The sequence below is a fragment of the Chenopodium album genome, chromosome 10, assembly GCF_948465745.1.
Source record: "Chenopodium album chromosome 10, dcCheAlbu1.1, whole genome shotgun sequence".
NCBI classification, from domain to species: Eukaryota; Viridiplantae; Streptophyta; class Magnoliopsida; order Caryophyllales; family Amaranthaceae; genus Chenopodium; species Chenopodium album.
Window position 1 is genome coordinate 55,428,819 of NC_137843.1, and position 72,089 is coordinate 55,500,907.

A 72,089-nucleotide genomic window follows, 5' to 3' on the forward strand; every position below is an offset into this window, starting at 1 on the left:
TCATTTAAATGTAGCGTATCACCCAACAAGTCTACCTAAACCTAAGCCTAACTTAAACACATATATTGTGACTTGTGATTAATTACAACCGGGGGAGTAGTGCTTATTTAGAGATGACGGGAGTATGAATTTTTTTTCTTTTTTTGAATAAGGTGGGCAAAATGCTTATTGATTTGAGTGATGTGAAGTAAGTGATCTACTGATGTTACTAAGGAATAAGGCCGTGAAAATAAACCGATCGACGGGCTTTTTGTTAAAATGGGCCGACATGTCTCTATCTTCTTCTTTTTTCATTGATGCCCGCACCAATGCACCAATGGAATGCAAATACTATAAAATTACCGAATTTTATTATTGACTTATATATTGCTGATTACCCTATTTTAAACCACAAAAAAAAATATAAAAAAAAAAAAAAAAAAGAAGAAGAAGAAAAAGAATATTTTAGATGATAGAAAATTAGTTGATTTTCTTCTACTTGTCTACCACCAATTTCGACCCATAAATTATTGCAAACGAAAATAAATGCACCACATTGTAATTAAGTCCATTTTGGCTCAATTGTAATAAAATCATCAAAGTTTGAATTTTAGTAAACTAGTTGCTTAAGAAATGGTTGCTATCACCCATTTATAATTTGACATAGAACACCATTAATCATAATTTTCTACAAGTCATTTCATAAATAGCTCATTTCCCACTTAAAAATACATAATGTGTCAACCTATCTATGTACATAATCATAAATATAATACCATATACATAGAAATAATGCATATTGAGAAACTCATATCATACACAATAGTAGTCGTAAAAGTTATTAGATTGACTCATTAATCATCAAACGAACTCAAATTAAAGTTCTCAAGAAGAAGGATGTTACATTATGAAATTAGTTATAAATGCAAGGACACATTGTCCAAACTCGAACTAGAGCTTGAAATCAAATCATCACCTATACATGTAGCTTCATTGCCTTCCACCCTTATTATTATCATAATCGAGAAGCTCTTCGAGCAGCTTATCATCAAGATACTCAAATTCAAAAACTTCCTTTCCTCTATCTTGGCCAACATTATTCCTCGTCGATGAAGATGAAGATGAAGAACCTCCCCTAGAGGAAGAACCACCGCGAGGCATGTTATATTCACTAGGAAAATTAAGTATAGCCAAATGACCTCTCATGTTATAAGCAGCTCGATCATATGCCCTAGCAGCTTCCTCAGCCGTATTAAACGTACCAAGCCAAACTCGTGCACCATGCCTAGTCGAGTCACGGATTTCAGCCGCGTACTTCCCCCATGGCCGCTTCCTTACACCTCTATACTTAACCTCACCACCACCACAATCTTTATCATCCTCCATTTTTCCTTCTAAACTTTTAACGTTACACTTGTAAGAAAAAAAAGCTAAGTATAGTATATAATATTTTATGTATGTTGGTTTTATGCTATATATTTATGGTATATAGATAGCATGAAAATGTTATGACTTAAGTGTTAGTGAAGTGAGTAGATGTTATATATAAGGTGTAGGAAAAGTAAAAAAGTACATCTTAGGTTGGCAAAATAGACGGTCCAAGGTTCGCCAGTTGTAACATCCTACGGTCCACAAAAAACTATAGATTAGAAATGGTGGCACGTTTGATAACAAGTTTCGTCAAATTTGAAGACTTTAAAAATTAGTCCAATGCACCTGGATGAGTTAAGTGGAAGAGTCAAGGTGATGGCTTTGAAATAAAAAAAAAGAAGTCTTCAATTCTTTTGGTGTATGTTTTGGTCTCTGCTTCTAATGTAAATCAACCAATTATAATTTCTTTATTTTGCCCTTTTGTGGGTCAGGGTAAAGAGACTAGAGTTAGTTATGTGTTCGTTGTCACACGTGTGGAATTTCCTTCCAGAACTTTTCCTAAACACCACAAATTATGTTTATGCTACGGCCGAGGTAACATCGTTATAAGTAGAGTTGTTAAACAGGTTCATCAGGATGTAACAAATTTGTGTTTGTGTTTGTGCACGTGTTAGACTTGTTACTTTAGTTAACGAGTTTTATATTTATCTGATGTATTGTATTTGACTAATTTTACTGAAATTCTTGACAATATCTCAATCTATATAATTAATCGTTTTATTGTGGGTGTCAGCTCATCTAAGTTATAATAATTTCAAGAAAATTTTGACCATAATTTAATTTTTTATGCTCATTTTGTAATGTTTTTGTATTAAATTGTGTTTAGATGATCTTATTTTGCTAGTATATGAATACTATAAACATTCTAATCCGTTTATTTCATATCCGGTCATTATTATATAGTCATATCGGGTCAACATTTTCCATGACTAATTATAAGTCAAATTTTGAGACCAAGTCAATTGGTGAGTACTGCATACTGTGTGGTGCTGCTAAATCCAATTTCTTTTTTAAGATAGGTTGTAATTTTGCCTACACTTGATAGAACATTATTTATTTATGGACCGTTATGATGGTTCCAGAAATGTAATTATGGAGTACAACTGTAGGGGAGAGGGGGGGGGGGGGGGGGCCTCCAGTTGGACACTTGGACCAGTTTAGTTATGGCTTGTCACTGAAAGACATTGCAATTTGGAATGTATATCCTATGATTAAACCATATATTTGATTCAAATGAATATTATTTGAACTTATTTTTCGGGAATATAATTGACCTAATACATACACCATCAGTACATATTCACAACATATACACTATATAAAATACGAGTCATAACAAAATAGTTTAAGATTACAGTCGCAACAAAAAAAGTAGTGTAAAATTTTTACTCATATATGTTGTTTGTATTGAAAAACAGGTAAATTATAAGTTTGTATTCCTTTCGTGTTTTCTCAAGTAAAAAGTTTAGAAGTTGCGTGCAATGCTATTGTGATAAGGTATCATAAATTGACAAAATTTAATTCATACAGTTTCATATATCGACAAATTATTAACAGATGCTCTAGGGAGCAATTCAGCATATTTATTAATCCTTGTACCACTAAAACCATCGATTTAGGTGCTTTAGTTTTAAATACATGACATACACATTTAAAATTCGGGTAAAATTACAGGATACAAAATTCATTAAACTCGTGTTCATATTCTTGTGATATATCACCCTTTTTTTTTTTTCCTTGGCCTCTTGTCTATGTTGTATGTATGGAAAGTTCTAATAATTTTAAAAAATATTCTTTCATCCATTACAAAGAGATATGATTCTTGTTGCACCCACTGCACCCATCAATAAACTTCAGTAATGCCATCACTGAGATTCTACAATGATAATACAAATTTAAACTACAAAGAACTTAACTAAACATGACATCAAAGCGAATTGTGGGATCCGATTCCCTCCTTAATTATGGTTTAGGGTACTTTCATTCACCAAGTACTCCCGTTGATCAGTTTTTGTTGTAACATTTTGACTTTTTTTCTATTTACAAACTTTTATACAACCATTTTTAGTGATTTATATGTAAGATAATGTATCATATCTAATCATTTATTATACCTCTCATATATTATTATCAAAATATATATAAAAAAAAAAGTCAAAATGTTACGATTAAAGGTGAACATAAATGTTCTAAAAGCCCTTATTAACAAACTTTTTATTCACAAAAACAAAACAAAAATATTAAATATCATGGTGATATGAAGAACTAATTAATTAATTATACAAGGAATATATTGAAAGGGGCTTCCAGAAACATATGATCTTTAATTTTACTTGGAACATATGCTGAAAAATAGAAAGAACATGAAAAAGGTGGGCTTCCAGAAACAGAATTATTGTGAATCTGTGAACTTTATGAAATCTATAGACATTTAACCTAGAGAACCTTTAATTTTTTTTTTGTGGAGCTCATTGTTTGACGATCAACAATAATACAAATACAATACAATACTCCCTACACACCAATAATAAACTCACAAGTCACAAGTGACAACGAAGAATCCTTCCCCCATATCGATTTGCTAGATGCTTTGTTTAAGGAAAACAAATTGAAATTGAGGTTATAAAATGGCTGAAAATGGAGGGTAAAAACGACTTTTTAATGATGATTTTTGATAGATTATACGAAGTATTTTTATTTTAAAAAAATAAAAATAAAAATGACAAATATTCAATTATATAAATGAAAGGATGATTTTGAAACTTTAGGTCACCTGAGTGTAATTATCAAAAGTTTATATCACGGGTCTTTTTACGACCTAAATTTTCAAACTACTAGGATAAAATTTAATCTTTAACTTTGAACATATACATATATATATAAAAAAAATAAATAAATAAATAAATAAAAAATAAAAAAAAATAAAAAAAAAGGAAGTTGTAAATTTGAATTGACATCTTGTTAATGAATATTACTTTTGTAGTTTTGTCCCATGTATTATATACATCAAGTTAAAAGGTAAATATTCAAACAGTATTATTCTTGATGATCTAATTTTTTTAGTTATCAAGTTGATATTCCTTTTTTTTTCAAAATACTTGTAACATTATCTCTTGGCACACAATATAATTTTGAGATTAATAAGACAAATATCAGAATAATTTAAACTTTAGTATCCCAATTCATCCCTCGTATCAGAATTGAAATTATTTTAATTAATTTGCACCTTTACATTCTTTAATCTCCTCTTAACTGCGTGACAAGAAGGTATGTCATATGTGCAAGTTCTGCATCTCATTATCTCATAAATTGAAATAGTTGCAAACTCGATCTCTTTAGTGGAACAACTTATATATAAAGAAGTTTTTCACTTTTTTTTTCCCATGATATACATGCCTGTTTTAAATATTGTTGTTCAGCAACTTGGCCCAAATGAAAAGAAAAATAAAGCCCAATGAAGCCCATGTATACATGACTACAATGTAGCCCACTTCACCGCAAGCTTCAACTTGAATGTCCACGTAACTAACCTTTATTTGAACTTATTGCGGAGTAAATTTATTTGATCTAATTTGTATTTTTTTTTTTTATATAAACCCCCAAAGCATGTGGGTTTGACACGAGACACGACCCATCACGGTCCAGAGCCATCTTTAATTGCAAATGAATACCATGACTAACAAATACAAAGAACTATAATTCCAAAGTAGGAAGAAAATTTTTAAAAAAATTAGGAAAAAAAAAAAAAAAAGACCAATTGAAACAGATAATCCTATGGTATCAGCTAGATTTGAATTGGAAAGATCATCAAACCATATCACACAAATATGGATTTGATTTATCACATAATACATTATTGAGATAAATATCTACAAGGTTCAGATGAATTTTGTACATAATCTCAAGACCACAGAATTGTTACTAAACATATATCAAGATAGTAACCTTGATACACTAGTGATTCCTTATTGTTATATTTCAAGGAAAATAATTCACTGTTTCAATATCACATTAGACTAGATTTAGAAAGATAATTATACCACCAATAATTCAGTATGCAATAATTGAGGAGATATTATATGACATAATGTTGATTATGTAAGATCAAATGGGATAGATGTTAAGCATGTTATATAAACAATGACTTGAGGTACTATTAGTGTTTGTCATGTATAAATATAAGGTTTAGGAGCAGAGAAATTGACACAACTCAAAGTATTCTAGATTAACTCATTGTTTGTGTGCTTAAATGGTGAGTTTCATGTAATTTGGATCTTTTTTCGTTTAACTCTCATTTTATTACATGCTATAAAATCAATGATGTAAGAGTAACTTAATAATAGGAATACTCGTGTAATTGTTATATTTTTGCTGATTTTTCTAATGTCTTATTGTGTTTGATAGGACTATTGCCTTGTTCTCTTCATTGTTGCAAATGTTGCAACTAGCTTTCTTGGCATAAGAGTTACGAATGCACAACAAAGTCCGTCTACCTTCAATGTGTTGGATTATGGAGCAAAAGGAGATGGACAACAAGACGACACTCAAGTATAATTTTCATACTTTTTTTAAACGAGTGTTTGTATCAAGTACCACCATGTAGCATTTGTACTTTTTTCCATTATTAACATAAATGTCGTATCTTTATGGTTTATTTTATAGGCATTTACAAAAGCATGGATAGATATATGCAATGCTACCGGTGATAGTACAAACCTAGTCGTACCACAAGGAAAGACATTCTTAATCAAATCCATTGCATTTAAGGGTCCTTGCAAATCTACCAACACTCACATTCAGGTGAATAATTTGAACGTCTATTTTGAAATATTACTAATCATGCCAATTTGCGAAAACTAATCAAACAAGTGAGAAGTATGCATTATTACTTTCTCACTTCTTTACATAAATTATAATTTGGACTAGTAATGTGACTAAATTAAATTTAGGGTAAAATGATAGGAGTATATACATATATATATATATATATATATATATATATATATATACTGATATCATACGGGGTTTGTAAATATGACAGATTCAGGGTAATATTGTAGCACCCAATAGCAGTGATCAGTGGGACAAATGTGAAGACAATAATTGGCTACATTTTGAATCTATTGATAATCTCTTTGTAGAAGGGCAAGGAGTTATTGATGGTAGAGGCTCAATTTGGTGGACAAAAGCTCCCATAATTAACGTATGTATATATACATTTAATCATTTATATAAACTTATCTTGCACTAAGGGTTTTGTTTAATTAACCTTTTTTTTTTTTGAACTTTTTTTTTCCTGATTTCTGTTTGATATGCTGATTTGACTAAACTTTGACCTTATATGTGTATTTTAACATTATGTAATTTTCATTAAAAAAAATTCATTACTAAACCAAAGATATTTAGGCCCTGTTCACTTCACCTTAAAAAAATAGTATTAAGTAAAAATAATTTCAGTTCAGTAAAAGTAATTTTAATTCAGTAAAATTAATTTCAGTTCACTAAAAATAATTTCAGTTCTGTAAAAATAAGTTCAGCTTAGTAAAATTCAGTTTTCTTAAAGAATAAATATAATAGAAAATCAGTAAAAATAATTTCAGTTCAGCAAAAATAATTTCAGTTCAGTAAAATTAATTTAAATTCAGTAAAAATTAATTTTAATTCAGTAAAATTAATTTCAGTTCACTAAAAATAATTTCAGTTCTGTAAAAATAAGTTCAGTTTAGTAAAATTCAGTTTTCTTAAAGAATAATTATAATAGAAAATCAGTAAAAATAATTTCAGTTCAGCAAAAATAATTTCAGTTCAGTAAAATTAATTTAAATTCAGTAAAAATAATTTAACTTCAGCAAATATAATTTTTTTCAGTAAAAATAATTTCAGTTCAGCAAAAGTAAGGTGAAGTGAACAGGGCCTTAGTGATATAAATATAAAAATAAAAACAAAAAAAAAAGTCTACATAATTACATAAAACGATAAATTAAAAATAAGGTGAAATAAACATAGCCTGAATCATCGTATATAATTTATGTTCTAAAGAGAGATTTTTAATATTTGTCTCAATTATATGCATTATTCATATTTACACTATAATTCATTAACAATTTGCTCAATAATTCCAGGAATTGGGCTCATGCAACCGTCCAACGGTAAGTTTTGTTAATTGATATTGATTAAAATGAATTTAGACGTGTTTTTATGATTAAAAGTGCCGATTAAGTTAAGCTTACGTATTCAACTCCAATTATATTTGGTTAATTTCAGACCATGACGTTTTTTAACTGCAATGGTCTTCAATTAAGTGGTGTTACAAGCAAAGATTGTCCAGGAAATCACATAACTATGTTAGGCAGCAACAATTCGACCATTAACAATATTAACCTAATTGCGCCACAAGATAGCCACAACACCGATGGAATTGATATTTCTTCTACAAGCAACCTTCAAATCTTGAACTCCTTCATTGGAACTGGTATGTTAAGCTAGACTATCACTCGAGTGTATAATAGATAGTAATATGACAATGTACAAGGATTATAGTGTACTCATTATCGAATATTCGAATTATTACTTATTAATCAACAATTTTTCGGTTTTGTTAAAAATAGGTGATGATTGTGTTGCAATGGGTTCGGATACATTATGGATTAACGTAACAAATGTCACCTGCGGACCAGGCCATGGCATTAGGTTCGTATACAAATATTGATAGAAATTACCATGAATATTCTTTAGGCCATAAGTGGGCCAATTTGGAACAAGCCCAACACGGCTGGTTGGGCCCATTAAGGCCCAGTGTTTTTTCTTTAGATTTTGTAAGGACTTTGTGAGTTTTCCGCGATAGCAAGCTTAAACCCTTCCCCACTTTCTAAAGACTCTTACTCACTAACATGAGTCGGGTTGACTTTTGTGAGTTTCCGACTCAATATAACTTTCTTCTTACGAAAAAAAAAAAATTGTATATATATGAATTTTAAATAGGAAAATAAGTTAAAATAGGATAGTACATCAGGGTGCACCATGTGCATGGTATACCCGATAAATAAAAAAAGCCGAAAATAACATAATTTGGTTGAACAAAGAACATACCTATATATGTTTGATGATATATTCTGTTATACTTATGTTCTTTAACATATATTGATTAAACATGTTTTTTGAGTTTCAATAATACAAAGTATGTTCTTTGAATTTGGCTCGTATGTTCCTTGAGGTAATGAGTGACGCACACATTGTTTTTTTTTTTTTTTTTATTATCATATATAATAAAAAAAAAAAAATTATTATCGTATGTTCTTTGAGTTTGATCAGTGTATTCTTTAGGTATGAACTATATGTTCTTTACATTACAACTTATGTTCTTTTAACCGAGAGTGAAAACTAAAATTATTATGAAAAGTTGAATTTTTAGAGAGAAAAAAAAACTATTTTTGGAAAAATGATATCTTTGGTAAAAAAAAATTTTGAAATTTTAATAAAGTTTTTATCTTGTTCTTTTTGTAATGTCTTTATGTTCTTTGGTAATGCATGTTCTTTGTCAAACACAAACATGTTCTTTGTCAAACACTTACATGTTTTTTTTTCACACATCTATATGTTCTTTCTGCTTTTTCTTTTATAACTAGGTGCACCATGTACATGGTGCATCCTGGTGCACAGATCAGGCATTAAAAATAAATCGTGTCGAAAGGTTAATTTTTTTTTTTATCTTAATAATAAATAGTGTGGGAAGCTTGGGGAGAGATGGAGCAGAAGCAAAAGTGGAACAAATACATGTGAAAAATTGCACTTTTAGGAATACTTCAAATGGGGCCAGAATAAAAACATGGCAGGTAATAAACTTAAAAATTAAGTTTTGCTAAGTTTTTGTTGGTCTGTATATTAATTGTTTTTTTTTTTTTTTTTTTTTTTGACAGCTGGGAAAAAAGGGATCACTCCCTAACAACAATTGTATATTAATTGTTGATTGCATAATCTTTACTTGTTATCACGTCTTAATTTAAATTTAAATTTTCGTACATAGGGTGGAAATGGATATGCAAGGCAGATAACCTATGAGGATATCATTCTTGAGGATGTCCAAAACCCGATTATCATAGACCAATATTATTGCATTAGCAATAGCAAGTGTTCGAATGAGGTAAACCTACTAATAAACTTGACACATTTTCATCAATTATTTCATATATTATACGTGTTACATTACCCTAATCGTACGTACGTACATTGGTATATGTAACTACAGTCATCAGCGGTAGCAGTGTCCGACATTACATTTAATGGCTTCCAAGGAACCTCGGCAACAGACGAAGCAATTACAGTGAAATGTAGTGAAGCTATCCCATGCAACAACATTGTAATGGATACAGTCAATATTGCTGCTTCGGATCCTAGCAAAAAAATAACCTCCGTATGTGCAAATGCTAAAGTACAACAAAAATCGGTTACACCTGCTCTTAATTGCAATTAAGAGTGTCCTTGCATTATTATTGTCAAAGATGTTGCAAAAGATCAATTGCATGAATGCTACAAGCCTACAAGCATCTTTGGCCTTTGGGGAGGACATTACACAAATTTATTATTAGTACAATTCAATAATTCTTTTAGGCAATATATCCTTTGTAACGGAATTGTTATTCAAGTCATTCAAGAGATAAATAAACAAAAATATTTCTGACAAGATAATATGCTGAAAGTTCTACATCTCATTATCTCATAAGAGAGTGTGTGTGGTTTTTTTTTTTTTTTTTTTTTTTTTTTTTTTTTTTTTGGAAGGAATCATTATCTCATAAGTTGAAAGAGTTTATGTTTTAAATATTGCTGTTCATCAACTGAATTGGCCAGTTCATCCACATAAAAAGAAAAAGGACATTATGTGAAAACTACCTTATAAAACCCTTTTTTGCGAGAAACTACCTAATAAAAAAAATATTCTAAGAAATTACCTTATAAAAGGATAAATGTTATAAGAGACTACCATTGGTCGGAAAGTCACTATTGACTTTCATTTTCCGGTGTTGACCACATCACGTGTCACTCACGTGACTTTTAATTCACCATTTCCCTCCTTTTTTCATAATTGGCACGTGACATGATCAACGTCGGAAAATAAAAGTCAGCAGATGACTTTTCAACCAAGGATAGTCTCTTACAACATTTATCCTTTTATAAGGTAGTTTCTTACAACATTTTTTTTTATTAGGTAGTTTCTCGCAAAAAAAAATACTTTATAAGATAGTTTTTCACAAAATATCAAAAGAAAAATAAAGCCTAACTCTATTGTGCTTGTTTTGTAAAAGAGGAATATGAGAATATCAACTTATTATTTTGAGCGACTATGTAGATAGGTAACCCTTATAATTTGAATTTTTTACGGAGTAATATTTAATCTAATTTACGTTATTTAGTGAACATATCTTAATTTATTTCTTTGAAACGCTTTTAATGTTTGAAGAATAAACCCTAAGGTCATGATTCTATGATCGCGCATAGATCATAATTACTTTTTATAAGATATGGAAAAAAAAAATTATTGAACATTACAAAATGGTCAAATTTTGATAGAATAAAATATCACAATTTTTCCTCCATTCATATGCCCATGCCCCATAGTATTGCAATTAAATGAGAACTGTAATCCTAAAATAGGAAGAAAAATAATTGACTTTAAAAAAAAAAAAAAAGAAAAAAAAAGAAAAAGCACCAATTGAATTGGAAAGATCATCAAACCATATCATCAAAATAAGGAATTTAATTATTACATAATACATTATTGAGATGAATATCTACAAGTTCAGATGAATTTTTTATATAATAATGTTGAAATTTTTTGGAATATACAACTAACAAGACCACAAAATATAAACTTAACATAAATCAAGATATTAATGTAGATACACTAGTGAAGTAGTGATTCCTTATTTTTGTTGCATTTCAAGGTAAATAATTGACTAGCTAGATTTAGAAATATAATCATAGCCAATTAAGCCTCCAATAATTTGAGGAGTTATTATGTGACATAATGTTGATTAATCAAATGATAAATGTTAATCATGTTACATAAACAATAATGCTTTGAGGTACTATTCGTTTGTCATGTATATATATATGGTTTAGGAGCAGTGAAAGGCATTAAAATTGATACAACTAGAACTATATACAAATATTACGAAGTATAAATCAACTTCTTCTTTGTGTGCTTAAATGGTGAGTTTCATGTAATTTGAATCTATTTTCGTTTAACTTCCATGCTATATTATGCTATAAGTAAAATCAATGACTTACAATTGTTATTATAAATGACTTTTAGGAAGGAATACTCCGAATTTGTTTTAGGTTTACTAATATTTTTAATAACTTGTTGTGTTTGATAGGACTATCGTCTTGTTCTCTTCATTGTTGCATACATTGCAACTAGCTTGCTTGGCATAAGTGTTACCAATGCACAAAACAGTTCATCTACCTTCAATGTGTTGGATTACGGAGCAAAAGGAGATGGACAACAAGATGACACTCAAGTATAATTTTCACATTTTTTTTAACAAGTGTTTGTACCAAGTACCAACATTTTACAGGCATTTGTACTTTTTTCCATTATTAACATAAACGTAGTATCTTTATGGTTTATTTTACTGACATTTGCAAAAGCATGGATAGATGTATGTAATGCTGGCGGTGATAGTACAACCCTAGTTGTACCACAAGGATATACATTCTTTATCAAAAACATTGCTTTTGATGATCCTTGCAAATCTACTACCAGCATTCACGTCGAGGTGAATTGTTTGAACGTCTAATTCTTTTCCATTTATATCCAAAATATATCTAGCTATGACAATTTGTGTAAGCTAATTAAACGGGTCTTTCTCACTTCTTTACATAAATTGTAATTTTTGGACCAGTAATGTGATGGCTAAATATAAGTGGAGATTAATCAGATTATATATTGACATTGTACGGAATTGCTAAATATAAGTGGAGATTATATATTGACATTGTATGGGGTTTTGTGAATATGACAGATCCAGGGTGATATTGTAGCACCGAGCAGCATTGGTGAGTGGGACAAATGTGAAAACAATGCTTGGCTACATTTTGGATCTATTGATAATCTCTTTGTAGAAGGACAAGGAGTTATTGATGGTAGAGGCTCATTTGGTGGACAAATGCTCCCATAATTAACGTATGTGCTACGTATATATTAATTTATCTTAAAGTAAATTATCATATTTAGTTTATGTTGAAACCGTATCTAGTTTATGTTGAAACCCATTGTATGTAGTTCACCTGTGAGTGTCTCATATTGGAGAAAGAGGAGAGGTGGTTTCACTTTATAAGATAGAGGAGTAACTCCTACAATTGCTAATTGGTTTTAGTATGAAAGCTCCTAAATCTTGTTTGTGGATCAAAACTCTCTTCCTCCTTGTTCGGGTTGCCCAACCCCATTTCATATTGTCTTAAAATTTAACATGGTATCGGAGCCTAGATTGCGGGTCTCTTCTAAACTGGGTATTTAATCGCTACTGGATAAGGATTTACCTCGACAGGATGTCCAGCCCCTAACCCCTAAGAGGATTATTGATCTGGCCTTATCCAGTTAGCTCTGAATTTCTTAGGACACTCACAAGTGAGGGGGAGTGTTGAACATTGTCCCACATTGAAGAAAGATGAGAGGTGGTTTGACTTTATTTGTGAACTAAACTCTCCTCCTCCTTGTTCGGGTTGCCCAGACCCATTTCATATTGTCTCAAAATTTAACATTTTATGCGCCAAATAATCATGGAATGAGGGTTCTTATATTGTTTCAATTATATGTATAATGCATTATTCATAATTTTACACTATAATTCATTAACTGTGTGCTCCTTAATCACAGGATTTGGTCTCATGCAAACGTCCAATGGTAAGTTTTGTTAATTGATAGTGATTAAAAGTAATTTAGACCTATTTATTATGTGAGATGCCAATTAATTTAAGCATACATGTTCAAGTCAAGTATATTTGGTTAATTTCAGAACATGATGTTTTTTAATTGCAATGGTCTTCAACTAAGTGGCGTAACAAGCAAAGATAGTCCAGGAAGCCACATAGCTATGTTACACAACAATAATTCGACTATAAACAATATTCACCTAATTGCGCCACAAGATAGCCAGAACACCGATGGAATTGATATTTCTTCTACTAACAACCTTCAAATCTTGAACTCTTTCATTGGAATTGGTACGTTAAGTTACATTATTACTAGAGTGTTTGATAAATTATAAATATGTGACGTTATGCAAAGAATATGGAGTACTCATTAAGTCATTATTGAATATTCGAATTCTTACTTATGATCAACATTTTTTTGGTTTTGTTAAAAATAGGTGATGATTGTGTTGCAATTGGTTCGGATTCAATATGGATTAACATAACAAACGTCATATGCGGACCAGGCCATGGCATTAGGTTCGTATACAAATATTGATAGAAATTATTATGAATATTCATTAGGCCTTAAGTGGGCCAATTAGGCACAAGCCCAACAAGATCTAGTTTGTTTATGATCTGGTGGGTAGGCCCAGTTGAGGCCCAGTTTTTTTTTTTTTTTTTTTTTTTTTGGGTATAGATTTTGTAAGTACTTTGTGAATTGTACAATCTCCACGTCAATGAGCATAAACCCTTCCACCGTTTTAAAGAGTCTTATCCCCCCACTCTTATCCCGCTAACTCGGGTCAGGAGGATTTATGAGAAATTCTGGCCTGATAAAGCCCTTCTCCTTTCCAACTTTAAAAAATCCTATGAAGTAATGTACTCGCTAATTTGAGTTGGGTTGACTTGTGTGAGCTTGGCTCTATACAACCTTCTTCTTACCAAAAAAAAAAAAAAAAAAAAAAAAAAAAAAAAAAAAAAAAAAAAATTGGTAAAGCCCTTCTCCTTTCCAACTTTAAAAAATCCTATAAAGTAATGTACTCGCTAATATGAGTCGGGTTGACTTTGTGAGCTTCCGGCTCTGTACAACCTTCTTCTTACCAAAAAAAAAAAAGAAAAAAAAAAACCTTGTATATAAATGAATTTTAAATTTGTAATAAACCGTGTCGAAGGGTTAATCTTTTTTTTTTTTTTTTTTTAATCTTAATGATAAACAGTGTGGGAAGCTTAGGAAGAGATAGAACTGAAGCAAGAGTGGAACAAATATATGTGAACAATTGCACTTTCAAAAATACTTCAAATGGAGCCAGAATTAAAACATGGCAGGTAATAAACTTAAAAATTACGTTTTGCTAATTTTTGTTGGTACATATGTTGGTTACAAAATTTCTACTTATTACATCTTAATTTATGTTTAAACTTTCGTATATAGGGTGGATCTGGGTATGCAAGGCAAATCACCTATGAAAATATTATTCTTGAGGATGTCCAAAACCCGATTATCATAGACCAATTTTATTGCATTAGCAATAGTGATTGTTCCAATTCGGTAAATTAAACCTACTAATTAACTTGACACTTTTAATTTCATCAATAATTTTGTATGTTAAACGTGTAGCATTACTCTAATCATACGTGCGTACATTGTTACATGTAATTATACAAGTCATCAGCAGTAGCAGTGTCCGACGTGACATTTAATGGCTTTCAAGGAACCTCAACAACAAACGAAGCAATTACAGTGAAATGTAGTGAAGCTATCCCATGCATCAACATTTTAATGGAAACAATCTACATTACTGCTTCGGATCCTAGCAAAAATAGTACCTCCATTTGTGAGAATGCTACTGTTCAACAAAATTCAGTTGAACCTCCTCTCAATTGCAATTAAGAGTGCCCTTGCATTATTATTGTCAAAGATGCTGCAAAAGATTGCATGAATGCCACAAGCATCTTTTGGAATGATAGTCATAGTACACAAATTTATTATTAGTAGTACAATTCAATAATTCTTTTGGGCAATATACATTCTAAAGGAATTGTTTTTTAAGCCATTCAAAAGAAACAAAAATATTTTTGACAAAAGTACTCTGTATTTCTTATAAACAAAATAGAATATTTGTTATATACTCCCTCTATCCTTTTATTTTTACCCCATTTAATTTAGAACGGTTCCCAAAATACATGTTAAAAAATTAATATCTCTATTTTCGTATGCGTGAAAATATTAAAAGTTTATATTGATTAGTTTTATAATGAAACGAACCAAACAAAATCCCACATGACTATATATATATATTTTTTGTAGGACGAAGAAAATTTATGGTCAAAGTTTTCAAAATTTAATCCACATTTAGGCAATAGGGCAAAAAAATAGGGATGAAGGGAGAACAAGTATCATTATTTCTTTCTCTTTTTTTTTTGACACAAAGTATCATTATTTCTTACCATGTATAAGGAATTCATACTAACTAGTCATATTGAAAAACTGGTAAACTAGGAACAACATGTAAACATTTACACTCTCGAAGATTGTATAAAATTAGGGAATTCATGACAAAAACACACGTAAATAATTAGTGTGTTTCTGTCATGATTTCCTAAATTTAAACAATTTTCTAGAGTTTATTTAATGTTAATATGTAACTCTAAGGGCAATTTACAACATTTTCGAAAATAAGATGACACAATTTTCACTTTTTATTTATAAATTATATACTTGTAATTAAATAAAAAAAAAAAAAAGCAAAGCTTATAATAAATAAACAAAATTGATCACCAACCAATATAAAAGCTAGCACAACTATAACGACTATGTGAACAAAAACATTTTAAGTAAATGTTGACGGAGCGTTTCGAATGGGAAAGCACCGATTCTCTTTTTCAGACCACGGCCCACAACTTTTTAAGGTAAAATTTTTGTTGCTAAGCAAACGTGAGTATAATAAAGTAGACAAATAATCTTCTTTGAAGTTGCAAAAAGATGATTGAGTAGACTTTAAAATTACAATCTAATTAAAGTAATTATTGATTATCATGATTATAATCATGGCTGTAATCCAACATCAAAGTAGTCTAATTATGTCATAATGCGTTCAAACCTAATACCAACAAAGATACGGTGTTAGGAAAGTATTAAACTAAAGTAGGTAAAAGAAACAAAGATAGCATGATGAGAATTTTGGTTATAAAATTTTGTTTTCTTCAATTTGGGTTGAAACTTAAATTTAGATTGTTCTACATTGTCTAAATCCACATTCTTTAATGGAATATTATTCGATGCATAATATAGAGTATACATTGTTTTATTACTAATATCTCTTTTATGAAAATTGTAGATATGACTTGTTTGTATTTTCTGTATTCATTGTTTTATTACTGATATTCCTATCAATTATATATCCTTCACAATAGCAAAAGTAAATCAGGCTTATGAAGCTAACTCGTTTTCTTTTACCTGTTTCGAAGAAATTGAGCTTACTCATCTTAGTTTTATTTGATCAATCTATCAATTAAGTGAGATAATGAGACTAACCATGTCTAAATAAATGTTTAATTGTCCTTTTACGTACTCCATAATATTTTATTTGTCATAATTGAACTTTCTTACACTAGCTCTCATACTAGTACATTATCTCAAGATAAAACTTTATCCACTTCAAAGCAATAGTTTTCCTTCCTTGTTCCTCATGTTATACAAGTCTTTTGAGCATTTTTCAACCCTCATTCACCGTCAATTTGTGATTGGATATCACTTTTTGACTTATGAGGTTAACCTTTGAAGTTAAGCTCTAAGTCCCAATACACAATTATTAACATAACAGTTCAAATTCATATGAAAAATTTGCAAATTGCAGTCATTTAAAGTTCGTATTTTGTAAATTGCAGCCATTTAAAAAAAAATTGCAAATTGCAGCCTAAAAGTTCGTATAAATTGTAAATTACAGCCCTATTCAACTTTTTCATCGGTTTACAAGTCGAAAAATCTTCGAATAAGGTTTTAGGGGCCATTTTAGCCCTTAAGTATCAGAATTGAGCTCGGAATTAGCAAAAAAATAACGCAATTGCCCCGTTTTGCGTAACAAAAATGTATCGATTTGTGGGAAACTGTAAAAATGAGACACTTACGTTATTTTTTTGCTAATTCCGAGCTCAATTCGGACCCTTAAGCCCTAAAATAAAACCTTAACCGAAATTTTTTTAACATGTAAACCGATGAAAAAGTTGAATTGGGCTGCAATTTACAATTTATACGAACTTTTAGACTGCAATTTACAATATTTTTTTATATGACTGCAGTTTGCAAAATACAAACTTTAAATGGCTGCAATTTGCAAATTTTCAACTTCATAAAATAAAATCTAATTATGATACATCATCAAGAAATTACACTATACCAAACAATTGAATGAAATTTCAACTAAATTGTCTCTATAACAACCTATCCCATTCTTACACCCTTCCAAATATATATTTCTAAAAACTTGTACATCCTAACTTACACTAATCAAACAATTTTTTGTTGGCCTAAAAAAAGCCGCAAAGGATGATGATACCAACATTATAACCAATTAAACTTGTTGGCATCCCTGCTAATCAAACCTCGTCCCTCCCCCGATATAAAGAAATAAAAGAAATTAATTAAAAAAAACATTCATGGATCCAAATGAACTGGTTGAACAGAGCATCTTGATGAACTACTTCTCCCATAACCAAATGAAAAGATAGATCTTCTAACTTTGCTGTTACTACTACTACTACTTACCTCACTTACTTCCATATTACTCCTACAACATTCTCGAACTTCGAAGCAATATTCTCTCTCCTTTGACAAATCCATTGAAATTGACCTTCTTATTGGTTGAACTACCTCAAATTCTTCATCCTTCTTTCTCATATCAATCAATTCATCTCCCAAACTATAAACATGCCCCAATTTCTTCCTCCCTTTTCTTGATTCTCCACTAGTTACCAATCTGGGTTCATCCAAATTATTCCCCTGAATCTCAATCACCACAAAATCATCATCATCATCATTATCGTTATCGATATCATCGTCGTTTGAAGGTTTCTGGGGTTGAAATGGTGGAGGAAAATGAATCAAATGTTGTTGAGTATTGTACAAAATAGAAGCAGGGGAAATCCCTGATCTACAAAGTGGACAATTAGCGTTACTTTGTAACCAAACATCAATACAGTCGATATGAAATGCGTGACAACAATACGGAATAACTCGTAACCTCTCGCCCTCTTCAAATTCGCTGAGACAAACCGCGCACTCGTACGAAGCTGCGGGTTCAACTGATGTTACAATATCGTGCTCGTGCTGTTTACGCTCTGTAACCAGCTTCCGAAATTCTATGACGGGTATCGATCGGATGAGGGCCTCGTCGAGTCCTTTTTGGACGGCAATGTTGCCGTCCGGGGATAGTGTAGGAGTCGTCAATGAAGCTGTATCGGTACTAGGGTCTCTAACGCGGGAGAAGAAGCGATTGAAAATGTCAACTCTATGCCATGTTAAGCAGCATTTGATGACGAAAATGTAGTAGCTGATTAGGAGCAATGCGGTTGCCAGAATGCCGATCACGGCGATTGCGATGACCGGGAAACTGTTGTTTCCCGGGTGGTGAAGGTGGAGGATTGGTGGCGAAGGCGATAGCGATAGCGGTGGCGGAGGCGAGAGATCCATAAAATGCTAGTGTAATGTAGTAGGGGGTTTGTGATGTCAGTGTGTTACATGAATTTAATTTGGTTGAATGGTGGGAGAAAACAGGGGAGGAGAGAGAAAAACAGGGGTGGTTGGAAGAAGGAAAAAGAGGGGTGGAAGAGGTTTATAAAAGAGTGTGGAGGAAAAAAAAAAGAGTGATGGGTACAAGTATCCAAATAGAGGTAGTAGGAGTAGTTGGTTTGATTGTTGAAATTTCTGGGCAGCCAGCCAACCATCAGAAATTTTGGCAGAGATTTATCATTTGTTTAGTAGTAGTACCATGTACCACTATTCTACTATTTGGTTTTCTTTTTAAAAGCTAAAAAATAAAACTACAAATTGCAATTGACTAAAGTTTAGAGTTAAACTTAAATAGATTGACTATATCTCAATCCTCACTTATTTTTTGCCTGTCTTTTAGGAGAATTGAGACTTCTCAAAGGCAAATGAGTGTAAAAAAATCTCCCTGCTTTCAAGCAAATGTAGATGGTGAGTTTCAAACTACAATCTAAATCACAAAGTGAGTTTCCCACCAACTCCACCAAACTTACTGATTTAAAAAAAAAAAAACACAATGTATAATGTGAAATTGTGAATTATAAATTAGGAAATACTCCGTATGTTTTATTCTATATTGACTCGAGTATAAATGTAAATAGCATATATAGTACTTGGTAGATTATAAAGTATAAAATGACACTTATAAGGAATTTCGTATAAGGTTGAGTCAATTCAACTTAATTTCAAGTTCAGTTTGTCTTGTATGTGGCTAGACACACCGTATGACCATTTATAAAAAAACAAAGTAACCTCTTAAAACTGACCAAGTAACTCCTATAATACTGACCATATAACCCCTGTAATACTGACTGAGTAAGGGCCTATTTTCATTGGCTGAACTGAACTGAACTTATTAGAGCTGAACTGAACTTAACTGAACTTAACTTATTAGAGCTGAACTAAACTGGACTGAACTTATTAGAGCTAAACTGAACTGAACTGAACTGAAATGAATATTTTATAAGAGAAGGAAATTAGGAGTTGAATTGAACTGAACTTATTAGAGTTGAATTGAATTGAACTGAACTTAACTTAATTTAACTTATTAAAGCTGAACTGAACTGAACTGAACTTATTAGAGCTGAACTGAACTGAACTGAAAATAATCATATGAGAACAGACCCTAACCTTATAACACTGACAAAGTAATCCCTTTAACACTAACCAAATAGCCCTATTACATTAACGAATTAACCCCTATAATAACTAGTCACATTGTGTGGCCAGCCATATACTTCATATAAGAATTTGTATTTCAAGTTTTATCAACATAATAAAGTAGAATTTTATTTGTATTATTATTATTTTGGTCCAGGGGTCCAGCCGTCCAGGCGTAATATAAATTCTACTGTACGTATGGATTTATGAATATATCCATGTACGGTAATTTCCAAAGTGGAGTATTGATAAGTAGATTTCTCGAGTGGTGCGATCATACTCTTTCATGACCACTATTTTAAATTTATTTTTAATGTGTCGACAAAACTGTGATGTACATGTGTCAATGTATATGAATGCCAAATGACAATTCACCGTCAACAAAGATTGGCTTTTTTTTTTTATTTTAAACTTTAATTTTCCCTACATTATTCACCTTATAATCCGTATAAATTATAATACTTCAGAAACATTAACTGTATAATATTCTGATTAAAGTGTTTTTTATTTATTTATTTATTTTTTTATAACAAATAGAACTAAAAAATAAACAACCAAGCTAATTAAAAAGACTAGAAGATCTTTAACCGCGAGCCAATGAGCAGGAGCAACCAAAGTTTTTTTCTAATTAAAGTTAATAAACCAAAGTTTTTCAAATAAAAATTCTACTCCATATAATATTACTAGGTAAAAAACAAAATTGTGTTCATTTATCACATTATCCACTTTTATTTCATTTGTTTGGTTACAATTCTTCTATTAAGAGCTTTTCAAATGTGTATAATATTTTATTAATATGTAATAAGGAATATATTACAATTCTTAAACAAAATTTCTATTTTAATATAGGTATTGTTTGTTTGATTGGATTTAGTTTGGATTAATTATCAGTCGTGGTTGATAGTGTGAACAAACATAACAACTAAAGTGCTACTTGTACAAAATTAATTCTTGCTTGGATCACATTTAGTGGTCTGTACTCCAATCCGTAGAAAAAATATGAATGAAAATTGTGTTTAATTCATAAGTTGACAATGAAGACTGACAGTGATTCTTATAACTAGCCCTAATTGCATGATAATTGCAGTCATCTATTGCTGAAAGAGGCATCCAATGACACCTGAATTTTGTACTCGTATATTTATTTTGGCTAAATTTTCATGAAAAGCTAATAATAAATGACAATTCTAATTTGGACCACTAGTAAATTTGGGTGTGACGGCATGACCCATTAGTATTATTACTTGTGGAATAGTGGGGAACGACCTTACATACCACTCCTACGTAATTCCCACTATAGTGATTGGAGACAAATTTTTATTTTGTTTTCACAATTATTATTGTCTTATTGCTTTTTGTTATTTTAGGTTTCCTTTTTGTTTTTGTAATAATGATGATTAAACATTGAAAGGCAATCAAAATCTAATTATATTATATAACTATTTTCCTATCAATTATATTGGGTGGTTAAATGATTGATTACAAAAGTATATATGTATGAGTTTTGAAAGGAAGTCAATCAAGAGGAAAGTTGCAACATAATTGAGAGCTTGAAAAGAACTAAGGGTTGTTGGGAAAGAAGTAAATAAGTTTGTAATGCGAAAAATCAAACAACATACTTCATTTAAATTCATTCTTTTATGATTTCAAGCATCGATTTTATAAAAAGGCACAAATATGGGCTATTTGGACATTGAATACACGAGTACGCAATATTTTCCATATAATACATGTGAATCAATGAATATTTTACTATCAACTCGGAGTAGTTGGTATACCTAACTGATCACATATGTGCTTAATCGATCTAGCATAATATTGCAAGTTATACCAAGTCCGTTGTCAGCCTGTCACTTAACACTCATGAAACAGTACGTAATGTTTTTAATTGGATGTATGTAGTAAAAGAGTGTTACTTCTACTTATTACAATCTCATACTAGCCCATATCTTTAATTTCACTAGCTAGACATGTTTGGTCGCATAAACTTAGCCTAATGTTTTTCTCCATATCTTGTAAATCAAGCTTCCCCCACTTTTGGCTTATAAAATAAAATAAAATATTCTTTGTTTTAAAACTATACTCCATACAGTATTAAACAAATCTTTGAAAGGAAAGGAAGAAGGTGGCACCCCAACAAGTTTGACTATACAATAAAATAGATCCCTAGATAGCAATCCCTAGGCTATTCTTGTGCCTACCGTTGGAGGTGGTTGTGTTAGAGCAATAAATGTGGAGCTGAGTTTACTTGTCATCGAAGATGCTTAGCTCATTTGTTGCATTGCAAGACTTGATTGTAACATTTGTAGATTACTGATCTACTCTTTGGTGCAGCGTGGTGGACCTTTTTTCTCCCGGCCTTGTCCCTTCGGACTATATGCCCCCCCTCTTACCCTAGGTAGGCACTACAGCACTTATTATTTTGGTACGGCGTGGCATTTACTACTTGAGACTGCTGTGCTTATACTAATCGGATTTTGGCCCCCCGGCCTCTACCTCGATCTCCTCATTTTTATCTACGTTGTCGCTTCGATTGTTATATTGCTTGTGAATAGATGAAATACTTTATTAAAACAGGACCGGCCATATCTTAAGTGCATATGTGAACGACATTTCCTGTTTTGGTTAGATCATTAGATGTAGTCTTGGTTGGTCTAATTAACCTTTAACCCTAATTATATGATATATTTGTTTCAAATTAGTCTACACTCTTTGACTTGTCTCGTTTGTCAATAAGCAAACAACTTTCATCATCGTTTAAATATTGTTTCAATTGAAGACTATGTAGCTTGTAACCACCATTTGTGTCCAAAGAGGTGTCCATGACCCAAATGCATGGGAAATCCTTTTTTTTAGGGTTAGTTATGCACTCTCCACATTCATGCACCTATCTCACTATTGTCTTCAACTTCCAAACTAAATTTTCATACCTAATTGAACTTTGTATAAATTATATCTAGAGAAACATGCCTAGTTACTTATATAATTTTATTTAAGTTTTGTTTTACAAAATTAGGTGTAAGCTATAGGCGGCACAGCAAAAATTTTAAGTAAATTGAAATAAACATCGTACCTACCTTAACCAAGGATGAATTAGTCAAGTTATTATAACTTATCACCCATCCATGCATATAATTAAGATTATAGCTAGGCTTAATACATAGCTTAATTATTGTTTTTAATTTCATGCATATTATGATGATTCCTTTAACAAGTTAAATATTGTACATTCGTACCTGTCATATGTTTTATTTCTGTTTTTTGTCAATTGTTTTTGTATGTTCTAATGCCTATATTATGGACTTTTTAATTAAACTATGATATAGACCATCCAAGTTTCCTACCTAAAAGCAAGTTTTCTGTTTTTATACTCTATGTTATAATATGGTTTATTATTGTAAGGTGTCATAATCAAGTTAACTACCAAATGATTAAAATTCAATTCTTCTAATTAATTGTCATCCTTGCCACATTATATTATAATTTCATGCTTCAACGCCTTCTAGACACTACTTCATATGTATTTGTATCTACTCTATCTAAATTCTGATCAAGTAGTTCGTAACAGTGAGTGGAAAAAATATAATTAGGTCATAAATTATCAATTGAGAAATTATAGGATAAGAATAACAAACTAACAAAGCTAACAACATACTTCTTTCAAAAAAAAAAAAAAAAAAAAAAAGCTAACAACATACAAAAACAAAAGCAATTTCTAATTCAGTTCTATATGGCATGGAATGAAAATAGAAGTGACTCCAATAATTTGATTTAACAATATAATGAGTTTGATTACTTCGTATATGTTGTAACGGATGTGAGAAAAAACAAATATTGAATGTCAAAATAACAAGAAAAACAGACACAGATTTACGTGGTTCACCAACGATGTGTTGGCTACGTCCACAAGCAGGCGAGAGTAGTAGTTTTATTGATCTTGGGGAATACAGAATACAGATTCAGAACAGATTTGAGACTAATCAAATAAACGATTGATTGTCTCTCAAATTTCAAATAATCACTCAACTGATCTCAACTGATTCGGCTAGGAGTAACCCTAAGGGGTATATATAGAACTCTCCAAAACAGAAACTGATTTGGACCAAGGCCCAATTAATAACCACACGAACCAAACTACACGATCGTGTACCTTGACCCACACGACCGTGTGACATGTCTTGTAGTAGCGGAACTACACGACCATGTACCATGAACCACATGTCCGTGTATATTGAAGAGTGCATAAAAACACTGACTACGCGATCGTATACAGTGGACTACATGATCATGTACCTACTAGGTCACCGATTCAAGGCATATTTCTCAACAACATAAATATTCAAAATGTGTATGAAATGACTCTTTATTAAACTGACAACATTTTAAAATTTTTGTGTATTATTTCATATAAATATTCAAAATGCATATAAAATGACTCTTTCTTAAATTGATAACATTTTAAAATTTTGAATACACAAGAGAACACGATACATATGTTCCTACTAATTCCTTTCATTACACATTCAAAATTGCGCTGACCTGAAGGTCTAAAACTCTAAGACTAGCTATCATGCAATATGTGGGTCAAGTGGTTCCAACCAATTATAAATTTAGGTACCGGATAATCTTAACTTTATTATTGTAAACATTTTTAAATAAGAACTAGTTACAAAGTTAAAATGTTTACGTGCTTGAATCATTTCCCAAACGTGTGAGCTAACTTCTTATGAGTCAAAACTCAAAAGAAAACGTGTAAAATCCAAAAAACAATCTCCTTTTACCCCACTAATCCGTGTTTTGACGAAATTGAGAAAAAACAAAGATGCTTAATTAGGTGGGAATACGAAAATTTAATAGTAAAATTATTAGGAGTTGGATTTATTAAAGGTTATTTCTTATAGTATTGGAAGTCAAAAAGAAAAAATTTCACATGACCAGACAGTGCATATAATTAACTCTTTCATTTTTGATGTGAAAGCAAACAATACGCCTAAAAGTATTCTAATTGATCCGACCTTTTCTTCTTTCCCCCCTTTTTTGTTTTTGAAATTGAATTTCTTTTTAGCGTATTTACATTCTAATAGAGTATCGGGTCCAGAATAAAACTTACTCATAGAAATTCAATACGATTATCCATTATCGTCATGTATCCCTATGTCTAACTCAAGAGTAATAATCCTTGACTATTGTACTTCAAATATAAATAACATAGTTATGGATAGAGGTGATCAAGTTGAGCCCGGTCTGATATTAGACGAGCTTTGGACAATTTTTTCCAATTCGAAATTTGGGTCGGGCTTGGTCTGGCCCAATTCTTAAAAAAGATTGGGCGGGCTTGGAAAATTAATTTTATGCAATTGAAGTTGTCTTTTTGGCCTGGCCTAAAAAGCCCGCTTGGCTTGTCTGGTTGGGCACACATTTTCCGGCTCGAAATTTGGCCCGACCCGATAAATGGCATATTTTTTTACCTTGGCCCGGCCCACCCATCCATTGATCACCTCTAGTTATGGAATATGGACAATGGATTATGGAATAACAATTCATGAAATAAATTAAGGGTTTGTCTTGTTTTCCTTAATTACACTTAATTCAAATTTAATACGTTCAGATTTGCTTAATTATGAAAAATTAAGTTTTGATAAGTTAAAAATAAGTTCTACTAAGGTTTAATAAGTTTAAATTAGTTCATGTAAATTCAAATAAGATATGATTAGATATATTCAAATAATAAACATCCGATAAATTGAATACACCAGGGTGATATATACAAAAGTTCAAATAGGGGTAAGTGAATTGGAATATCAGAATATGTAAACTATTGTACTCAAATCCTCAAAATCAAGACCTCATTCACTAGGCAAGTATTGTATAAAAATTATACTTCTGTATGTATAATCTAACTCAAACTTGATGATGAAACTGGTCATTGATAATATATTGCCATAGACATGCCAATTTAGGATAAAATGTACATATAATTCATCATTTATTTAGCTAACAAAACCCATCCTCTATCTTTCATAGATTCATTTCTAAACAGTAAATTTTCTTATTTTTTACTTCTTGATAAAGTAGATCACGATTTTACGAGAAGACGTTTTTAATCTCTTCCATGTATCTTACTTTTCCAAAAAAAAAAAAAAAAAAAAAAAAAAATTAGCTAGTTGACTTTTCACTAGCTAACCAATTATTGTATGTAATAGCGCTGCCAAAGTGACAATTAGTCATCGATATAGTTTACCAACGAAGTTTTACTGAAACTCGATATTTATTTTTTTACATGTTGTCCATATACGAACGTACAGCTAGAGATTCAAATACTTTCAACGTTAGTCCAAGCAAATTAATTTTACCTTGGTCACCAAGTTAATTAATTTAATAGTGGTCAAACCAAGTTTATATACAGTATGAAACTATGAATACACGTATATTTTTGACGTATTGGATATTTTATGAACTTGTTCACATGGATCATTGTTGGGCACTGCAATTAAGGAAAGACTAAGACAATTAAGAACATGTCAACTTTGCCCTTACTTCCACGAGATTTATTATTCTGCACTTCTGCTGCCACTGTCGGTCTATTTTGTTCACTACTTCCATGCATTTTTATATTTTGCAAGGGAAAAATTATCATGTGATAGTATCTTGATCGACTTTTTATACTCCATGTTTTTTTACTACTCGTAATTAATGCAAGTGAGTAGAGAATATAAATAAAGGTTTGCTATAATTAATGCCATACGAAGTGCATATATGTATGTCATGGATTGTGATAAGTATGTAGTGCATGAAAATAAAAACCCTAACCCTAACCCTAACCAAACTCTTATCACCCTAAACCCTAACCCCCAACACTAAACACTATTCAGACATCTTAAGATTGGGGTGAACGAGTGAGGGAAGAGTAAAAAGGCGAGAGAAGATAAGATATTGGCAATGTGTGACAAAATACATGTAATTGTGGAAGTAGCTACTAACTATGACACTAACTATTACTCCCCCCGTTTCATAATGTTAGTCCCATATACTATTTTGGGCGTTTCAAAAAGATCTACCCATATTGAATATATTTCATTTATAACTTGATTTTTTTTTTAAAATTAATTGGTTGTGGATTGATGACATGACTCTAAGTAAAGAAATCTTTACCTTAAATTATGCAATTATGACTTGTGTTTTTCTAATAAAAAATTTAAAAAGTTAAATAAGGAAAACTAATTATGAATTATGTTGTACTTTAATTTTAAATTCTAAATATATTTTTTTTTTCTTATTTTATGTGATTGATTCCATATGGGACTAATATTATGAAACGGAGGGAGTAACTATCAAGTAGTTTTTAGATACTCTATATGAAGCTAGAATCTATATCTATACTTATATATTAAAAAGCGTTCCTAAAACAGAATATGTTCCACATGTCACTTTTTCTAAGTTCGACATGTCAGCAATATGCGACACATGTCATTATAAACATGACATGTCACTTTCACATGTATTAGGTTTGCATCTAAAAAATGCTTATATCAAGACTTGAACTCAAGACCAACAAGTCTTAAGTTAAGAGTCTTACCATCTTAACCATTTATTAATGTGTTTTTTTATCCAACAAAATTATAGTTAACTTAAATAAGTTAATTTGTGTCTTATTATACTATTTGTTTCCATTATGTAATGATTGAGTTGACAACTAAAAAAATTTTATAGCAAGATTTAAACTCAAAACCAACAAGTCTTACTATCTAAACAGTCGAATTTGATTAGCAAATTAAACAAGTATAAACTAGCAACCCGGGGCATCGCGCGGGTCACACACTAGTTAATTTTTTCAAAAAACGTAGATTATCTTGTTGTAATATAATGAGGGTCTAGAACAAGTAGTTAACAAAATGAACAAGAGAAGAGAAAATAATACTCAAAGAAATTTCGGTGTGGCGTGATAATAATCACTGACTTGAAAACGAAATTCGGCGCAACCGGGGTGCACAATTATTGTATTCGCCGGTACGCTTAAGGTTACACACACCACTCCCACACAAATACACTTTTAGGAGGGAGGTTGGAGACTAGTAAACTTATGCCCAAAGAGAGAATTGTGTTTAACTTAATGTGTTTGATAATTATGGTGATCTGAATTTTTCCAACCATGGAAATATATAATGGAAGATGGGATAATCAAGAGTTGAAGAATCCAATGAGACAAAAACTTAAAATCAGAAAAATAGATAGTAAACAACCCTTTAAAACATCCCATTAATTATGGGGTTAAGGGGGAGTTGCAAAGGAAGAGGAAGTGAAAGAGACGTTGGTAATCTCAACTTTTCTCTCTCGCCCTGTAGGGCAAGTTCCGCCCGGTGGCGCGCCCGGCAGGGCGAACAAACGAAGAAAATCAACTTTACTCTCGCGCCCGGTCGGACATCCGGACGTATTAAAAACACTTATTATCGCGCCCGGTCGGGCGAGCCTCCGCCCGGTAGGACGAGAAATCAGCTACCTTTCCTCTCTTTACTCCAACAAATCTATGGGCATTTCTTAATTTATACTTCAATAGTTAACATTGTAACTTTTTTACTACCAAAATCATTACCTTAGTAGTTTTTACAACTTGACAACCCATTAAATATTATTCCCATACTTTGTACGCAAATTTTAAGATGCTCCATGGTACACCTAGAAATAGGTGCATCACGCCTATATTTCTGAATATTTAGTAAAAAAATTTGAACAATTGCAAATTTTGAACATGTAGTAAAAACATCTGAACATCGCAAATTTTGAACATTTAGTTAAAAAATCTAAACAATCGCAATGCATCATGCCTATACTTTTGAACATTTAGTAAATAAAATCTGAACAATCGCGAATTTTGAACATTTAGTAAAAAAAAAATCTGAACATTGCAAATTTTGAACATTTAGTAAAAATAAAATCCGAACAATCGCAAATTTTGAACATTTAGTAAAAAAAAAATTGAACAATCGCAATGCACCACGCAAATACTTTTGAATATTTAGTAAAAAATATGAACAATAACAAATTTTGAACATTTAGTAAAAAAATTTGAAGAATCGCAAATTTTAAATTATTACGAGTCAAACAAATTTTGAAAGAAGTTTGTTTGACTTGTAATAATTCAATAGTTTTATAATATAAACTGAACATTTACTTTATACAAAATGAACATTTTTCTACAAATATGAACATAAAAATTGCATATTTATGTTCAGTTTTTTGTGACGTATTCATATTTTTTTACTAAATGTTCATTTTTTGTAAAATGTTTAATTCTTTTTACTAAATGTTCAAAAATATACACGTGGTGCACCTATAATACTAATTGTACTTTGTAAGCTTGATATAAGGATTAACTAAAAGCTACTGCTGAGCACACATAAATTATGGAAATATTGTTCATTGGGCTTAGAAAAGAAGAGCCCACAATTAATTTTTTTTTTTTTTTCAAAAGAAAGATACCACATAAAGCCCATAATTCTGCTCTGTTTAGTTGCGTAGCGAGTCAAAACACTCAAACTGTCATCATCCACTTAGCGGATATAGCCTATTTGTTAGAATCCGCCTCTTTAACTATGTATCCCCTTCCCTTTTTATTGTATTTTCCCTTATGTAATGTCTCTTAAGTCTTTCTTTTTACTTTCTAGGCTCTAGGGAGAATTATTGTGTTACTGTCATTCCAACGTTCACTTGTATTTCTCTAGTAATACTATATAAAGCTCTTTAGGGAGCGAATGGTTATTGAATCTAAGCTCCCTACCCCTTTGCCTTGCTTTAAGACTTGTGTTGTTGTTTAAGCCTTTATAGATATTGTGCTTGCCTTGTCTTGAAGCATCCCCCACCAAACTAAGAGACCTTCAAGAGACGCCTTTCCTCGTCGGTTCCGCTTGTGCCCGCTTTGAAGTATCGGCCGTCACAAGCCCCGACTCTGCACCCGTGGTTAGCGAGTGCTCCTTGAGATACACTTGGTCCGTGTTGCTGTGTGCTCACGAACCTCTTCCGTTCTAGTTCTAGGCTTGCGTCCTTGTCCCCAATAGACGAGGGCGCGCCGCACGACCCGGTGTCAAAACATCCGGACCGTGACACTATGACTAAGACTTACATCCATCTAGCCATCTAGTTTCCCACTTTTCTACAACACTTCAAAACACTTCTCTTACTTGTATGTATTAAAATCTTTCCCCCAATTCATAAAATTTGAAACCCTAGAAATTCAACTCTAATCAATTTTCAAAAGATGAAGATAATGGTTGCAATCAAGCGAGTCGTCGATTACGCCGTCAAAATCCGAGTTAAACCTGATAAGGTAATCATCTTAAATTCCCCTAAAATTTCAATCGGTTTCCTTATAATTGAGCTTTGATTATTTGTTGGCACTCAATTATTCTGGATTACTATCATTCAACAATTACAATAAAAATTATTTTGTTGGATGAATTTCGTGATTATAATTGGATGAATTTTATGATTTAGTTGGATGAATTGTATAATTAATTTGATTTTGGGTAATTTGATAGAGTGGGTTTGAATTTTATGAGTTAATCGGGTGAATTGTATGATTAATTTGATTTTGTGTGATTTGATAGAGTGGGGTGGAGACAAAGAATGTGAAAATGTCGATGAATCCGTTTTGTGAGATAGCATTGGAAGAGGCGCTTCGAATAAAGGAGGCTGGTTTGGCGTCAGAGGTGGTGGCAGTGAGCATGGGATCAGCGCAGTGCGTCGATACATTACGTACGAGCTTAGCAATGGGAGCTGATCGAGCCATACACGTCGAATCGATATCGGATCGTTTGTACCCTTTGAATGTTGCCAAGTTGCTTAAGGTTCTTATTGATGTTGAGAAGCCTGGGCTTTTAATTCTTGGCAAACAGGTTGATCACTCATTCTTAGTGCTTTATTAGTTCATTTTGCATTTGTTTGATGTAATTTCTGTTGCAATTTTTTGATGATGCAAGGGTTAGAATTTATGAATTAGAAGAAAGATTGTTGGGAATGACAGAGGTTAAATTTTGGGAATGTTTGATTTTGTAAGTAGGAACTTAAGTGTGACTGTTGTGTTCACCTTATTTCCATTTATTTCAAAAAAATTAAGTTCAGATAAGGGTTAATAAGTTCAGAGTAGTTCTTATAAGATAAGTTCAAGAAAAATAAGTTGTGATAAGGGTTAATATGAGCTACCCAAGTTCAATTTATAACTAAAATAAGTTCTAATAAGTATAAACAGGTGAATAAAGTGCACCCTAATTTGTGCTTGTAGTCTGATTGTTTTGGGTGGTGTTGTGATGAGGAGAGGATTTAATAACGGTGTATGGTAAGACTGTATTGAAAGGCGTAGTTTGGCTTATGTGTGTCTGGAGTGGCTTTTAGATTTTAAGGATTGAGATTCTTCTTTGATTCATTATTTTGAAAGGGTATATTGTATTTGGTAAGACTATAGTGAAAGCGTAGTTAGGCTTATCAGCTTATGTGTGTTTCCAGTGTAATTTAGGTTTTAAGAGTCGAGATTCTTCTTTAATTGATAGATTAGTTGTTGATATAATTAGAGAGTGTCCGGGAACTCATATATGAGCATACTTTAATCATCACGAGCCGGCCCCCATTGATCTATTTGATTAACAAGTTATGTTAATCAAATGGCTTATTTGTAAATAAAGTGAATAGTAAATGTAACATCTCAGCTTTCGTTGTCTAATGTGACATTCCATGGTGGATGCTTATGCTGAGTCGGACAGAGATGTTGTTAACAGAGGTTAACTGTAAGAGTTGACGGGGTGACGAAAAGCTTACTCCATTGAAGCTTCCTCCTTTCTTCCCCGATCTCCAGCCATCTCCCATCGACACCACATCTTCAATGTGTCCATCTTCCACCGACAACGCTTCCTCATCTCCTCCTTCATTCCACCAACACCACTTCCTCATCTCCACCTTCATTCCACCGACACTACCATCTCCGAGCCGCCAAATTAAATGAAAACCCTATGATTAAAGGGTGAAGTTAGTGGCATGGTCAACCCCAAAGGGTAGGGGGTGACCATGTCCACCATTGAATCTTTCATTGAGCTTACCTTACTATGTGAATGGTAATGGCGTGGGTAAGAGAGACGAACACTTGACGCCGTTGGGTACTTGGGTAACAGTCATTAATTCAATTACAGTGTAGCAATATGACTGTGTTAAGTTGTCCCAATAAGCACACATATCAGCATCTGCATTTTACCTGTTTGCCCTCACTTACTTCAGGTGTTTCTCTATTTTACCCCTTGATATGGTTTATATACATATCAAATAGATGAACTTGTATTTTCTCAATCATCATTAGTGTTGCTTCGAGAGGAAGAGAGTTGAGTTGAAGACTTGAATATCAATTGTAGATATATTTTTATTTGGGATGGATAATTGAGGGGCTGTTGTTGAAGTATCTTGAATATTAGTTGTAGATATTTAGTTATTTGGGATGGATAAATGAGGGCCTGTTGTTGAAGTATGAGAATTTGTAATGGAGACCCGTTTTCCTTACCAGGGTTTTTATAGATTAGGTAGCTGTACAATTGTGAGTGAATATTTACTTGATTAAAGTAAGGTACTTAGGTAATTGAGCTCAATCGTGTTGAGCAGATTGTGAGATGGTTTAATTCCATTAAATTTTACTTCTTAAATGTTGGTCGATGAATGTTCCAAGATTTTTTTTCAATTTGACAAATGGGCATGCCTTTTGAATTTGATATAATTGTTTTGATAGGCATTTGGGGAATATATACATACTTTTTTTATATTTTTGGACCAACGGTGACAAAGGATGTCAGTTTGATGATTCTTTATATTTTGTCACTGTATGAAGTAGAAATATGTTTATAACTCAAAAAGTGAATTTCATAAAATGCTTTAATAATAAAACAATTTATAACAGTAATTATTTGAAGAATAAGTCACTTAGGCTTTCTGTTTTATGCAAAACAGTAGCTATTTGGATTTTGATGGGAAAATCAGGATAATTGGGAGTACTTAACTTGAACGCATTTTGTAGCAATGGCTACGTCTATCAACTACTGATTTTTGCATGTCGTTGCAACCGTGCTATATTATTAATCAATGAAATGAGGTGACATTATATTCATCTAGGAGATAGATATGGATGGGGTGTAAAGCTTGTGTCTGGTTGCTTTTGACACTAGCTGTATTGTTTTATCATGCCTGGATACGTTTTCCACAGCTTTATGTGGTAGTATGCTCTCATTCAATTCCTTTATAAATTTGTGGTACATATGAAAATCTATTAAGTGCATTTAAAAGCATGTGTCTGAGGTTATTGTTTTTATTGTGTATTGTAGGCTATCGATGATGACTGTAACCAAACTGGACAGATGGTGGCAGGACTACTTAAGTGGCCCCAAGGGACGTTCGCTTCAAAGGTATTGCACATTTATCTCAAGATCACAGCTAAGTTGAATTGCCTATTGTCATTTATCGTCAATGGCATAGCTTCAGTTACACATTGCTTACTTTATTTATCTTTGGTATTCTTTCCCCTGCATTATTGGCTAGTAAAACTAATACGAAAGTTGGAAGTTAATTTGTGAAATCCAGGACTGCTTACCTTCTTTGTTTCTGCCCCGTAACCTAGAAATCTATGCATAATTTATTATTCATCAAAGGCTTGTAATCCATTTAGAACTTTGGATCTTTTCATTATAGCCTGTCCATATTATTCTGAAGTAGCTCTTAAGTTCTTTCACATTGCCTCACTTAGGTAAGTTAGTTATTTTGTTAATGTTCTAGTTCCCATAACCATTATCTTGCTATAATGCCACTTGAATTACACCACATGATGTTGGCACACCTTTATCAAATCATACCTATCTTGTTTTTTGATTTCAACTTACCCAAGTCCTGTGGTTGGCTTTTGCAATGTTGTCATGGTTATCTCTTACCTTGTGCTGCTCAAGTTATTCCTTCATCTTTCTACATTTTTGACTTGGCTAATTATTATATTCCCTCATCCTCCTATATTTTACTCGGCCAAGTATACTATTTATCTCCACTAATGTCCCTATGGCTTCAGCAATTTTGACTCTATACCACTGTGATGCAGTAGCGTTCCCACTAGTAAAATGTGACATGCTGCCTCCAATCGTAAAAGGTGATACGAAAGTCAAAAGGATTATATTTTTGGTGTAAAATGAATTATAGAACTTTAGAATTTAGACCAATCAGCTACACATTGGTTAACCACAATTGATTGACAGACTAGGACAGAAAATGTTGGTCTATGGAAGACTACATAGACTACAATGAATATACAGCCTAAGAACCTAAGACTAGATAGCTGTCAAGAAGGTGATATGCTCATAAAGGAGAGAATGAACAACAAGAAATTAATATTGAAGATTTAGATAGTAAATTGTAGCGTGTAATTCTCTGCAAGGGTATCAGGGTGTATGGGTTGATGTGAATAATACAAAGGGAAAGCATAGAAACTGAAATTTTTTAACCAAGGGACACGAGCCTAGACTGAAACAAACCTGGAATAGTTTTTTTTAGACTAGAATTTTAATAGTTTGATCAAGGTTGATCAATTGATGATATAAAGACTATGGTTTTTCACGAGTCACTTTCTGTAGTTAATCGTAATTCTCTAAATTGTTGTGATGGAGAAAAGTGGTTTGTACTCCCTAATTCGATTCTCTTGTATGTGTAATAGATTCTCTCATCTGCTAGCCTTCAGAAAGTGTACTTTGGAGTGCTTAGTTGACTGGGGTTATGGATATAGTATTGTAGTTGGATCATGCTGTTGAAGTGTGAGCCATGGGAGTCCACTAGTCCTGCATGGGGAAGGTTCTTTGTACCTTATAAAGCATGTGCAATGCTTTTTGCTGGAACATAGATAGGAGGTGGCTTATAGTTGAATTGGATTGTTTGACCTTCATTTGTAAACTGTTGAGTGTAGAGCAGAAAACTGTAGAAAAGTTTGTTTTGCTACCAACCTTCTTTCTGGGTTGCATCTTAAAAGGGAAAGCTGTAATTTATGTATTTTTAAAAAGCTCATCAAATAAATTTTCTTATATAGTTATATGATCAAAATTCCCCCCCCCCCCCATTTTCAACTTGTGCTTTGTTTATAGTAGGTTGTGCTGGACAAGGAGAAACAAACAGCAACAGTAGACCGAGAGGTGGATGGTGGTATTGAGACACTATCTTTGGACTTACCAGCCGTCATAACGTGAGCATCTCATTTCTCTTTACTTTTTTCCTTACCATTTAACTTATGGCAAATAAAATGGTACATGTTAGTTGCATCTCATGATCTATAAATCTATAATGCTTATCATTTTATACAGAAGCAAAGCCAGACAATGGACTTTTGGCTATAAAGTTGATGAGCAGGACTCTAGATTGATTAGTCAAACTTGTTAGTAGAGTGGGCCTCTAAGATTCTTTTGTTTTAACATGACAAAGAAAGCCAGATGTTAAAATTGACCTTGCCTATTGCTTTTGCCAATGGGCAAAAATCTCAGGCCCTATTCTCTAAGTAGCCGCCACAATTAGAAACAAAAGTTTTGATGTTTAGTTTTAACAAACTTTACTAATACTATTGAACAAACTTTACTGACACTATTACTTGAATATCTTGTTGTGCGTTTAAACATACTAAATTACTAAACTTTGGCATAGAACTCTTTTGCCTTTGATGCCTTGAGTTGACTAAGCTTGCCTTGCTCCTGCATATTACTTCAGTGAAGTTTTTTTCCCCCCACTTAAAAAGTCAATAAGAATCTAGCAGTATAGAATTTTCTTTATCAATTACAGTATTTGTATTATCGTATAGATTCAGGTGATCTCTAAGACATTCGTTGCCATTGGGGCCTAGGTTAAGTTTGCCTTGCTTGCAAACTGCATATGTGTATGAATGTGTTTTCTTGAATTAGACTTATCTGGTGCAGATATTATCGAATTTAGTCACCAAGAATCTAGCAGTATACAATCTATTTGATGGCCTGATCACATATATGTATAGATTCTGGTGCTTTCTCTTCAAGTTGATGCAATGTATATTTGTAATTTATTTTGTATGAATCTTGACCTGACTTGATTTTGACGCTTTTTATTTTTGGGCCGCAGTACCGATTTAAGATTGAATCAGCCCAGATATGCGACACTTCCCAATATAATGAAGGCAAAATCAAAGCCAATAAAGAAAGTGACTCCTGAGGAGCTGAATGTCCAAATAAGATCTGATTTGGATGTGGTTGAAGTATCTGAACCTCCAAAGAGGAAAGCAGGGGTCATTTTGTCTTCAGTGGATGAGCTGATCGACAAGCTTAAAAATGAAGCTCGTGTCATTTGATAACCATTTCCACATATATATTGTTCTGATTCCCCAAGTTGTACATGTTCCCTGGGATTGAATTTTCCAGTTGAAACAGAGAATATATGTGCAGATTCACTCCCATCCTGTATGTATGTCTTCTATCATATTGGCCTTTGATAGTTTGAAGATCATAAGTCATTGAAAGAACTGAATCTAGTTAAGCAGCAGTATTTTTTTAGACCTTGAAAGATGGAAGTTGGTATACAACAAAGTATTGAGTTTACGTGGAAAATTGTTCGCACTGTAGTGGCTAAGATCATCAATTTTTAGCTCTAAAGTTGAACAAATGAAAACCAAACACGGCTTTGGGTAAACCTAGGCTAAAAATAAAAACGATTAACATACACTTTAATAATCCCAACTTTCGATTATTCTGTATTGATAAACTTTTATATGGTGTGGCTAGCCACAACTTTTTTTCGACTTTTATTTTTTTGTTTTCTTACTTCTTACTCTTCATTGTATTCCTCTTTTTATGCTTTTCTCTCCCCTCCCTTTCATGAGAATGATTTCTCTCTTCTACTTTCCATGGTGATGATTGGTACAATATACAAACAAATTCAAGCAAGAAATTTATACAAAGAGCAAGTAATTTGAAAACCACCAAATCGATGTTTTCGGGGTTTTACGTGCGATTTTTGGCAAAATTCTCTGGAAATTCCGCAACAAAAGCATAAAAACGGGGTTGTAAGGTTGATTTGGTGGAGTTGGGGTTGTTTGTCGTCGTCTTCTTCTTCAGCGTCATTGGAGTAGCTTCGAAAGTGATTCATTGAAGAAGAAGATGAAGACAAGGGGTTACTCGATCGGTTAGTCAAGAGCTACTTGGTCAAGGGTTACTCGGTCGGTCAGAAATTACTTGGTTAGGGGTTACTAGGTCGGTTAGGGTTTACTATTCGCGATCCAATTTGCTGCTCTATTTGCTTCTCTGTAAACATGGTTAATATCCCATTGCTGAAACCTTTGAAGAAGATTGAGGATGTCGACGATGATGTGATCGATTTTCCATGGAACAGACCAAGCTCCTTTGACTGCATTGATTACTTGGAGATTATCTTCTTCGATGACTAAATGTTGAATCTCGCGTTGAAGAGCGAGAAGGATGTCTTTTTAGAGAGTTGTAGCTTCCGCAACAAAAATAGTGGTGTTACCAAGGTTGATGGTGCGAGCTGCGATAAGGGAACGATGCTGTCTCTAATGATGACACCTGCTGCTGTTGAGTTGTTTTTTGAGTGAACCGTCGAAGTTGAGTTTGAAAGAGTTTAAGGGGGATGTTTCCCTGGAAACCTGGCGCAGAATGGAATGGAAGGGTTGGTGATGGGTATGGTTTTGGGATTTCTGCATAGGTGACCTTGAGCTAAAAAGGTATATGTGAGAGTGCGACATTGCCACTCGTTGAGCGCAAATTGCGCTCTGTGGAAAGTTCGAGGGATATCTAATGTTTCATTTTGAAAAATAATAGAATTTCGTTCTTTCCATATGCTCCATAATAAGACGATAAACTTTTTAACAGTGGAGTTGTTCTTTCGAAGGTTGTTTAGGGTTGGTAGCAAGTCCTCATGTGTAAGAGAACTGCTCAACCAACTCTTGGTTAAAGGATAGATGTTGCCAAATTTCTTTAGTTTTTTCACAACCGAGAAACAGGTGTTCGATTGTCTCTCAATTTAAAGTATAAAGGCTACTGTTGATGAAAGGAATAATTTTTCTTTTGTGAAGGATATCTCTAACTCCAATGCTACCGTGCATCAATTGCCATAGGAAGATTTGGTGCTTATGAGGGATATCGAGCTTCCAAATCCAATTGTGGGGCTATTTAGGGATGTCGAGTTCGAGATTGTGTGCTATCCAAGTGGCCGACTTCACTGAGAAGTTGCCAGAGGGGGTGGGGCCCCACTGCCCCATTGGCGTATCTGTCTTTTTCAATTGAGTAAAGGAATGCCTATGATGCGTGCTACAATATGTTTTGGCAATAAGGAAGTGAGTTTAGGTTTGCCCTACTAATTGTTTGGCAAAATAAAGTCCGCAACTTTTAGGTCAATATCCACTTGATATCCTTGTATGTTGAGAGTTTCTAGCAGGCTTTTATCAATAGCCCAATTTTCTATCCAAAAATAAATGTTAGAACCATTACCAATCTTCCACCGAATACCTTTTCCTAAAATCACCCGTTGGGCCAACACCGATTTCCATATATGAGAATCTTTCGGTTGATGGTGGTATCTGAAAAGTGAAGAATTATGAAGATACTTATCTCTTATGATTTTGACCCAAAGATTAGAAGGCTCATAAAGAATCTTCCACCCTAATTTGGCTAAAAAAGCTCTTTTAGAGGCAATGTTCGTCTTAACCCTAATCCCCCGAGAGCTTTAGGTCTACAAATTTTATTCCTTGCTACTAGAGGACTCCCATTTTTATCTTTTTCTTGTCTCCAAAAAAAATTTATATGGAGGGAATCTAAATTCTTGGCGATGTCTGTGGAGATGAGGGAGGAAGAGTGGAGGAAAGAAGGGAGTGCTTCTAAATTGCTTGGAATTAGCGTGTCACGACCTGCATTTTTTGAAATCCCTTTTCAAGGGATAATAAGAGCTAAAAAAAGACTCCTAAGTAACGTCCGAGCGATGAATTCGGTGTCATGTTAAATTGGGCTGCAAGGCTTGGACGTCGCCTATTTTCAATTTGCTAGGAAAAAATGATTTAGGACTTGTGAAAATTTACAAGTTTCCCTGACATACTACAAAAATTATCAAGTATCCTTTTTAGGTTGTTGCATGCAGAAGAAGTAGCTTTACAGAGGATAAGATCGACTATCATCTGCAAAAAGAAGGCACGAGATATTGAAAGACCAAGGTGTAATTTTAAAGCCTATTCCAAATTTGCGTGTCTTACTTTCTAGAGATAATTTCCTTATAAGAACCTCCATGCACAATATAAAAAGATAAGGTGACAAGGGGTCTCCTTGTCTTAAACCTCTTATGGGCTTAAACTATTCGGTAGTCTCATCATTTATCTTAACGAGTAAGAAACTTTGGTTAGCATTCGCGGATCCAATGGATCCACTTGGAGGGAAAGCCAAAGGCTGGAAGGGCTTCCCATAAAAAGTCTCATTCAATCATGTTATATGCTTTCTCCATATCCAACTTTAGAGCACACCAACCTGTTTTATTTTTCGATTATGGAAAGTATTCAAGATTTCTTAAACTACAAGGATATTGTCATGAATAGAGCGATCTGGTGTAAAAGCGTTTTGTAGGGGGCTTACAATTCTTTGAAGGATGGGGCACAAGCAAGCAACTAAGATTTTTGAGGTAGCCTTATAAACTATATTAACCAGACTAATAGGTTGAAAATGATTTAGGGTTTCAGGGATTTCTATTTTCGATTTTAAGGTAATGATGGTATGGTTTAGAAACGGCGGCAAGTAACCATGGGAGAAAAAGCTCTAAATGGTGATGTTAATATCCTTTTCAATCACTAGCAATAAGATTGAAAAAGCTTAGCCCCAAAGCCATCTGAACCAGGAGATTTAGTGGGATTCCTGTCAAAGAATTTTGTTTTTATTTCATCATTGATACATCAGCTAAGAGGTTATCAAAATCATCCTTTGAGATAATAAGATCAATAAAAGAGAGGTTGATATGTCTATTAGTTGGAACCTCGGACAACTTAAATGTACATTGAAAGGAGTAGGTAGCAATTTATGAATCTCTTCACGAGATTCTACCCAATCATTATTCGGGGATTTCAGTCTATAAATTGCAGTAGAAGCTATTCTTTTTCTCATCTTATTGTGGAAGAAACGAGTGTTTCTATCACCTTGAGATAGCCAATTTTTACGAGAAAACTTTCCCCCATTGATTTTGACCAAACAAAAGAAGCTTTTCTCTTTGATGAATCATGCGATAAAGATGGCTAATTAGAATAGGGTTAAAAGGTTGGGCACACAATGAATTCTCAAGGTTAGTAATTTTTTTTTGCATTAAGTAATAATTTATTATTATTGTTTCCATATCTTTTCCCAGCCCAAGTTTTAAGTTCGTGTTTAATGCGAATTAACTTTTGTTGAATTCTTTTTTTGACAAGAACTTTTGTTGAATTCTATAATACCTAGATACTTGTATCGGATGAGGCCAACTCTTTTTAACTATATTATGAGATTCTTTTTCTAGCGTCCAATGATTTTGAAAACAAAAGAGACAATGAGGGGTTAAATGGTCATTGTAATGAGAATCATAACTTAATGGCACATGGTCCGAAACTGTGAAAGCATCAAAGCGGACTTGACTTTTTGGAAATTGCTGGAGAAAAGAGTGGCTAAAAATTGCCTTGTCTAACTTTTTGTATAATACATTGTTGCTAGTGCATTGTTTCCTAGAAAAAGAATTTTGAGTGCTTGGCATGTCTATAGAAGAGTAGCAGCTAGGAAGCTCAGGAGTTTTTTTTTTGTTTAGTAATTGAGATCTCCCCCCCCCCCCCCCCCCCAATCTTGTCTTCTGAACATAACATTTCATTAAAGTCTCCTAACACGAGCCATGAGATTCTTATATTAGAACTAAACGAGGTGAGGTAATCCCAAAAATAATTTTTATCAATTTCTTGAGCTGGGTCATAGATGCCGTGATTAAGAAATCATGATTTAATGGCTTAAAATTGATATTTAAATGTGCACATCTATCTGTTACGGTAGTTTGATTTATAGAAATAATCTCATCTTTCTAAATACCCATATACGCCCTGAATGACCAACAGGTTCTATTACCATTTTGTGATCAAAATGTAAGGCCCTAAGAATTTTCTTATTGTTATCAGCATTTGTCATTGTTTCCAGTACAAAAATAATATCTGGTTTGTGATTGTTCTTTAGATGAACTAATTTTGCTAAAGCCTCAAGCTTTTTCCCCACGCGTATGTTCCAGCTTAAAATTTTCATATGGATGATCTAAGTGTCATGAAGTGGGCCTTTGCCCCATAGTATCCATAGCAAGTGTCAAGCACTCGATTCCGTAGGGGTTTGAAAACCCCACATCTATATTGAGCGTTATTACAATTACATATTTGATGGAAAAACAACTGAATAAAAATAACAATAAAATTACAGATGTAAAATCTGCATAGTAGTCCTTGTGATTTGGCCGGAGCTGGGACGAACCAATGTAGGAAAGTGCTGGAAGTGAGACACAAGCACTTATAAAGACATTTTCTCTAGACGCAAAATATGCATTAGTGGCAAAGGTTCGAACCAGAAGCTATATATCCTTTGAACTTGATCTTCCAATTTTGACTACAACAAATAACACAGAATAAAGATCGAGCAAAATGTATATTTGAAAATACCTTACATTCTGAACACATTTCATCATCTTAGAAGCCAAAAGTACATAGACTAGATGATGCCAAAAGTACAGAAATTGCAAGCTAAGCTTTAAAACAAACAAATAATAAGATTCTTGAAAATTTAAAGGAGCCCAACAATGGTGTAACTCAAAAATTTCCCTTGAAACAACATTGCTTACTTCCATGTTACTAAGAGAGAAAAGGGAAATAGCACCATGAGCATTATTGAGAACCCGCAGTAACAAACTCGATAGTTTTTAGTGACAACAAGAGTCATGACAAAATCAGAAATACTACAAGTAATTACGACAACATAATTGTTTAAATCAACAAGAGTTGACACATATTTTAGAAAGAACAAAGGTCATAATTACATGATAAAATACACGTTTTATATGTCATATTTATTATATGATATTTTTCGTACTTTCTTCCTACATTTAATTATTTAAATGTTATTTTATTATATATTTTGTTTATTGCTCTCCTTGGGTGTGTTTCTTTGTTTTGTAGGAAATTAGTCAAGTTTGACATGAGTTTAGATGGATGTACTAGAGAGGTTATGAGCATCATTGTTAATAAAAGTCTTGGTGATAACCAACATCAAAAATAGAGGACTTAGGCACGATTACAACCATTAGCAATGCAATGATTTGTCCTTGACCTTAATTGGGACTTTATGGGCAGCTTGTGACATCAATTAAAGCACAAAGGAGCTCAAGGCAGCCTACTTCGCAACCCGTTTGCAGCGTATAGCACTCCTCAGCGGCCTACCTGTGGCTAGCTCACAAATGACGAAGAAGTGGCGTATTGGCAGTGTATAACTATTCCTAAAATTATACTACTTGACGTTTGATAATCCCACGAACTAGTATTAAAAGTTCACTCCCGCTAATAAATCAATAACTTAGACATACAATCAATTGGCCAGATTAATCATACGAAATAAAACAAGATTATCAAATTGCATCATATAAATCAAACCCAAACAATATAATTCAATTCATTGATAGAAATATAAAAGACTGCATCCCTAATCTAGAACAAGGAGATCTAGCCAGACATGGAGAATAAGAGAACAACCAATTCGTTTGATAATGAAAAATCCATAACTGACATACTAACGTAGTAAAGTATAGAAATTTAGAATGAAATTAATCAAACAAAGAGAAAGAGTAAACTCCAATTTTGATTGTTGCTGCTCGAAAATAGTGCGTGGCTGCTGCCTGCTTCCACTTCTCCTCCTCGCTGCTGTTCGTCTCCGTCTTCCTCTGCGTGTGTGTTTTACCACCTTGTCTTCTCCGTGTCTTTCTTTATACAGTGAGTTTTTGTGAGGGTTTTTTCCTGGTTTCTTTTGTGCGGCCGCCGCTTCCACTCATTTTGGGCAATTAAAAGTTAGTGGGTTGAAAACCCACTAATCCTTCTTTACTGATGCACCTCACGGGAAAGAGTAAAATGTGGGTTTTTGTTTCTTTTAGTTTACCTTGTTATTTTTGTCCCATATGCAATTATCCTGTAACAATAAGAAAGATGGAATTTTTAGTAGTGCCTTTGTCAAAATTGCATACTATGAACATAATTAAGTAAAAGTTATTAATTTAGCTTAACAAGGTAAATTTTATAATAAACCATTAAAATCTATATAAAAACATAATTTATACTCAAAAATAGTATTATAATGATCCAATAAATTATATAAAATAAGAACTTATCAACTCCCCCACACTTGAGATTTGCTAGTCCTTGAGCAAATAATAATAAATCATATCAAGAATTTCAAATTCAATTTTATTCCAACATAAGTTCATATATTGTCACAATCAACAAGAATGGATCAAGTGTGATATGAAATAAGAATTAGCACCCTCATTGACCAATCATTCTTACCGCTTCTTTCCCCCACAGTTGAATCCATCCTAGGGATGCTCAACCATTTAGCTCATGCCTTTCTTCGGTTTGATGACCCTCGTCAGGACTTGCACAAAATCTAACCCTCCACCAATTTGTAGACCAATAGCATATATAGATCAAAAGGACATTCATATGGTTGTAACGAGGCTAGGGTTAAGGCTGTGAATATTTAGGAATGTGGTGGTAAAAATGTCAAGCTAAAAGAGTAATACACAATCTTTAAAAGTAGAGATCATATTCACTCTTACCAATATATCATCACCGTACTCCAATTTTTAAACTATAACCCCTTTTTTCATCATACATTCATCATTGTTAACTTATTTCGGTCGTATAATATTTTTGTTTTTTTTCAAACTTTTTTTTTTTTTTCATTTTCTCTTTCAGGGCTCATTTTCATTTTTTTTTTTCTTTTCATACTTTCAATTTTTTCTTCCTTCTTCTATTACAAAACTTACGACATAACTCAATAATAACATCACTCCTTTCAATAAGGCATAGGTAAAGGCCATAAGCTTGTAATGTAGGATTAGTCAAAAGAGGATATTGCGGCACAACAGGGCTAAGCAATAAGTAAATGTAAAAGAAAAAAATATGAGTGAGCCTACATTCTGAAGGTTCTAATCATGAAAGAAAAATAAGGTCTTTATCATTTCTCATACACCTTGATCTTTGGTCTCAGGAAGCTAAAATGCAAGTCCCAATTTGAGCAATCAAGAAGAAGGATAAATATGTAGAAAATCGAGTCTTACAAGGTACCTGGCCCTCCTTTCAGGGTTCATCGCATAAGGGAAAAGCAATCCATCTTACCACAAACAATGTCAATGAAGGACTTATGCTATCTTTACATACCATGTATTTTTTTTCTTATTGATCCAAAACAAGTCCATTAGTGACAATCAAAACAAAACTTTTTTTTTCCTTAAAAATTTCATGAAGCATGTGCAGAAAATTTGGTAGCACTTCCCCTAAAACAGACATTTATCAAAATTTTAAACTCATTGAAAACTTGCACAAAATCCCAGCCATGCTTCATACATGGCAACAACTAAGCATAATACAAAAACACAGAAGGCAATTGTTTAAAATTTTATGACCTCTCCCCCACACTTAAGGAAAAACATTGTCCTCAATGTTAATTAACATAATAAAAGAGCAGAGAGTAGGTGTAGACACCCAAATGTGTCTCCCTAAAAATCAAACCCAGTGATGAATACCTTTCACGTCATTTGATTATCGAACGAAGTGAAAGTGTGAAAAGTTTAGTGATGTGGATGTTTTTATTAAAATATCTCTCTTTCTGTTTTTGAAAATATACTCTATTTATGAAAATAGTCAGTCCAATTTATTTTGGTCCATGATAAGGGTCCAATAATAGTGTAGTTGGATTGGGTTTGAAAAGAGCTTTCCAACGATATATTATAAGCCCAATTCCGATGAATAATGATGAAGTTATGGTCAAAATACTAATTGGGCCAGAAATGAGTTTTATATGTGGCCCAATGATCTAGAGGAGGGCCTATTAATTATTATTCCTAAAGTCATTAGAATTGATTTTAATCTTCTGGAATATCTAGAAGGTTGTGCACATGCTATTAATGATTGTCCGAATTTTGAACAAGCTCAATATGTTTCTAATTATAATTGATCACAAAATGACCTCTACTCTAATACTTATAATCCTGGCTGGAAGATTCTAATCCTATTCCTGTTAAGCCTTATGTACCTCCCATTCCTTTTCCCCAAAGGCTTAAGCAAAATAAAGTGGATCATCAATTTGAAAAATTTCTTAAAATGTTTAAGCAATTGCAAGTTAATATTCCGTTTGCTGATGCATTGATGCAAATTCCTTCTTCTTCTAAATTTCTTAAAGAAATTATGTCTAAAAAGAGGAAATTGGAAGATCATGAAAATATTGCTTTGAGTGAAGAATGTAGTGCTGTAATTCAGAATAAGCTTCCTCCTAAATTAAAAGATCCTGGCAGCTTTTCTGTTCCTTGCACTATTGGTGATGTTAATTTTTCAAAGCTTTATGTGACTTAGGTGCAAGTGTTTCTCTCATTCCATTGTTTATTTACAAGAAGCTTAGTTTAAATGATTTAAAACACACTACTATTTCCTTGCAACTTGCTGATAGGTTTGTTAAATATCCTCTAGGAGTAGTAGAAATTGTGCTAATGAAAGTTGGTAAATTCATTATACCAGTTGATTTCGTTATTCTTGATATAGATGAGGATGTTGAGGTGCCTATTATTCTTGGAAGACCATTTTTAGCTACTGCTGGTACTGTAATTAATGTTAAAAATGGCAAGTTAACTTTTAAAACTGGTGAAGAAGAGGTATAATTCAATTTGTTTTAATATGCTAAATACCCTTCCTTTACTGACCATGTGTTTAGAGTTGATGTGCTTGATGAATTAAATAGAGAAATGATTGATTCTATTTCTAAAGATACCCTTGAAGTATGCCTAACAAGTGCAGGTACATCCCATAATAATGATGTTGAGGTGTTGGAAATGGCCAATGCTTTAGAGGCATACCCTCCATGGAAGAAAAGAGGTAATCAATTTGAGAAACTTGAGAAAGGTAATCCTCTTCTTCCTCCTTCTAGTGTGCAAGCACCTACTTTAGAGTTAAAACCTCTGCCATCACATCTAAAATATTCTTTCTTGGGTGAAAATGATTCCTTACCTGTGATTGTAAATGCTTCACTATTTGATGAACAATTAGATAAACTTTTGCGTGTTTTAAGAGAAAGGAAGAAAGCAATTGGTTGGACTATTTCTAATCTTAATGGAATAAGCCCATCTGTGTGTATGCATAAGATTTTTCTAGAAGAAGATTACAAACCTGTTGTTCAAAATCAAAGAAGATTAAACCCTAACATGCAAGAAGTAGTTAAGAAAGAAGTTTTAAAATGGTTAGATGCATGAATAATTTATCCTATTTCTGATAGTTCTTGGATCAGTCCTATACAAGTAGTACCTAAAAAAGGTGGAATGATTGTTGTGGCTAATGATAATAATGAATTAATTCCCAATAGAATAGTAATTGGTTGGAGAGTTTGCATAGATTATCGAAAACTTAATAGTGTAACTCGAAAAGATTACTTTCCTTTGCCATTCTTAGATCAAACGTTAGAGAGAGTTGCTGGTTATGACTATTATTGTTTTCTTGATGGATATTCTGGTTTTCAATCAAATTCCTATTGCTCCTAATGATCAGGAGAAGACTACCTTTACCTGTCCTTATGGTACATTTGCTTTTTGTCGTATGCCTTTCGGTTTATGTAATGCTCCAGCTACTTTTTAGCGTTGTATGATGTCTATTTTTTCTGATTATATAGAGAAAATTATGGTTGTGTTTATGGATGATTTTTTTGTTTTTGGATCATCTTTTGATAATTGTCTAGCTAACCTTTCTCTTATTTTGCAATGTTGTGAAGAGACTAATTTAGTTCTAAATTGGGAAAAGTGCCATTTAATGGTACAAGAAGGTATAATTCTTGGGCATAAAATTTCTGCAAAAGGAATTGAGGTAGATCGTGCGAAAATAGAAGTAATTGAAAAACTCCCAGCTCCTATTAATGTTAAGGGAATTAGAAGTTTCTTAGGCCATGCGGGTTTTTATAGACGTTTCATTAAGGATTTTTCTAAGATTTCTAAACCCTTATGTGATTTGTTAAATAAAGATGCTCCCTTTGATTTTAACTCTGAATGTTTGCATGCATTTAACAAATTAAAGGAAGAGTTGATTTCAGCACCTATTGTGATAGCTCCAGATTGGAATTTCCCTTCTGAATTAATGTGTGACGCAAGTGATTATGCTCTTGGTGCTGTTTTAGGGCAAAGAAAAGATAAAAAGTTGCATGTATTTATTATGCTAGTAAAATGCTCAATGATGCTCAATTAAATTACACAACTACTGAAAAAGAAATGCTTGCTTTTGTGTTTGCCATGGATAAATTTAGATTTTATCTTATAGGGTCTAAAGTAATTGTTTTCACAGATCACTCTGCCTTAAAATACTTGTTAAGTAAGGAGGAACCTAAGCCTAGACTAATTCGTTGCATTCTTTTACTACAAGATTTTATTTAGAAATTAAAGATAAAAAAGGCATTGAAGATCCTGTTGCAGATCACTTATCTAGATTGGAAATTGATAATAATTCTGAAATACCTATAAATGAAACATTTCCTGATGAACAATTGATGACAATTGCTAGTATTCCTTGGTATGCTGATTTAGTAAACTATTTGGTAAGTGGTATTATTCCTTTGAATTTAAGCTATCATCAGAAAAAGAAATTTTTGTGGGATGCTAAACATTATTTTTGGGAAGAGCCTTTGTCGTATAAATTTTGTGCTGATAGTCTGATTAGAAGATGTGTGCCTGAAGAAGAAGTATTGCTTCATTGTCATTCTTTAGAATGTGGTGGTCATTTCAGTACAAATAAGACAGTAGCTAAAGTTTGGCAATCTGGTTTTTATTGGCCTACTATGTATAAAGATGCTAGAGACTATGTTAGCAAATGTGATAGATGCCAACGAGTAGGTAACATATCTAAAAGAAATGAAATGCCTATGAATATTATGCTTGAAGTTGAGTTATTTGATGTATGGGGAATTGATTTCATGGGTCCCTTTCCCTCTTCCCATAACAATAGATACATTTTAGTTGCTGTTGTTTATGTTTCTAAATGGGTAGAAGCTATAGCTACTCATACTGATGATTCAAAAGTTGTTATGAAATTTCTTAAAAAGAATATTTTTTCTAGATTTGGTGTTCCCAGAGCGATTCTAAGTGATGGAGGCTCTCATTTTTGTAATAAGCTGCTTGATTCTCTTTTAAGAAAGTATGGGGTTAAACATAAAGTTGCATTAGCTTATCATCCTCAAACCAATGGTCAAGTAGAGCTTGCTAATAGAGAGTTAAAGCAAATTCTAAAGAAAACCGTGAACATTTCTAGGAAGGATTGGGCTAATAAGATTGATGATTCATTATGGGCGTATAGGACAGCCTTTAAAACACCTTTAGGCATGTCTCCTTATAGGCTAGTTTATGGAAAATCTTGCCATCTTCCTGTAGAAATACAGCATAAGGCATTTTGGGCAATAAGGGAGTTAAACATGAACCTTAAGACTGCTGGGGCTAAGAGATTGCTACAATTGAGTGAACTAGAAGAGTTTAGGTTAGATGCTTATGAGAGTGCTAAAACATATAAAGAGAAAACAAAACTTTAGCATGATAAGCATATTAACCATAAGACTTTTGAAGTGGGACAGAAAGTTTTACTCTTTAACTTACGCTTGAAAGATAACTATTTTCTTGCTTTATCTCTTAGTGAAAATGAAAACAACCTAAGTCTAATAGCATCTTCACTTATCCCATTTAGCTTAATAGTATCATATTTTTCAAGAAAATTAGCTAAATGTTCTAATGGACATTCAATAGGTGATCCCCCAAACTAATCTTGCTGAACAATATGAATTAAAGCAGGCTTAAGTTCAAAATTGTTAGCTTGAACAGAAGGTCTTACTATACTTGCAGAGGTTGAACTAGAATCGGGCATTGCATACTCACGTAACATCTTAGGTGGTGGTTCTACCATGTTGTCAGTTTATGAGAAAAGCGACTCCAAGTTAGGAATTGAAGATTCTTGTTCAGAAATCTAGAGTCTCCTTAATGCATGCAACGTTCTTTCGATTTCTAGATCAAAAGGAATCAAAGAACGATTAGTACGTGGCATACACTAATATAAAATAGGCAATAAAAAGTTGACTATGTTGCTGAAACAGAAAACTAAAATAAGCAGAATTTTTTTTCCTGTAAACTGCTGCTGTGTGCAGTAGCAGTATAGCAATAAGAAATTTTTTTTTCAGACTGCAAATTACAGAAAATCAAAATAACAACAGAATTTTTTTCAGACTCTAAACGACACAAAACAGAGGATAAACAACTAGCAGAAAAAAAAATTGTATGAAAAAAAATACGGTCTAATACTAGCAGAAATAAAAATAAAGTCTAAACTAATACGAAAGTTTCTATGGTATGATATTGAATTATTGCCTCCTCGGCAACGGCGCCGAAAACTTGCTGACCCTATATTTACAGTAATTGACCCGTATACTTGCGGTACGGTAGATTTAGGCTTGACCAAGTTTTTGTGATAAGTTCTTATTTTGTATAATTTATTAGATCATTATAATACTATTTTTGAGTATAAATTATGTTTTTATATAGATTTTAATGGTTTATTATGAAATTTACCTTGTTAAGCTAAATTAATAACTTTTACTTAATTATGTTCATAGTATGCAATTTTGACAAAGGCACTACTAAAATTCCATCTTTCTTATTGTTACAGGATAATTGCATATGGGATAAAAATAACAAGGTAAAATAAAAGAAACAAAAAGCCCACATTTTACTCTTTCACGTGTGAAAATTTTTAGCTACACCCTCCTTTAGCTATTGTTGTCTACTCCCCCCCTTGAAGCTACGTCGTTTTGATCATTTCTGGCTTTTCTTTTTTTTTTTTTTTTTTTTTTTTTCTTTCTTTTTTTTTTCTTTCATTCTTTTTTTTTTCCTTTTTTTTTTCCTGACTTTCCTTCCTTTTTCCCCTCTTTCCTTTTTTTCTAATTTTCCTTACTTATTGTTCAAGCTACGTATATATTTCAATTTCAACCTAATTTTTGCATTTTTGTCTCTTTTTTTTGTTCATTTTCTCTCTCTAGATCGTTCCTTTTTCTCTCAAATATGGATGAATTCATGATTGTAGATGTTGATCGTGATTTCGAACTTCCGCATTCTTCCATTTCTGAGTTTGATCGTTATTGTGAAGTTGTTTTTCCGTCTTCTACTGGATTGCTGAATTCATTTGTTGATCAATGTAAGTTGATTTGATCATTTTTGTTTTTGATTCTGTTGTTTTATGAATGTAATTTGTTTGATTATGATGAATGTGAGTTGTTTTGATTAATTTTGTATTTTGATTTTGTTGTTCATACGTGTAATTAGTTTGATTGTGATGAATGTAAGTTGTTTTGATCATTTTTGATTTTGATTTTGTTTGTTTTATGAATGTAATTTGTTTGATTATGATGAATGTAATTTTGCTTCTGTTTTAGTTGTTTAATGAATTTGATTTGTTTGATTATGATTAATGCTAGTTTTTGAACTGATTTTGCTTTTATTTTAGTTGTTTTATGTTTTTGATTTGTTTGATTAAATTGTTTTTGATTTAGTTTTATTTGTGAGTTTTGATTTTGATTTTTGATTACGCTACTGTGTACTATTATTTTTAACAGTTGTATAATTTAAATGATCATTATCAATTACACAAATATTCTGTAATTTATTTTATTTAAATATTTTGATCATTTTTATTATGCTAAATGATCATTTATATATGTACTGTTTTGTATTTGTACATATCTGTTATTCATTATGTTCATTTTTAAAAACTTATGCAGTGGGTACTAGTGATGAAATTTTATTTGAAGAGGCAAATAAATCAGAGTTACTTTATAAAGATTTTAATTCTGAAGAAGAAGCTTATGATACTTATAATGAATATGCTTTTAAGCATGGATTTGGGATTAGAATTGATAAAAGTAAAAGTCGAAATGATGGCTCTTTGAAGATGAAAAGATTTGTTTATTGCAATGAAGGTTGGAAGGATGAGAAGGCAAAGAATAAAAGAGCTTATGAGAGACTTAATATAAGAACTGGTTGTTTGGCTTTTATTCAGTTTAAGATTGATCGTTTAGGTTTATGGACATGTACAAAGCATTATATGAAACATAATCATCATATGATTCCTCTTGAAAAGAGACATTTGTTAAGGTCTCAAAGGAAAGTCTCTAAAGAAAATTTGCAATTCATGTCTACATTGAGGTGTAGTGGAGTTAAAATTTCTGCAGCCTTGAGGGCAATGAAGAAGGATGTTGGTGGCTCTCCTAATTTAGGATTTACAGCACCGGATGCCTATAATGCTTTATCTACTGAAAAACGAGCTTTACTTGATGGTTGTGACAGTCATCAATTGATCAAATACTTTGCTAAAAGACAACTTGATGAAGCTGAAATTTTACTATGACTTTGAACAAGATGAGGATGGGTGTTTAGTTAACTTTTTTTGGCGTGATGGTCGAATGAAGAGAGATTATGAGTATTTTGGAGATTTACTGGTTTTTGATACCACATATAGGACAAATAAATATGGAATGATTTGTGCTCCTTTTGTTGGTATGAATCATCATGCTAATAACCTCATGTTTGGTATGGGTTTTATTTTCAATGAGAGAACCGAATATTTTGTGTGGCTTTTTGATACATTCTTGAAATCTATGGGAAACAAAAGTCCTATCACTATTATGACAGATCAAGCTCAAGCTATTGCAGCTGGTATTCGGAATGTATTTCCTCCAAGTGTGCATCATCGTCTTTGTGTTTGGCACATTGAGCAAAATTCAAAGAAGCATATTGGGGCTTTGAGAGCTTTGGATGGATTTACAGATTTGTTTGGTTATTTGCTCAAGTATTGTGAAATTGATTTCAATGAGGCTGCTGAAGGTGTTGAAATTGTTGATCATGAAATTAATGATCCTCCCAAAAAACGACCTGTTGGTGAGAGAAATGTTCGGCCTAAAAGTATTGTTGAAAAGGAGTTTAATAAAGCTAGGGGTAATTGGAGGAAGAGAAAGTCATCATATACACCTTACATGAGGGCTAAAGGTCAAGCAGGAGTTCAGGTACTATTGAACATAAAGTTTTTTATACTTGATCATTTTATTTGATACTAATGTTTATTTTTTTTGTTTTAGGAATTTGATGATAATGGACTTCCTATTTCTTATGCTAATTCTATGTGTGATTCTTATGAACTGGTTGTATTGAAAAACCCACCTTCTAAGGTAAAATTTTTATAAATTTTTTTTCCTTAATTTGTTCATTTACGTTTTCATGAATGATCATATTTCATGTTTTTATAATTTAGGTTGCTAGGAAGGTATCTTCTTTAGAAAAAGATCCTTATTGTTCTAATGACTCTGATGAAATTATTTTTAATGGTTTTAATCAGGTATTTGTTTTTTTAATTCTTTTTATGTTAAAATTTATTGATATTATGTAAATATAATAGTTGTATTATTTTTTTGTTGGTTAATTGTAATTTTTTTTTATAGGTTGCTGTTGAAAGTTCTTTTGATGAAGATATTTTTGCTCTTGCTAAGGTTTATTTACTCTTTTTAAATGTCATTTATAATTTTTTTTATGTATATTTATATTTATTATAATGCTTAAAATTTTTTATACAGGAGAAGGATTTAAATTTTTCAAGTAATGCTCATGCTTCTTCAAGTGTTCCTCCAAGAAATGTTCAAGTTCCTCTACCAAATGTTCAAGTTCCTGCAAGAAATGTTCAAGTTCCTTTAACAAATGTTCAAGGTCCTTCAACAAATGTTCAAGTACCTCCAAGAAATGTTCAGTTACCTCCAAAACCTGTTCAAGTTCTTGTACCATCTTCAAGAAGCATTGAAGTTACAGCTCCATCAACTGATGAACAAGTTCTAGGCACTCAACGTGGTTAAACATGTTTCTTATAAGTATGATAGGTTTATGACATTTTTTGATACTAATGTAGCTAAGAGGTTGGCAAAAAATAATATGTAAAAACTTACTTTGTTGAACTATTTTGCTGCACTTAAATATTTTGTTGCAAGATATGTAATTGAACAAATTTGATTTTGGTAATGATCATACGCTCTATTGTTAATGAACATTTTTATTACTTTGTTTTTTTTTTTTTTTTTTTTTTTGAAAGATTTATTACTTTGTTTTATTAAGTGTTTTATATTCAAGAATTAGAGCAAAATTATAAAACATTCAATTTCAAAATAAACTGAAAAATATTGTTTGCATTATAATAACCAGAAGAAATATCACATAGAATACTTTGTGAAAAATAAAAAATCTATATGTCTATATATAAACATTGATCATATGCATATTCGTCAATGAACATTTACAATTAATCCTTTGCAAACTTTCTCGCTTTCCTTCTATTTATCAATACTTCAGTGTTTTCTGGAAATAGCATCAGCTCTGCTACGTATTGGATCCTTAGCTTCCTAATTTGGTTCACCTGTTGAACAAAATGTATTAAAATATTTAGTATTATATAAATGACCATTCTATATTATATAATTGAACATTTAGTATTCTTACATTGTTTGGTTTTAAATCACATATCCAACTTTCATTAGGATCACCAGTGAAGGTTTCCATGTGCTTCATAATGTATACACCACAGTTTGTATGTTCGTCGTTGCTACGCCATTTCATCTTCTCCAAAACAATTTTGTACTCTTCAATTCTATCAGCATCTTCATACCCAAAGTGTTTCATGTATCCTGCCAATCCCTTCAGCTAATAAAAGCAATAGTAAAAAATACTTAGAAGTTGGCATTGTGTAGAATACATGAACAAATAGCAACATAAACTGATCATTTAGCAAAAATAAAATGAATATAATTACTCACCATTATTTTTGGTTGCTCTTCATACTTTGATTGGAGTGAGATATGTTGAGGTAGTTTCCTATTGTCAATAATATGAATTTTCTCTTCTATATGATTGACGCACAATAGAAAAAAATGCTGAGAAGTTGATACTGGGAAGAAGACCTGAACAAATATTATACTGTTAATGATCAATTTGCTATTCATAATTGAACATGTTTATTATGAAGTTTATGGCAATACCTGTCTGTATCCAACAAGGCTATCAATCTTATTCATTTTCAACTCATTGTCAATTCTTTCTATGAAGGCATGAATTCTTTTTTCCATGGATGAACCTTCTTTACAAACTCTATTTGTACACATAATGTGCTGTTGAAAAAGAAACAATGATATACAAAGTTAGTGAAAATTTTGTATAAACAATCATATAAAACAACACGTGTAGTATAAAAAAAGAAGTAAAACTAACGTGAAGCATTGTTGAGAAGTAAATTTTGCTTTTTGGCCTTTTATGATTAAGAACTCTTGCCCAGCCATCTATCACACAATTTGTTACTTCAACATCATCTCCAAGTGTTTTCATTTCTTCTCTATTGATGAGATTCAAGCCATCATGATATAAAAGTGCACTGCAATATGAACATTTAGTGATATAGATATGAACATATTGTTAGATAATAAATTCCACTTTAATTAAATTATTGCAAGTATTTACCTTAAATCTTCACCACTGAGAGCAAAGTCTACTACAATTTGGTTCATTTTTTTCTCATCTTTGAATAGATCTTTGTACTTGATCAGGTACGGAGATCGGAAAGCATGAGGAATTGTTTGCTTTTCACGTTGAGGTCTTGATGTTCAACAAATGTACTATAGTTATTTTAAGAACATTAAATGAACATTTAAATATATATAAATAAATTTGAAATTATACCTTTCAGCTTTTTCCTTTCCAGCCTTTTTACTCTTTTCTGCAATTTGGGTTTTCTTTTCAACATTCCTGAACATATTAAACAACATAATTGAACATTAAGTAATCTACAAATGTTCATTATAATTTAACAATGAACACAAATGAATATTTACTTATCTGAAAATGTTCATTACTATTTAAAATAGTTTACCTGTCCATGACTTTCCCAGATGAATTTTTTTCCTTATTCTCACTGAAATATCAAAGGTATATAAATAAATAAATTAAATGAACATTTAAATGTATATAAATAAATTTGAAATTATACCTTTGAGCTTTTTCCTTTCCAGCCTTTTTACTCTTTTCTGCAACTTGGGTTTTCTTTTCATCATTCCTGAACAGATTAAACAACATAATTAAACATTTAGTAATCCATGAATGTTCATTATAATTTAACATTGAACACAAATGAATATTTACTTATCTGAAAATGTTCATTACTGTTTAAAATTGTTTACCTGTCCATTACTTTCCCAGAAGAATCTTTTTCCTTGTTCTCACTGAAATATCAAAGGTAGTTAGTAGGTACAGAAATGAACAATCATACAACATTAAATGTTCATTCTGAATAACCTCTTGAAAATGCCCATCATTTTTAAACATTCTTATATTAGAAAAGTTAAAAACTTCAATTACATAATTATAATACAACAATTATACATAAAACTAATTGTTCTAAGCAAAATAAATTACCATAACACAAATTGTTCTTAGCAAAATAAACACTACTTCTTCCTCCCCAAAAAAAAAAAACACTAGTCTTACTTATTACATATTTAAATTGTTTTAAAGATACATGTCCAGTAAATACATCTTGAAAGTTTGGTGAGGTTTTTCATATTACCCCTGTCCTCCTTGTTTGTCTTTTTCCAATACTTCTTCCATTGATGGGCATTGAGTTAGTGAGGATAAACGTTTCATATTATCATCTTCATTCTTTCCTCCTATGGTCAATTCCAAATCAATGTTATCAGGAGGAACTGGAGAATAACCCCTCTTTGGATCACCTAAAAAAATCAACATTTTTAATTATGTGAAAAAGAACAGTTTCTTGTATTTGTAAATGATCATTATACATATTATATATGACCATCTTATACCTGAAGCTGATCTTCCTTCATTTGCCTTTTCAACTGCTGTTGTAGCAGGGGCTACATTTCTTGTATTTGGATCTACAGTAGAGGCTACATTTCCTTGTTCTGTAAAATATGTTTTATTAATTTTAGAAATTCAATTATTGAAAATAAACAATTATAATGAAAATTACTTGTAAATGATCATTATATTCATTATATATGAACATCGTTTACCTGAAGCTGAACTTTCTTCAACAACCTTTTCAACTGATGTTGTAGCAGGGGCTTCATTTCTTTCATCTGTAATATGATCAACTTATTTTAGACATTCAAATATTGAAAATGACCATTATGATTATTAAGTATGAACATTCATTAGCCTTACCAATAGACCCTAAAACTGTTTCCATTTGGGGTTTAAGAATCAAATCTTGTGTTGAAGAACTAGGACCTGCTCCTGTTTTGAATTAAATTTTGTTAGTTAAACAAACTTGTTAAATTAAAAGCGATAAAATGATGCTTAAAAAAGAATGTAAATTGTATTTACCAGTCGCTGGAGACGGTGGAGTTAAATGTAAGGTGAATGCTTTCCGTACATCATACTCCTGCTGTTTCCAGTTTCTAGCTTTGTTCAAATCAGCTGCTTCCATGAGATCTTTTTCTATTTGAGCAATTGCATTCAAGAACTCCTCTGATTCATAGAACTCTTCATCTTGGCTTAGGATTGATTGCTCTCTTGTAGCCATTCTTCCTAAAACTTCATCAACTTTTTTCACCAAATGATTTTCTGGAAATATTTCCTTTGCCTTCATCAATTTTCCTGTAAGTCTTGAAAGGTTTGTACTAGTCTCTATCACTAGGCTAACAAAATCATTCAAGAAAACCTGTATTGCAAATCAAATTATAAGAATTACTAAAATAAATTTATTATGAATAAACTGAACATTTATGTCAATACTATTGATCATTTTCCTAACCTCTGGACTTTCTTCCACTTTTACAGCAATTCTAGGTAAGATTTTACCTCTTCCAAACCCCAGTTCATTCTCTAATTTCAACCTCTCAAGAACCATTTCTCTTTTCCAAGCAGATATAATGGGAAATGTTCTTGGAGGCCGTTTGTCCAACCTTTGAACCCTATCAAAGTAAAACAGCTACAAGACAAAATAGAAAATGAACATCAATGAAAATACAAATGAACATAATCATAAAATGAATGATCATTTTTACATATTATAAATGAACATTTTATAAAACCATATATTACCATCAGAAATTGCAGAGGGCCTTTGTAGAACCCCTTTCCATTCTGCTTTCTCCAATCAACATGACTCTTTATTAGTGAATCAAAGACATACTGACACCAATTCAAGTTTCTTATTCTTTCTTTGTCCATCATTGAAAAAAGAAACTTGAAATGACATTGATTGTTTGCTATGCACTTGATCATGCAATTCACAGCAACTGCTAAAAAATTGGTTATGAAATGTTCACTAGGTGGTCTGTTGTTCTTGAATTTGTCATGTATGTATCCATTCACAATCTGTAAAGCAAATGAATAAGACAATTACCATTAATAGTCATTTAGTGTATTAAAAAAGAACATTTAAAGAAAGAAAGTGATTATACCTGGCTCACTGATGGAGTCTTTCCTCCCCATGACTTTCTCCATTTCTTCAGAAATTCTGCATATTCTTCACTAGCTTTATCAGACTTTGCCTCAACAATAGGAATTTCTCCCATAGGCAATCCATAAACCACCCTCACATCCTCTACCTCAACTTGAATTTTTTCATTCTTTGGCAATTCAAAATTCTGACTATTCTCTTCAAAACTATCCAATATCTAGTTACAGAACTTTTGATCAAGTTGTGGTAACTTGATTTCTAGCAGTGATCCTAAACCTATATCAACAATTTCTTGTTTTTCGGTGTTTGTCATCTGATCTACCCAAGCTATGAACTTGACATGTCCTCCCCTTTTGGATGATTTTTCTTCCTCAAACTCCTCTTCTTGAATTTCCTCAACCTCATCAGTTTCACCTGCCAAAACTATTTCTGTTTTCATCTTCTTTCTCCCTCTTCCTTCACTCTTCTCTTGATCATACAAGACTAACTTTTTCTCCTCCTTTTCAGTTTCTGCCTTCACTTTCTTTTTCCCCTTTTTTATTGCCTTTTTTCTTCTTTTGTTTTACTTCAACTTCCTGCTCCTCCTCCAATTCATCATCTTCATCATCTTCATCATCAATAGGCTCTGTTTCAGCTTTGTAGACAGAATCCTCACTGTCATCTCCACTGTCAGTGGAATCTTCAACAGAAGGATCCTGAGATGGTTCATCAGATGGAACTTCATCTATTTTTTTCCTTTTTCCAGCAATCTTCTTTGCAGGGCTGACAACTGAAATGAATATAAAAGTGATTAACTATGAACATTTAAATTATTGAAAATGAACATTAATAAATTAAATTTATCTATATAAAAAAACATGAACTTTTAATAAATGATCATTTAGTTTTTTGCAAATGAACATTAATAAAAATCATGATTGTACCAGATTTCTTAGCAATTTTCTTTGTTCCTCCTGCTGGTGTGGGAGCAGACCTCTTTTTTCCTGATTGAACAGCTTTTTCAGCAGGAGCACCTGGTATCTTTTGAATAGGACTAATATCTGCAGCAGTTGTCCTTTTTCCTCCTACATAAAAATAACATAAATGATCATTTTTTTAAAACAAAATGTTCATTTTCAAAAAGAAAAATGTTTTATTCCTTAGATATTAAAATGTTCATTTTCAAAAAGTAAATTATTCTGATATAAAAAACATATTGAATATTTACCTTTTTTAACTATTTTTTCAACAGGAGCACCTGGCATCTGTTGAATGGGACTAATTTGTTTTGCTTGCCCTTTTTTTGACCTTTTGTAGGAGTTCCAGATTGTGTGCTTCCTTGACAGTAGGTGTCTGTTTTTGTGAAGCTTCCTTGACAGCAGGTTCCGATTGTGAAGCTTGAGATAGGACTTTTGCAAAATTTAGATAATGTCAATTAGATAATGACATTTCTAAAACATTTTATGTATACAAACTTATATAAAATATATATACCTTTGCTTCTTGTAACTCTACCAGTTGACAGCTCCTCTGCCAAAGGGGAATTCTTTTTTCCCACTCTTCTTGCAACCATTTTAAAAAAAAATTTCTTCTGTGTTGACCCTTCACTAGGATCAATTGAAGCATCAAGACTATCTGTTTCCTTTTCTTTATCAATGAGGTTAGTCTCATCCTCAATAATGACCTCACTCAATTTTTTCTTTGCTGCATTTATTTTAGCATGTAATTTAATATTTATGTAAAATGATCACATACAGAATATAAAATGAACATTTATGTAAAAACAGATAATATGATCATTTTATGTGATACCATTGAGCATTTTACCTTGAGTATCTTTAACATTTTCCTTTGGAGGGCTTTTTTCCTTTTCATCACTCTGGCTCTTTGGAATATTTTCTGAATCCTTTGGTTCATCTCCTACAATACATACATGTTCACACATTAAAAATTGATAAGTAAACAGTCCTATACAAATGTTCAATTTACTTTTTATGATTGAACATTTACCTTCAATAGGTTCTTTTCCTTCACCTTCCTCTTTTGACAGCTTCTCTACAGGTTTACCTTCCTCAATTGATTTCTTTTCATCACCAACTTTTTCTTTTTTCAGTTTTGTTAATTTTAACTTCAGATTCTTCTTCTGCAGCTTTTGAAGAATTTTCTGAGTTCTTTTTGCAAACTTTGGATTTTTTCTTGCATCATGTTGCATTTCTTCCATTTTGCTGTATTATTTTCAAATAATACTAAATATATTAGATAACAAACAGCATAAAAATTGAAACAGTTGATTATGATTATATAGTGATAATGAACATTAATTATTCTATGCATACTTACTCCTTGTTCATTGGTTTTTCTACATCATGAGCCATAGGAGTTGGTTCTTTCTTTTCTTCATCACTGAAAGGCAAAAATTGTAACAGTATAAAATTAATCATTTATATTTATGTAAATGATTATTTAATAATTTCAAAATGAACATTTACCTTTTCTTTGATTTATCAACAGCAGTTGACATCTCTTGATTTGTTTCTCTGCATTGTTTTTAAGTTCAATTGTTTTAATTAAAATTGTTTGAAATAAAAAGTGTAATTGAAAACCATGGTTATATTTTGCATTGTTATATTAAATTAAAAATGTAATTGAAATAAACAATGGTCATATTAAAATTTGATACCTTATTGGTTGATTTGTCTCTGGCCTTGATTTTGACATTATAAAAGTTATCTTGAACTTTTTTTTCTCACTAGAATTTTAAGAATTATTTCAGAACTGACATGCATATAATTAGTTATGGAAATAAGTAAATTACATAAATTAACTTACTTGGGGTCTAACATGTTTCTATCAATATATGGTTCCCACCAACTACTATGGTCTTCTTTTATTTCATTGGAAATAATTGGCTGCATAATCTCTTGTTCAATTTTAGGTTCAGAATTTCCATATCTAAATTTCATCATGTGTTTCACTTTATATGGTTTAACACTACAATATCAAAAGTTACCATCAATATATCAGTTTGCATGCAACTTCATATATAGCATCCACAAACAAGGCACTGAATTAGCCTAGAAATGATAGTTTTATAACACGAATTGTAATTGATCATTTTATAAAATATAAATGTTCATTTTTCTTAATTACAGTGATTTGCATTTTAATAGGAAAAAAGTATCATATATTATATTTGTTCATAAGTTTACAATAAAATGTACAATTGTATAAATGAATATGTACATATTCTAATTTTGCAGTAAAATGAACATTTATATATGTATAAATGTGCAAGTACAAACATGTATATTTATGTAATTAAAAATCAACATTCAAATGTACAACTTCAAATAGGTATATGAACATTTAGTAATTCATAATTGATCATTATACCGTGGAACTGAAGACATTTCTTTTTCAGGAGTACCACTAGACGTTATTATGTCTTTCAAAAGTTTAGGATCAACTAGAGGATCTTTGTTTTCTGGTTGCTCCTTCTCCTTTTGTTTTCTGCAAAACACATTATACAAATTAGTAGTTTTCTTACTCGTTTTTGAACAAAATCTTAAAAAATTAAGTGTTTAATTCTTAAAATTGTTCACTTACAAAGCTTCAGGATCTTCTTTGTCGTCCTTTGGATCTTCCTTTTGTGTTCTACCAAAAAATTAAACAAAATTAAACTTGCGATTGAACAAAATTTCAAAAAATTAGGGTTTAATTGGAAAAAATTGCTCAAATACTTACGATTCTGATTTTTCAGCAGATTTTTGCAATGCATGTTCTTCTTGTAGAGTACTCATTGTTGATCGATTGTAAGAAATTGCATAAATTAGTATGAATTTTGCTTGTTCATACGCTTGATGAGAGAGAAAATGGAGAGAGAAATTATGAATGAAGAAGAGTGTAGAATTGGATCAATTTTTTGAATTTTTTTTTTAATTCGTATATATATGGGTTTTTTGGGTGGGAAGTTGCATTTACTGCAGTTACCGTGGAAAGTGGATGGTAACTGCACAGTAACTGCTTGGGTAAGGTTAAATGTTTTACTGCAGTTAGTGGGGTGTGGTTAGTGGGGTGTGGTTAGTGGTGGAAGGGTTTTTCAGTAATTTCAAGGGGGGGAGTAGGTAATACTAGCCAAAGGGGGGTGTAGTGAATAGGAATTACTTTCACGTGAGGTGCATCAGTAAAGAAGGATTATTGAGTTTTCAACCCACTAACTTTTAATTGCCCAAAATGAGTGAAAGCGGCGGCCGCACAAAAGAACTAGGAGAAAAGCCTCACAAAAACTCACTGTTTAAAGAAAGACACGGAGAAGATGAGGTGGTAATAACACACACGCAGAGGAAGACGGAGACAAACAGCATCGAGGAGGAGAAGTGGAAGCAGGCAGCAGCCACGCACTATTTTCGAGCAGCAACAATCAAAATTGGAGTTTACTCTTTCTCTTTGTTTGATTAATTTCATTCTAAATTTCTATACTTTACTACGTTAGTATGTCAGTTATGGATTTTTCATTATCAAACGAATTGGTTGTTCTCTTATTCTCCATGTCTGGCTAGATCTCCTTGTTCTAGGTTAGGGATGTAGTCTTTTATATTCTATCAATGAATTGAATTATATTGTTTGGGTTTGATTTATATGATGCAATTTGATAATCTTGTTTTGTTTCATATGATTAATTTGGCCAATTGATTGTATGTCTAAGGTATTGATTAATTAGCGGGAGTGAACTTTCAATACTAGTTCGTGGAATTATCAAACGTCAAGTAGTATAATTTTAGGAATAGTTATACACTTGGGGCGGTCTTATTGAATTCCTATTCTTAATGAGTTTATTTCAATTGTTGTGATCACGGAAGTAGACATGAAATTGATTTAAATATATGTTTTCTACCTTGGGAGAGGAGATAACATACTATTGTTAATTCGATCATTGTTAATTATATTTGTTCAACCCTACAATTAGTTTAATTTCATTATAGAGAGTATTTGATGAAACCCGAAACCTAAAACTATTTCTCATTCTTGTTTGTCATTTTTATTACTTTGCGACTTTAACCGTTTATCGCTTTAGTAGTAATTTTCTCATATTTCCGTCAACTTGCGGCCTAGGAAGGAGCACCGCAGCCTACCTGCTGCCAACTAATACTTAACAATTGAAGCAAGTTTTGCATAATTTTTAGAGAATCCTAATCCTACATTACTTTCCTAAGTATTAGTATTATATATAGTTAATCTTGAGGGAAAATAAAGGGGGTTTCACGCAAATATTAAACGAAAAATATTGTGTAGAACGGATAGTCCGTTTTATTAATCGGCCTGCACTCGGCCCTTTTTTTTAAAGTTCAGCCCGCGCGCAGCCCGAACTTTAAATATTCATGATTTTTTTAAAAAAAAAAAAATCAAAATCAAACCCAAGGTTTTGCCTTTCTCCTTCTTCTTCTTACCCACGTTTTCTGCATTTTCACTCCATTTTCATCAGTTACACTCCATTACTATCGACTTAACTTCATTTTCCCGAATAATTCGCATCACTACTTCATTTTCCAGCTTTAATTTTATTTGCATGTATTTAATTTTTAGTTCTTTTATATAAACCCTTACTTTCGTCATTCTCGACTCCATTAATGGCTGACGTTCCGTCGATTAAGGATTCTTCTCCCTTAAAAGTTTATCTTAAACGAAGTAAACAAGCACGAAAACAGGAGAAGACAGTTGCGATGGCTGAAAGGTTTATTATATTTCAGTTATTTTTAGGTTATACTGTTTTTCAATAATCCATTTTTATAAGTTATTATTTCATTCTATAGGGATCATTAAGAACCTCCATTGAAGAAGCGTGGTCCTAAACCTGGTTCTAAACAAAGTCGACCTGTTAGGTGTGAAATTCTATTCTATTTAATTCGCAAAAAGACCTGTTAGTACTTGTTGTTTTATATAGAATTTTTTTTTCTTGGGAAACATAGCATTTCTGGTTTTTAAGTAGAATATTCTTGTGTAGAATTAGCTTATTATTGTTGTAATTATATTGTAATTTGATAATAGATTATTTTTGTCAAGATTCATAATTACTTTGTCAGGAATTATAATTTTTCTATCAGAAATTAGCTTATTATTCTGTGATAAATCATTTATGCAAATTAGCTTGTCTTGAATTATATTATTTTATTTTGATAATAGTATATGTTTGTCAAGATTTTGGTTTTTTTGGTCAGAAATTAATTTCTTTTTGTTAGTATTTAAATTACATTAGTAAGGAATAATATTGTTTCAATCAGAAATAAGATTACTTTAATCAGTAATAAGGTATATGTGTGATCACATTACATTAGTTAGGAATAACAATTTTTTAATCAGGAATAAGATTATTTTGGTCAGAAATGAATTTATTTTTGTCAGGAAAAAGATATTTATGCCCAGAAATAAGATTACTATTATCAGGAATAACATAATTATTATCAGGAATAAGAATGTTTTATTTAGCTTACAATTTTAATATGATTCTTTAATTTTTAATTTTTCAGTTCTCTTACTGAAGATGATATTTCAGACTTAGAACTTGGTAATAAATCTGGTCCTAATCATCTTTGTCAAATTTTGGAAGATGTAAGTGATAAGCAAAAGAAGGATGTAATAGACATTGGTTTTGGTGGATTGCTTCATATGAATTGGAAGGAAAATATTAGCCATCAGTTGTACAGTTATATAGTAACTCATTATAATCCCAAGGCTAGAAATCTGATTGTTGGTAAAAAGGAGCATGCCATTCATATTGATAGTTCCGATATTGCTGATGTGTTGGGTATTCCTTATATCGATCTAGCTGTGAAAGAGATTTCTAAAAACAAGAAAGGATTTAATCCTGATGACAATTTGAAGTTAGAGTGGAGGAAGTTTTTGTATTTGGATATAGAACATGAATCAGAAAAAGGAGTTGAATCTGAAACAAACAAGAAAAAGAAGAGGAAAACTGGAGATGAATCTAAAAAAGGTGTTCAAAGTAAGAAGAAGGAATCTGAAAGAGCAGTTCAAAGTAAGAAGAAGAAGACATATGCCAGTTTTGTTACTTATCAAACATTGTTTGAGAAATATAGAGAGGGGGGTTATGAATTCAAGAGACTTTTTGTTATGTTTGCTGTATCTAATTTTTTTGCCTCCAATTGGTGATAAGTCCCCCAATTTTAACATCATCAAGTCTTTGGAAGATGTACGTTTCATAAAGACTTACAATTGGGCTGGTTATGCGATGGATTGGTTATGTGATTCAATAGCAGAATTTTAGGCTTTTGTTTTTAAGAAGAAGGCAGGAGAGGAAGTGAAAACTAAATCAAAACAAGTAAATGGCTATCTGGTTGCATTTGTAATTGCTTTTTTTGCAAAAGTTTGAGTTTGGGACCACTTTAGATAGGAAGCCATTTGTAATGAATTGGACTTGTGAAAGTCTGAATGAGAGGATTAAGGACGTTGCAGAAAATATCAATTTTGGTACTGTGAAGTTGTATCCTCAGACCTTACCAAAACAGTATGCTGGGAAAAGTGAACAAGCTCTTTTAAAATCTTTTTAGCTGGATAACATTGAGTTTAAACTTGAAGATACTGATGATGAAGATTTTAATGAAAATAAGGAAGGTCAGGGTGTACAATCTGCTTGCATTGATCTGAAAGCTGAAGATAAGAAAGCTAGATATGTAATGTACAGGATTCCTAAAGAGTATCCCACTTATGATGAGATTGATAATATGGATATTGATGTAAGTTTAAAATCTCATCTTTTTATTAATTTTGTAAAGTTTATGATTCAAGTTTTCATACTATATAACCTGCTGTTATGTACTTACTTTTTTGTCAGGAATTAAATGATTAATATAATATGAATGAGGATTAATTGCAGTCATAAATTAGTTTAGTTTTATCAGGAGTAAGAAATTTAATATCAGGAAATAAATTATCTCAATCAGCATTAATATTGTCAGTAAAAAATTAGATTACTTTTATTAGGAATAAGATAATGTTAGTCAAGAATGTAAGAATTTTGGTCAGTAATGAAATTATTTTAGTCAGGAAATAAGTTATCTCAATCCGGAATAACATTGTTTCAGTTAGAAATTAGATTACTTTTATTAGGAATAACAAAATGTTAGTCAGGAATGTGGTAATTTTGGTCAGGAAATAAGTTATCTCAATCAGGAATAACATTGTTTTAGTCAGAAATTATATTACTTTTATCAGGAATTAAAAAATATTAGTCAGGAAATAGATTAGTACAATAAGCAATAACATTTTTTCAGTTACAAATTATATTACTTCTATCAGAAATAAGAATGTTGCAATTCACTTGAAGATAGGTTATTTTATTATATTTTACTCATTCACTCTTTATTCTATTTTTTATTAGCCTGTGAAGAAGAAAATGATGAAATTTGGTCGTGACTTGAAGATCGTATCAGAGAACCATATTCACTTTGCTATTGATTTGAAGGATGAAGCAATAAAAAATTCACAAGAGTATCAATCTCAAGGAGAAGATGATGTATATTCTAATCCTCAGTTCTTAGCAAAAATTGATGAAATAGTGTTAGTTGCTATGCAGAGGTAAAAGCTGGCCTCTGATTTGGATAAGTTTGATATTAAGCTTAAGCCTGATGAAATTGTAAGTTTAATTACCTTTATTATTATTTTATATATTAAATTCATTTAAGATTTGTGTCTGATATTAATGTTGATTTTATATAGGTGAATAATGTTATTGCTGATCTTGATTTGGAAAAAGACCAAAGTCAAGATATACCTGAAAGTGGTAAATTAGAGGATGCAAATCAAGGAAAAAAATCAATGTAGAAGAAGAAACTGATATACCTGAAAGTGGTATGCCTGAAGAGATACCAGAGGATAATAGAGATGAAGGCAACGTCTTGACTGTTCACCAAGGAACCGATGTTGCTATTTCAGTTGGTGTAGAAGCTACTGCTGTATATTCTGAACATGGCACAACACCATCAGGGAATGTGGTTAATTCAGTTGGTGGGGAGGGTGTTCTTGGTTCTACAACCGTGGTTGGTTCTGAGCTTGTCACAGGATCATTAGAAACTTCAACATCACCTCCAAGAACACCAAGGAAAGCCAAGGGACTCAATGAATTTTATTCTGCTTGTTTGAATGATAATCAGGCTAGGGTTGTGCAAGAAGGTAGGAGTTTTTCCAAAGGAACTGATCCTATGCCTCAGTTTCAATTAATTACTCCTACTCCTCAACCATCTTCTCTACCATCTCAGGAAGAAAATGCAGAAGTTATTGAAGAAGAAGTTCTAGTAACTAATGAAAAAGAAAGTAAAAATGACAAGGATGATGACAACACGTCTAAGGTCTAATATGTGTATTTAATTTGAATAATTTATTAAAATATTTTTTGTATTTAGCTTTGATATTTTATATAAATAAATGTATATATTTTTTATTTCTGTTCTACATATGATTTCAGGTTTTTACTAAATCTGATGATTTAATTTAGACTAAAGTTACAGAAGAAAATCATTTACCTATTGATCAGGTGCATCAGGTATTTTTTATATTATTGTTTTTCATGAATTAAAGTATTTTAGTCAGAAATTATATTTATTTTGTCATGAATGAAATTCATTTTATTAGAAATTTATTTGTTTATTGTTGTTAGAATTAGATTATTTTTGTCATTTATTAAATAAGTTTTGTCAGCAATTAAAATATTTTTGTCAGGAATTAATATATGTGCTTAACCAACAAGATTGTTTCAGTGAGAAATTAGATTAAATATATCAGGATTAAGAATATTTTAGTCAGGTGTTAGATTAGTTTGGGCAGGAATTAAATTATTTTTGTTAGGAAGTAAATTATTTCAACCAGGAGTAAAGTTGTTCCAGTCAGATATTAGATTATTTTTATCAGTAATAAGAATACTTTAGTCAGGAATTATAGCTTTTTCATCAGGAAAAAGATTTTTTCATTCAGGTATTAGATTACTTTTGTTAGGAGTAAGAACCTTGATATTAGGAATTAGAATATTTAATTCAGGATTCATATTATATTAGTATAGATTATTATTGTCAGGGTTTAGATTACTTTTGTTTGATGTTAATATATATTTTTTTTCTTGCAGGAAGTAGAAGCTCAGCCTAGAGATACAAGTGCAGTTTTAGATTTATTGAGAAATAAATATGTTTCAAAGGAATCTGTTCCAAATGAATCTCCTACTGCTCCTAATGCTGACATAATTGTAATAGATAAAACTCCTACTCCTCCTACTGCTGCTGATTTGTCTCAAGATGAGTTTATGGTATTAGGAACTTAGGCTCCTAAAACACACATTCAGTTAATTGATGTAGACAAAAGTTCTACTGGTACAAATTCCCTGCTGAAACAACCTTTATTGCTGCTGATACATATTCTTAAAAAAAGGGTTGAGAAATGGCAATATTTAAGAGAAAAACAGCAGTTGACATTGCAGGCTAATTTGGAAGCAGTTGTTGATTCAGATTGGGTAGAACCCCCTATTGATAAGATTCCGATTCAAAATCGATAAATTCTTGTCTCTAGGAATTTGCAGGAAAATAAGCCTCTATAACTGAAAAATTTAACTGAACATGAAAGATATATGTGTGACTTCCTCTTTTTTATGCAATATGAGGAGGAGTATGAGTTAGATCCTACGGGAGAAGATGAGGGAGTTAAGGCGCGTAACAACAGTTTGTACGTGGAACATACTGGTACTGTTATCTGTCAGTTTCCCACTGAAGATATTTCCCAAAGCGTTATTATTTTGGTTAAAGAGGAGTTATGTTCGCTGCGTCCCTCTTCCTAGGTTAATAGTGCTATTCATGATGCTTGGGCTTCTGTGCTGAATATTGAAGAGAGCAAAATAACTGACAGAGGTGTTTTTCAGTACAAAAGATTTGTTTTTCATACTGGAGTTGCTGTAAGTTTTTTCTTTTTCTTTACTTATTATTTTTGGAATTTTTATTTATATAACATAATATATTTTTTATTTTTTTTGTTTTGTAGGAAGTTATATAGAGATATATAATAAAGAGAAATATCTATAAAAAAGAAGTCAAGTTCATTAAAGAACAGGAAGAAATTTTGAAGACTTTGGAAGATAATCCAAAAGAATATGAAAAGTTTAAGGATCAGTTGAAAAAAAAACAGAGCTTGATTTAGAATTGAAAAAACATGATGCTCAAGATGTTTATAATTCCATTGATAAGTGGGTTAAGCGTTTTCCATTGTTCAACATAGCTAAATCAGAGTTGGTAAGTTTTAACTTTATTTCTTGTTTCAGTCAGGTAATATATTTTTATATTCAGGTTTAGCTTTTATAGTCAGGTAATAGCGAAATATAGTAAGATATTAGCCTTTTTAGTTCAGGTATTAGCTTCTTATTGTCTGGTAATAATTCATTGTACTCATATAATAGCCAGGTATTATATATTTATAGTCAGGTATTAGGTTAATATAGTCAGATATTAGAATCTTTTAGTTCGGGGGTTTCAGCTTCCTATAGGCAGTTAATAATTTATTCTATTCAACTAATAATTTAACTTATTATGTTTTTTTTTTATTTTGCAGATAATCTTTCCCATTTGGTACCATAATCATTATACTCTGATGGTTTTCAATTTCATTCCTGGTAAAATTCCTCGTATAGATTGGATAAATAACAGGACTGACATTGATCGAGATCATTTGGATGGAATAGATAAATTTTTGGTAAGATTTTTTAAACTAATTATCTTAGTATGTTTATTGAAAATTACACTTTTAGATGCTTATATATATATATATATATATATATATATATATATATATATATATATATATATATATATATATATATATATATATATATATATATATATATATATATATATATATACATATATATATATATATACATATTAGAGCTGTTTCTATTTATTTACTGAAGAAAGAACTTCCAAGAGCGGATATTATTACAACTTTGAGTTGGCATACTCCTTTTTCATGGAAGACAAGCAATGAAAATTATGATTGTGGCCTTTTTGCATTAATGTGTATGCAAAAGTACACTGGATTTGATGGAGGACTTGTTGATTTGAAACTTGTAAGTGTTTTTCTCTTTTGTTTTTTGATTTATACTAATTATTTTTTAGTGTTCTTATTTTTGTATAAATATGCTGAAGCAAAATCGGAAGTTGTATAGATGCAGAATTGCTTATAATTTGATGAATAGAGAAGAAAATTTTTTGCGCAAGAAACTGTGGAATGATTGCATTGCCTTTTCTATTAACAAGGATAAAATTTTCAAAGTTCAGCCTGCAAGGAAGAAGCTTGAGGCTAAATATGAAAAAGGAAAAAGCTGCCATACAGAAAGAAAAAGAGAGGAGATTTAAGTTGGATCAACAGAAACAAAAACAAATTGAAGAATACGACCAGCAAAATAGAGACAATAGTTTGATAATTTTATTTTGTATAATTATATATATAATATATATAATATATATATATATATCCTTTTTGTAGTCAGATATTAGGTTTGTTTTGTTTGATAATATTTAAGTATAGGTACATATAAATTTTGTTTTTGTTAGTTATTTTTTCAGTTATTTATATATGTATATATATATATATATATATATATATATATATATATATATATATATATATATATATATATATATATATATATATATATATATATATATATATATATATATATATATATATATTTGTATATATTTTTTTATAGTCAGATATTAAGTTTCTTTTCTTTAATATTATCACTCAGGTATATATGGTCGTTTATGTCATAAATTAGATTACTTTTATCAGGAAAAACAAATGACAGTTAGGAATTAGTATATTTTGTTCAGCAAATAAGTGATTATTATCAGGGAATAAATTATATTAGTCAGGAATAGCATTGTTTTGTTAAGAAATTAGATTAATTCTGTCAGGAATAATAAAAAATATCAAAACTTAATTTTTATTAAAAATTTAAAATATCAAAATCAAAATATACCTGAACAAAATATAATATTTTTTGCAATTACTTTGAATAAAAAAAAATTATTTGATGAATGCCTCTATATTAAATGAGTTGTGGATTTGGAGTTATTGTACCAAACTCATTTGGATCTCTAGTTTCTGTTCTTCTTTCAAATTGTCTTCTAATTCTTTTGTTCTTCTTTGGCCTTCCTTTTCTTTTTTTGTCGTTTTGGATCTTTTACTGTATTCCTTCTCTTCTTCTTCATCAAGCTCACGAATTTTTTCTTCATTTGTTTAGAACACTTTTCTTACAGATTTGTACATTTGTTCCAAAGCATCATCACATATTTTTGTTGCTTCTTCGTTCCCTTGACATATTGTTACAAGGTTGTAGAAATTCATTGTTATTGATTGCCTCCAAGGAGTGTTTATTAATGAATGATCTGTAGTTGCATTTCCTAACAAAAAAAAAAAGATTACTATATTTTTGTCAGGAATAAGATAATATTACTCAGGAATAAAAATATATATATATCAGGAATAATATTATAATTATCAGTAATAACAATATTTATATATGGAATAAGATTATAAAGTCAGGAATAAGATACATTTAGTCATGAATAAGATAATCTTAGTCAGGAATAAGAATACAAATGTCAGGAATAAGATAAGTTTAGTCATGAATAAGATAAGCTTAGTCACGAATAAGTCAAGAATAAGTTTTTAAATTTGTAAGGAATAAGATGATATTTTTTAGGGATAACATAACATTAGTCAGGAATAACAATACTTGTATTGTTTTCTGTATGAGCCATAAGTTTTCTAACAGAAATAAGATTTTTGTCAGGAATAAAAATATTTTTAATAGGAATAAGATTTTATTTATCAGGAGTAAGATCAAATTTTTCAGTAAAAACAATATTGTTTTCTGCATGAGCCACAAGTGTTCTTGCATCATGAAAAGTTATAAAAATCTGAAAATTTAATTTATTGCATTATGAAAAAAGTCATACAAATTTGACTAAAGTCATGAAAAAG

The 72,089-nt window shown here is 31.6% G+C and overlaps 5 protein-coding genes and 1 pseudogene across 5 annotated transcripts; 4 read left to right on the forward strand and 2 right to left on the reverse strand.

Annotated features, from left to right (window-relative positions):
• Nucleotides 1–226: 226 nt before the first annotated feature.
• Nucleotides 227–1,478, reverse strand: LOC145564180 (ethylene-responsive transcription factor ERF095-like). The gene has a single exon (XM_081624511.1). The coding sequence runs from the start codon at nt 1,363–1,365 to the stop codon at nt 970–972; it is 396 nt and encodes a 131-aa protein (XP_081480637.1). The 5' UTR covers nt 1,366–1,478; the 3' UTR covers nt 227–969.
• A 385-nt stretch (nt 1,479–1,863) lies between these two features.
• LOC145565446 (putative polygalacturonase At3g15720) lies at nt 1,864–12,587 on the forward strand. Its single transcript, XM_081625448.1, has 12 exons — nt 1,864–1,944; nt 5,815–5,958; nt 6,073–6,210; nt 6,452–6,613; nt 7,533–7,559; nt 7,675–7,882; nt 8,019–8,100; nt 9,134–9,242; nt 9,434–9,550; nt 9,656–9,820; nt 11,784–11,927; nt 12,432–12,587. Exons 1-12 carry the CDS (start codon nt 1,864–1,866, stop codon nt 12,585–12,587), a joined length of 1,533 nt encoding a protein of 510 aa, XP_081481574.1.
• A 606-nt stretch (nt 12,588–13,193) lies between these two features.
• Nucleotides 13,194–15,214, forward strand: LOC145565447 (putative polygalacturonase At3g15720). The gene is made up of 7 exons (XM_081625449.1): nt 13,194–13,199; nt 13,286–13,312; nt 13,425–13,632; nt 13,779–13,860; nt 14,541–14,649; nt 14,756–14,872; nt 14,990–15,214. The coding sequence occupies exons 1-7, from the start codon at nt 13,194–13,196 to the stop codon at nt 15,212–15,214; spliced, it is 774 nt and encodes a 257-aa protein (XP_081481575.1).
• A 2,420-nt stretch (nt 15,215–17,634) lies between these two features.
• LOC145564181 (RING-H2 finger protein ATL16 pseudogene) lies at nt 17,635–19,234 on the reverse strand (annotated as a pseudogene).
• Nucleotides 19,235–30,372: 11,138 nt separating this feature from the next.
• LOC145564182 (electron transfer flavoprotein subunit beta, mitochondrial-like) lies at nt 30,373–37,077 on the forward strand. The gene is made up of 5 exons (XM_081624512.1): nt 30,373–30,569; nt 30,850–31,137; nt 33,595–33,675; nt 35,389–35,483; nt 36,383–37,077. The coding sequence occupies exons 1-5, from the start codon at nt 30,501–30,503 to the stop codon at nt 36,606–36,608; spliced, it is 759 nt and encodes a 252-aa protein (XP_081480638.1). The 5' UTR covers nt 30,373–30,500; the 3' UTR covers nt 36,609–37,077.
• Nucleotides 37,078–52,026: 14,949 nt separating this feature from the next.
• LOC145565449 (uncharacterized) lies at nt 52,027–53,463 on the forward strand. Its single transcript, XM_081625450.1, has 4 exons — nt 52,027–52,626; nt 52,699–52,788; nt 53,059–53,106; nt 53,191–53,463. Exons 1-4 carry the CDS (start codon nt 52,027–52,029, stop codon nt 53,461–53,463), a joined length of 1,011 nt encoding a protein of 336 aa, XP_081481576.1.
• The last annotated feature ends 18,626 nt before the right edge of the window (nt 53,464–72,089 follow it).

Excerpts from the sequence above, each read along its gene's own strand:
- LOC145564180 (XM_081624511.1), bottom strand. The coding sequence starts at position 1,365 with ATGGAGGATGATAAAGATTGTGGTGGTGGTGAGGTTAAGTATAGAGGT.
- LOC145565446 (XM_081625448.1), top strand. The coding sequence starts at position 1,864 with ATGTGTTCGTTGTCACACGTGTGGAATTTCCTTCCAGAACTTTTCCTA. Across the intron at positions 5,959-6,072 it reads GACAACAAGACGACACTCAA|GCATTTACAAAAGCATGGAT; the intron begins GTATAATTTTCA and ends TTTATTTTATAG. Across the intron at positions 9,821-11,783 it reads CTAGCAAAAAAATAACCTCC|GACTATCGTCTTGTTCTCTT; the intron begins GTATGTGCAAAT and ends TGTGTTTGATAG.
- LOC145565447 (XM_081625449.1), top strand. Across the intron at positions 13,313-13,424 it reads TCTCATGCAAACGTCCAATG|AACATGATGTTTTTTAATTG; the intron begins GTAAGTTTTGTT and ends GGTTAATTTCAG. Across the intron at positions 13,633-13,778 it reads GAACTCTTTCATTGGAATTG|GTGATGATTGTGTTGCAATT; the intron begins GTACGTTAAGTT and ends TGTTAAAAATAG.
- LOC145564182 (XM_081624512.1), top strand. The coding sequence starts at position 30,501 with ATGAAGATAATGGTTGCAATCAAGCGAGTCGTCGATTACGCCGTCAAA. Across the intron at positions 30,570-30,849 it reads TCCGAGTTAAACCTGATAAG|AGTGGGGTGGAGACAAAGAA; the intron begins GTAATCATCTTA and ends GTGATTTGATAG. Across the intron at positions 33,676-35,388 it reads AAGGGACGTTCGCTTCAAAG|GTTGTGCTGGACAAGGAGAA; the intron begins GTATTGCACATT and ends TGTTTATAGTAG.
- LOC145565449 (XM_081625450.1), top strand. The coding sequence starts at position 52,027 with ATGAAGAGAGATTATGAGTATTTTGGAGATTTACTGGTTTTTGATACC. Across the intron at positions 52,627-52,698 it reads AAGGTCAAGCAGGAGTTCAG|GAATTTGATGATAATGGACT; the intron begins GTACTATTGAAC and ends TTTTTGTTTTAG. Across the intron at positions 52,789-53,058 it reads TGAAAAACCCACCTTCTAAG|GTTGCTGTTGAAAGTTCTTT; the intron begins GTAAAATTTTTA and ends TTTTTTTTATAG.